Source organism: Heptranchias perlo, chromosome 8 (assembly GCF_035084215.1).
Source record: "Heptranchias perlo isolate sHepPer1 chromosome 8, sHepPer1.hap1, whole genome shotgun sequence".
Lineage (NCBI taxonomy): Eukaryota > Metazoa > Chordata > Chondrichthyes > Hexanchiformes > Hexanchidae > Heptranchias > Heptranchias perlo.
The window spans coordinates 88,466,131-88,538,219 of record NC_090332.1 but is presented as its reverse complement, the minus strand read 5'-3'; the positions used below and the strand labels follow the sequence as shown (position 1 = coordinate 88,538,219).

The 72,089-nt window shown below is 42.7% G+C and overlaps 1 protein-coding gene across 1 annotated transcript; it reads left to right on the top strand.

The window, feature by feature from the left end:
- The first annotated feature begins 39,981 nt into the window (after window positions 1–39,981).
- etaa1a (ETAA1 activator of ATR kinase a) lies at window positions 39,982–55,511 on the top strand. Its single transcript, XM_067989492.1, has 6 exons — window positions 39,982–40,225; window positions 45,363–45,500; window positions 46,294–46,370; window positions 48,382–48,482; window positions 50,554–52,898; window positions 54,065–55,511. Exons 1-6 carry the CDS (start codon window positions 40,057–40,059, stop codon window positions 54,190–54,192), a joined length of 2,958 nt encoding a protein of 985 aa, XP_067845593.1. The 5' UTR covers window positions 39,982–40,056; the 3' UTR covers window positions 54,193–55,511.
- Window positions 55,512–72,089: the final 16,578 nt, after the last annotated feature.

Below are 72,089 nucleotides of genomic sequence, written 5' to 3'. Positions count from 1 at the left end.
GAAGGCCTTAGAGAGGGTGCAGAAGAGATTTACTAGAATGGTTCCAAGGATAAAGGACTTCAGTTGCGTGGATAGACTGGAGAAGCTGGGGTTGTTCTCCTTAGAGCAGAGGAGGTTGAGAGGAGATTTGATAGAGATATTCAAAATCATGAAGGATCTAGACAGAGAGAAACTGTTCCCATTGGCGGAAGGGTCAAGAACCAGAGGACGTAGATTTAAGGTGATTGGCAAAAGAACCAAAGACAACATGAGAAAAAGCTTTTTTACACAGCGCGTGGTTATGATCTGGAATGCACTGCCCGAGGGGGTGGTGGAGGCAGATTCAATCGTGGCTTTCAAAAGGGAATTGGATAAGTATTTGAAGGGGAAAAATTTGCAGGGCAATGGGGAAAGTCACCAGCGGGGGAGTGTCACCAGCTGGATTGCTCTTCCAGAGAGCCAGCACTCAATGGGCCGAATGGCCTCTTTCCGTGCTGTAGCCATTCTATGATTCTATGATTCTATGATTTCTGCCCCGATGTATGTGCTGCCTTGTTTCGACCAATTGAGGTATCGGACTGCAGGTCAAGTCCTTTGAGATCCGTTCTATCCTCATTTCGCTCGAGTCCACAACTTCATCATTATATTCCATCAGACTTTAAAAATATCGAAGAACATTACTCCTGTGATATGACGTCAGACACAACTTTTGTGTTAAAAGTTGTACCCAGTTCATATCAGGCTGGAAATAGTGCAAAATGAGACTCAAGCACAGCCTGTCTCACGGGAGAGATGTTCAAATTATGTCTAGGAACTCCCACTCAAGGGAAAGGTGGAAGCAACAACAGGGAGGTGATGGTCAGCAACCAATCAGCATGTGGGTTTATCCACAGGTGCAGTATTTATGGTATCAATCAATTAAATCATTCAACTAATCCATCATGCTGCAGTTGTTTTTTTATGCATATAAAAATGCCAATTGTATTCGACTGTGAAGGAAACACTCTTCACTGCCTGCAGTGTGCTGGTGTCCCATCTACTTGTCCCTCATCAAAGCTCTCCTTTCTCTTATCCACATAAGAACATAAGAAATAGGAGCAGGAGTAGGCCACACAGCCCCTCGAGCCTGCTCTGCCATTCAATCAGATCATGGCTGATCTTCGACCTCAACTCCACTTTCCCGCCCGATCCCCATATCGCTTGATTCCCCATGAGTTCAAAAATCTAACGCTCTCACCCTTGAACATACTCAATGACTCATCATTCACGGCCCTCAAGGGCAATTAGGGATGGGCAATAAATACTGGCCTTGCCAGCGACGCCCACATCCCATGACTGAATAAAAAATTCCGAAGATTCACAACCCTCTGAGTGAAGAAATTCCTCCTCATCTCAGTCTTAAATGGCTCACCCCTTATCCTGAGACTATGTCCCCTAGTTCTAGACTCTCCAGCCAGGGGAAACAACCTCTCAGCATCTAACCTGTCAAGCCCCCTCTGAATCTTATAGGTTTCAATGAGATCACCTCTCATTCTTCTAAACTCCCGAGAGTATAGGCCCATTCTACTCAATCTCTCCTCATAGGACAACCCTCTCATCCCAGGAATCAATCTAGTGAACCTTCGTTACACCGCCTCTAAGGCAGGTATATCCTTCCTTAAATAAGGAGACTAAAGCAGTATACAGTACTCCAGGTGAGGTCTCACCACAGCCCTGTACAATTGTAGTAAGACTTCCTTACTCTTGCACTCCAATCCCCTTGCAATAATGACCAACATGCCATTTGCCTTCCTAATTGCTTGCTGTACCTATATGTTAACTTTTTGTGTTTCTTGTAGGAGGGCACCCAAATCTCTCTGAACACCAACATTTAATAATTTCTCACCATTTAAAAAATATTCTGTTTTTCTATTCTTCCTACCAAAGTGAATAACCTCACATTTCCCCACATTATACTCCATCTGCCACCTCTTGCCCATTCACTTAATCTGTCTATATCCCTTTGCAGACTCTTTGGGCTCGATTTTAGGGTCGGGTTTCCGGCGGGTTTCCAGCGGGGGGGCCCCGAAAATCCCGATCTCCGATCACGTGACCGGATTCGGACGAAATCCCGGCCACTTCCGGGTACCGCGCTGACGTGCGGGGCTGCGCGCGCAAGCCCCGCTGGTGGGAATCCCGCAGGCAATTAAAGCCAGCGGGGTTCCACTTGAGAGCACTTAACTTGCTCGTTGTGGTCAGTTAATGAGCTGAAGCAGCTGTCAAAAGAGGAAGTGTGGGATTTTACGGTCAAAGCAGTCAGTTTCCCACACTGGGGGAAACAGGACCCTTCAAACCAGGCGTGTTGCAGCCAGCAGCCTGTGCCAGGTGCCAAGGTGCGCTCCACGGGGGAGCGCCCTCACCCACGCAGGAGGCCACCGCGTCACATAGGGCAACCCCTGCCCTCCACCAACCCCCGCCAAGCCAGAGGACAGACCGACACGAAACCGCAGCCCCAGTCCGAGGACCCACCCACCTACCCTGCACAACCCCTCACACCAACACCTGCCAGATGGGTGGTGCGTTGACATCGTCGGAGGACGAACAGGATGACCAGCCCCAGCAGCCTCGCAGTCCACGCCGTCCGCCTCGGAGACGTGGGGCCCCCCAACACGGTGCTGCGGCACACCCACCTGCACAGCAGGAGGGAGGGCAACCGCAGAGAGAGATGCGTCGCAGGAGGCACTACCCTCCGCACAGGGTGTACAGAGCGAGGCTCAGCTTCATGGACCTCTCCGAGGAGCAGTGCATACGGAGGCTCAGAGTCAATCGCCAGGTAGTCGCCGACATCTGCAGCCTCCTTAACGACGAGCTGCTCCCTGATGGACCAAGCAGCATCTTCTTACCTGTCGCCGTCAAAGTCACCACTGCCCTCAACTTCTTCGCATCTGGTTCCTTCCAGGGTGCCACCGGGGACATCACCGGGGTCTGTCAGTCCTCTGCACACAAGTGCATAAGGCAGGTCACCGATGGGTTGTTCCGCAGGGCCTCCCACTACATCAACTTCGCCATGGACGAGCGCAGCCAGATGGAGAGGGCGGTTGGATTCCATGCCATGGCCGGCTTCCCACGGGTGCAGGGTGTAATCGACTGCACCCACATCGCAATACGGGCACCTCCGCATGAGCCAGGGCTGTTCATCAACAGGAAGGGGTATCACTCCATGAACGCCCAGCTCATCTGTGACCACCGCCAGAGATTCCTACACGTGTGCGCCAGATACCCCGGCAGCTGCCACGATGCCTTCGTCCTCAGGGAGTCCGCCGTCCCGCCCATCCTGCAGGCACCCAACGCCGGCAACGGCTGGCTCCTCGGCGACAAGGGGTATCCCCTCCACACGTGGCTCATGACACCTCTGAGGAACCCCATCACCGAGCCGGAGCGTCGGTACAATGACAGCCACACTGCTACCAGGTCTACAATTGAGCAGACCATAGGGCTTCTCAAGATGCGCTTCAGGTGCCTTGATCGTTCTGGGGGAGCGCTCCAATACACACCATTCAGAGTGGGACGAATCATAGTTGTCTGCTGTGCCCTGCACAACATGGCCCAACAGAGAGGGGTGCTGCTGGAGGAGGCCCCATCCACACCCGCCACCCACATTGAGGAAGGCGAGGGCGAGGAGGAGGAGGAGGAGGAGGAGGAGGAGGAGGAGGCGGAGGAGGAGGAGGAGGACGCGCCCGAGGATGTTGGACGACCCATGCGCCGAGCCGCGACTCACCGGGATGGTCGCCGGGCCAGGGACGCACTCATACGTCAACGGTTCTCCTAGAGTCAGACACTGCGAGGCGCTCGCATCTCCTCACCTGCACATGCGAGCGGCCATACCAGCCCCCTCCACTGAAGAGTGCTGCCAGTAATCCTGCACCCACAGCAGTGTGCCCAATGGGTGGCAGCAGGTGTTCGCCGTCATGATGGCCTCCACGGAACGCAACTACTGCACAAGCCGCGGAAGAATGGACGAGAGGTGGCAGGAGTGGTGAGAATAGACTATTTAATATGTGGAATGTGACATCATTTAAGAAACAAAGTACAAAATAATAAACACCCTGGTGTATTCCCTTTGTGATTATAAGGCCTTTGGAATTCTTCTCCGGGAACCCCTACGTGGTGCTACCCCTGTGGCTCCAGCAGAGGTAGTGGCAGGTTGCTCGTCTTCTTGCCTTGACCGGGTAGATGCTTTTGGCGGACGGCCCCTGGGTTTCGGTGCCCGTGAGGGCACCTCCACAGACTGCTCCTCCTGCACCGGGGCAGGGGCAGACTCGGCCACCTGGAGAGGAGGCACCATTGCGGGTGCTGGTTGAGAGGTGGGCGACGGGTGGGACGTGGGGACGCCTTGAGAGGCGTCCCCGCTTCCATGTCCCCGGTCACCATCATCCCTCTCTTGGCCTCGGCCCACATCACCCCTTCCACCCTGCTGGACGGCAGTTTGGATGGCATGTGTGAGGCCTTGCAAGGCCACCCCTAGTGTATCCCTCAGCCTGTTGGTGGCGTCGGAATGTTGCTCACCCTGAATCCGTACAGACGTTGTGAGGGCCTGCAAGGACTCGAAGTGGAGCTGTGCGTGACGCTCGAGGGAGGCCAGCCTGTCCTCCACCGCAGACAGTCCCGCACCTACCCGCGACACTGTGTCGCCGGTACCCTCCTGTGCCTGCGCCACCAATGCCCACATGCAGGAGGTGGACTCCTCCATCGCCTGCGCTATTGTGGACAATGCGCGCGGCACCTCTGCCAGCACCTCAGCAATTAGCTGGTGGCCCTCGACGACTCTCCTTTTCTCTGGTGGCCCCCTGGGTTCAGCATCTGGGTCCGGCTGAGCAGAGCCTGGAGATGAGTGCTCCCTCCGTCGCGGACCCTCCGCGGCTGCCCCTGCCACCAGGGTCTGCTCATGCTCACTCGTGCGCAGTGACTCACCAAGTGCTACCCCAACTAGTTGGCGAGGGGGACCCACCGAGGTGCGTGTCTCTGCGCTGGTGGATGGTTGGCTCTGATGTGACGATGCACCCTCAGAGACCGCCATGTCCTCTGAGGAATCGCCCTCCATGCTCGCTTGATCCAAAGACGCACCTGCAAGAGAACAGAGGGCACTTTGAGGCATGTGGACCAACTTGACAGTGCGCCTGATGGCAGGTGATGATACGGTCACTCGCGATCATGGGTGTTGAGTGTCAGCTTTCCCTTACCGCCCATTTCGGCAGCGACACACTCGCCATCGGCCACCGACAGGCAATGTCGCGTGCGGGCGAGGTCGAGCGCCTCCACCTCTGCGTCGGTGAGCTCCACCACTTGCGGCGGCCCACCTCCGGTGCGTGCCCTTTCGCGGTTGTTCTTGCTCCTCTTCTCCTGTGAAGGCAAAACACAGATGTGTGAGTGGGTGCGTCTTGCATCGTGAGACGCATCGAGCATCGGTGTGGTTGGGTTGAGCGTGGCGCGGAACGGATGGGAGGAAGTGTGGGCCACGTGCCCATCCCATTGCATGGGGATTGGGGTGTGTGGTAGTGTTCGGGTGGGGTCAGGGACGGTGGGTACTTGCGTGCACGGCGAGGATGGTGAATGAGTGGCTGTGAGGATTGCTGATGGAGCGCAGTGGTGGCTGTGCAGGAGGGGGTTGTGATCTGCTTGGCGTGATGGTGGGGACGGGATGTGGGAGGGTGCGTTGGTGTACTCACCTTGCCAGACCTAGTCAGGTCATTGAAGCGCTTGCGGCACTGCTCCCAAGTCCTTGGGGTGTTGCCCCTGCTGCTCACCTCCGCCGCCACCTCTGCCCATGCCTTCCTGGTTGCGGCGGCAGGGAACTTGCGCCCATCCTCAGGGAAGAGTGTTTCCCTCCTCCTCCTCACGCCCTCCAGCATCAGCTGCAGTGCCAGATCTGAAAAACGGGGCGCAGCCTTTCCCCTTGGTTGAGCCATTCTCCCAGACCTCTTGCTTGCAGCAGGAGGGGCTTTGGGAGACTGCCCCTTTAACTGGAGCTCCTACATCGCGTCGACGGTACTGCGCATGCGCAGCCGGCCGGCACGCAGCTGGGGAGCGCAGAACCCGGAAGCAGGCCTTAATGGGTCCAATTATCCCGCGATCGCGTGGGGGACGCGAACAATTACCCGTCCGCGTTTTCGACGCTCCCGGAGGACCACCCGCTGGGAACCCGCAGGCCTGCTAAATTCGAGCCCTTTGTGTCCTCCTCACAGCTTACTTTCCCACCTGGCTTTGTATCATCAGCAAACTTGGATACATTACACTCGGTCCCTTCATCTAAACCATTAATATAGATTGTAAACAGCTGAGGCCCAAGCACCGATCCTTGCGGCACCCCACTAGTTACAGCTTGCCAACCTGAAAATGACCCGTTTATCTCTACTCTCTGTTTTCTGTCCGTTAACCAATCCTCTATCCATGCTAATATATTACCCCCAACCCCATGAGCCCTTATCTTGCATAACAACCTTTTATGTGGCACCTTTTATTGAATGCCTGGGCTCTTTACTTCCCCATGTTACAGTCCTCCCTTTACTTATCAACCTCACAATCCTGTTTCCCTTTATTTACCTACAAATTATTCCTGCCCTCACTGTACTCACCTACAATTGTAACCATATGTCCCTTACCTACACCGTCGTTGCTTCCCTTTACTTATCTACACCACAGTTCTGATTTCCTCTTACTCATGTCACAGGGTTTCTTCTCCCTCTTGTTCTATTAGCGAACCTCAGAGTGGGGGGTGGGATTATGAAAAGTTAAGCATTAGAGCAGCAAAAACTCCTCCAAAGTACAAAGTAGAGAACGTAACGCAGTGCAAGTGGCGGCACCTCTGACCACGAGCCTTAATACTGGTAAAACTTAATAATTTCAACTATACTAAAGGGTAAGAAAGGCTGGTGTGAAAATGAGATCGTTCTAAAACAGAGAACAGACAGAGAGTGACATTTGGTTAAATACCACAGTCCCTTCTAGAATAGTAGGAATCACATCACCACAAGAGACCACGACCCTTCTCCGTCAAAACCAATTGGACGGATCAACACAAAATAAACACATGCTCCTCCCCAAGACTGCTAGTCTACCATAGATTGGACAGATACATCACTATCACCAGGCTGCTTCCCCTTCTCTAATAGACCTCCAGGAATTGGACTTCCCTCCGTCCCTTTAGACTGCCAGCTACTAAGAAATTCTCGAATTGCAAAAATATTTTAAATACTTTCCTTTGTTTTTATGCCTTCAGCATAGACGGCACCAGTATAAAAAACATCATAGAATCATAGAATCATAGAAGTTACAACATGGAAACAGGCCCTTCGGCCCAACATGTCCATGTCGCCCAGTTTATACCACTAAGCTAGTCCCAATTTCCTGCACTTGGCCCATATCCCTCGATACCCATCTTCCCCATGTAACTGTCCAAATGCTTTTTAAAAGACAAAATTGTACCCGCCTCTACTACTGCCTCTGGCAGCTCGTTCCAGACACTCACCACCCTTTGAGTGAAAAAATTGCCCCTCTGGATCCTTTTGTATCTCTCCCCTCTCACCTTAAATCTGTGCCCCCTCGTTATAGACTCCCCTACCTTTGGGAAAAGATTTTGACTATCGACCTTATCTATGCCCCTCATTATTTTATAGACTTCTATAAGATCACCCCGAAACCTCCTACTCTCCAGGGAAAAAAGTCCCAGTCTGTCTAACCTCTCCCTGTAAGTCAAACCATTAAGTCCCGGTAGCATCCTAGTAAATCTTTTCTGCACTCTTTCTAGTTTAATAATATCCTTTCTATAATAGGGTGACCAGAACTGTACACAGTACTCCAAGTGTGGCCTCACCAATGCCCTGTACAACTTCAACAAGACATCCCAACTCCTGCATTCAATGTTCTGACCAATGAAACCAAGCATGCTGAATGCCTTCTTCACCACCCTATCCACCTGTGACTCCACTTTCAAGGAGCTATGAATCTGTACTCCTAGATCTCTTTGTTCTATAACTCTCCCCAACGCCCTACCATTAACGGAGTAGGTCCTGGCCCGATTCGATCTACCAAAATGCATCACCTCACATTTATCTAAATTAAACTCCATCTGCCATTCATCGGCCCACTGGCCCAATTTATCAAGATCCCGTTGCAATCCTAGATAACCTTCTTCACTGTCCACAATGCCACCAATCTTGGTGTCATCTGCAAACTTACTAACCATGCCTCCTAAATTCTCATCCAAATCATTAATATAAATAACAAATAACAGCGGACCCAGCACCGATCCCTGAGGCACACCGCTGGACACAGGCATCCAGTTTGAAAAACAACCCTCGACAACCACCCTCTGTCTTCTGTCGTCAAGCCAATTTTGTATCCAATTGGCTACCTCACCTTGGATCCCATGAGATTTAACCTTATGTAACAACCTACCATGCGGTACCTTGTCAAATGCTTTGCTGAAGTCCATGTAGACCACGTCTACTGCACAGCCCTCATCTATCTTCTTGGTTACCCCTTCAAAAAACTCAATCAAATTCGTGAGACATGATTTTCCTCTCACAAAACCATGCTGACTGTTCCTAATTAGTCCCTGCCTCTCCAAATGCCTGTAGATCCTGTCCCTCAGAATACCCTCTAACAACTTACCCACTACAGATGTCAGGCTCACTGGTCTGTAGTTCCCAGGCTTTTCCCTGCCGCCCTTCTTAAACAAAGGCACAACATTTTCTACCCTCCAATCTTCAGGCACCTCACCTGTAGCGGTGGATGATTCAAATATCTCTGCTAGGGGACCCGCAATTTCCTCCCTAACCTCCCATAACGTCCTGGGATACATTTCATCAGGTCCCGGAGATTTATCTACCTTGATGCGCATTAAGACTTCCAACACCTCCCTCTCTGTAATATGTACACTCCTCAAGACATCACTATTTATTTCCCCAAGTTCCCTAACATCCATGCCTTTCTCAACCGTAAATACCGATGTGAAATATTCATTCAGGATCTCACCCATCTCTTGTGGTTCCGCACATAGATGACCTTGTTGATCCTTAAGAGGCCCTACTCTCTCCCTAGTTACCCTTTTGCCCTTTATGTATTTGTAGAAGCTCTTTGGATTCACCTTTGCCTGATCTGCCAAAGCAATCTCATATCCCCTTTTTGCCCTCCTGATTTCTCTCTTAACTCTACTCCGGCAATCTCTATACTCTTCAAGGGATCCACTTGATCCCAGCTGCCTATGCATGTCATATGCCTCCTTCTTCTTTTTGACTAGTGCCTCAATCTCCCGAGTCATCCAAGGTTCCCTACTTCTACCAGCCTTGCCCTTCACTTTATAAGGAATGTGCTTACCCTGAACCCTGGTTAACACACTTTTGAAAGCCTCCCACTTACCAGACATCCCTTTGCCTGCCAACAGACTCTCCCAATCAACTTCTGAAAGTTCCTGTCTAATACCATCAAAATTGGCCTTTCCCCAATTTAGAATTTTAACTTTTGGGCCAGACCTATCCTTCTCCATAGTTATCTTAAAACTAATGGAATTATGATCACTGGTCCCAAAGTGATCCCTCACTAACACTTCTGTCACCTGCCCTTCCTTATTTCCCAAGAGGAGGTCAAGTTTTGCCCCCTCTCTAGTCGGGCCATCCACATACTGAATGAGAAATTCCTCCTGAATACACTCAACAAATTTCTCTCCATCCAAGCCCCTAATGCTATGGCTGTCCCAGTCAATGTTGGGAAAGTTAAAGTCCCCTACTATTACCACCCTATTTTTCTTGCAGCTGTCTGTAATCTCCTTACATATTTGCTCCTCAATTTCCCGTTGACTATTTGGGGGTCTGTAGTACAATCCTATCAAAGTGATCTCTCCCTTCTTATTTTTCAGTTCTACCCATATGGACTCAGTGGGCGAACCCTCGGATATATCCCCTCTCACTACTGCCGTGATGTTCTCCCTAATCAAGAACGCAACTCCCCCTCCTCTCTTACCTCCTGCTCTATCTTTCCTATAGCATCTGTACCCTGGAACATTGAGCTGCCAGTCCTGCCCCTCCCTTAGCCATGTTTCAGTAATAGCTATAACATCCCAGTCCCATGTACCCATCCATGCCCTGAGTTCATCTGCCTTGCCCATCAGACTTCTTGCATTGAAATAAATGCAGTTTAATCTAGACTTCCCTTGGTCTTTGCCCTGCTTTCTCAGACCATCTGTCCGGTCATGTTCTGTACACTCTCCCTTACTGCGTTTTGTTTCTGTCACCACTTTATTTCCCACTGACTTCCTGCATCGGTTCCCATCCCCCTGCCACATTAGTTTAAACCCTCCCCAACAGCACTGGCAAACACTCCCCCTAGGACATTGGTTCCAGTCCTGCCCAGATGCAGACCGTCCAATTTGTACTGGTCCCACCTCCCCCAGAACCGGTTCCAATGGCCCAGGAATTTGAATCCCTCCAGCTTGCACCATCTCTCAAGCCACGTATTCATCTTAGCTATCCTGTCATTCCTACTCTGACTAACCCGTGGCACTGGTAGCAATCCTGAGATTACTACCTTTGAGGTCCTACTCTTTAGTTTAACTCCTAACTCCCTAAATTCAGCTTGTAGGACCTCATCCTGTTTTTTACCTATATCGTTGGTGCCTATATGCACCACGACAACTGGCTGTTCACCCTCCCCCTCCAGAATGTCCTGCAGCCGCTCCGAGACATCCTTGACCCTTGCACCAGGGAGGCAACATACCATCCTGGAGTCTCGGTTGCGTCCGCAGAAACGCCTGTCTATTCCCCTTACAATCGAGTCCCCTATCACTATAGCTCTGCCACTCTTTTTCCTGCCCTCCTGTGCAGCAGAGCCAGCCACGGTGCCATGAACCTGGCCACTGCCACCTTCCCCTGGTGAGCCATCTCCCCCAACAGTATCCAAAACGGTATACCTGTTTTGGAGGGAGATGACCGCAGGGGACCCCTGCACTGCCTTCCTACTCTTCCTCTGTCTGTTGGTCACCCATTCACTATCTCCCTCAGTAATTTTTATCTGCGGTGTGACCAACTCACTGAACGTGCTATCCACGACTTTCTCAGCATCGCGGATGCTCCAAAGTGAATCCATCCGCAGCTCCAGAGCCGTCAAGCGGTCAAACAATAGCTGCAGCTGGACACACTTCCCGCAGGTGAAGGAATCAGGGATACAGGAAGGAGCCCTGAATTCCCACATCCCACAAGAGGAACATGACACGGCCCTGGGATCTCCTGCCATGACTTAACCCTTAAATTAGCTTAAGAACAACTACAATGTCAAGAGAAGATATAGTGAATATGGCAGAAAATGTTCCTGTGCAATTGGATATTACAATGTAAGAAGATAAAGGAACAAACTGATGTAAAACCAGAGTGTTTGAATCGGCCCATATTCAGCTACCTGACAAATTAACTTAAACCGATGCAGTTTGGTTTGAGAGTTCAGATAAGAGCTCAGCCTTGGATATTATGAATTTAATTAAATAAAAATAAGCCCAGTACATATATATATATTATAAAACCTATCAAGGCTAGTGATTTCAATTTAATTTCAGGGGTTCTCCTGATGGGGCAGATTTTCCACTGCTGCAGTCATTCATGGCTTGAAAATCCTGCAGTGGCCGCAGGAAATGGGACATCACATTTCTGCCCATTGTCGCACCCATCGCGTTCTCCGGCATCATTTCCAGTGGTTGGTGGAATTGCCTGCCTCAATCAGACAGGCACTTCGTTTAAATAATAACAAGGTGGGTATGTCCTCAGAGCTATTTTCCATCTGGTGTGCAGGTGTCAGATGTAAATCGTGCCTGTGTGAAATGGGAGTCCAGGGTTGCTAGGCCTAGGTAAGTATTCAGAAGATCATGGAAATGCACAGTAATGTATTTCAACCATTTCTTAATCACCTTTTTTTTTGTGTTTCTCTCGAGCTCTTTGTGCCATTTGTCGTAAATTCTTCCTTTTTTTGGCCCCAGAATCATTGCTGGCACCAATGGGAATACCCCTGTTCAAGGCATTTGGAAAATGAGGAAGGGCCAATGAAGGGATGCCGAGCAAGGTTGGCTGTATGAAAGGTGCTCCACCCACCCACCGTCACCCACAAACCTGCATCGCCAGACAAGAGGCGGGCGTGGCTCGGCTTGGTGCAATTTGTGTCATCCAATGAAAGAATCGTCTAAACTTCAAATGCCTCGAAATCCTGCAGCAGCATGTTAGTCTCCTTTCCTCGGGCGATCGGCAATTCGGTTGCATCCCTGATACCAGGGTCTTGCCACAGATATTTTAACTAGACTGACCTAAGGACATAAGAACATAAGAAATAGGAGTAGGCCATCCGGCCCCTCGAGCCTGGTCTGCCATTCAACAAGATCATGGCTGATCTTCTAAGTCAACACCATTTTCTTGCACTATCTCCATATCCCTTGATGCCTTTAATATCTAGAAAACTATCGATCTCTGTTTTGAATGTACTCAATGACTGAGCTTCCACAGCCCTCTGGGGTAGAGAATTCCAAAGATTCACCACCCTCTGAGTGAAGAAATTTCTCCTCAACTCAGACTTAAATGGCCCACCCCTTATTCTGAGACTGTGACCCCTGGTTCTAGACTCACCAACCAGGAAATATCCCCCCTGCATCTACCCTGTCGAGCCCTGTAAGAATTTTGTATGTTTCAATGAGATCACCTCTCATTCTTCTAAATGCGAGACCTGCAAAACTATAGCAAGGTCCACCCACCTCACAGTGGACATGGCTCGTTCTCCACCCTGCTTCGGCTCAGGAACTTTCCTGAGCAGAAATTTCTAGGCTGATGTATCGAAACTCCTCAAGTATCCTGGCTTTTGATATCATCAGGCTTCATAATTTAAAATTAGAGCTTCATAATGTACTTTCTGCTATCCATTGCATTTTAACTTGATTTTATTTGGCTGACTTTACCCTTTTTTTGGCTGTATTTTAATTCCTTTGACTTCATCCCGATGCCTTCAGCTGGCTGTAGTGCCTACCGACAAAGGGTTGTGCCCAGGTCACAGCAAATGCCCTCTGTAGTCAATTGCCAAGAGCCAACAAAGACAGCCCAAGCCTAACTCTCCCCTGCAATTTTCCCTTCCTCTACTGGTAGTCACTAGAACCCACTTCAATCGGTGCCTTCCTGCTTCGTGCAGGTTGGATTGGGAACTAACCAGACCTTGATTAAAAACTGGATCTGTCCCCAGTCCAAGGCACTGAGTAGAACCATTATTCCAGACAGACGTACATCGATCAGAACGTTCAAAAATAAATAAGGTACTGAAACACAAAACCACGTTGAGTGCCTATTGCATCCCTGGTAGTTATCACACATCACTTCAACTCTCCTCTCTATCATCATCCTCGTACTCACTAGTTCCTTCCTTGTACAAGCCATGAAACAAGATATGAACTGATTGCTGAAACCACTAATTTAACAAATATGGGGCAGATTTTCCTCTCCTTTTCGGCCTGATTTTGGGGAGATCCAGGGTGGTCAGGAGAGGGAAATGGGCAGGGAACCATTCTGCCAATTTTTTGCCACCACTTCCACGTTTACCCACCAGAAATGGTAGTGGACATCCCATCCACCCACCCACAGGTGGGCTTATTGGATATGTTTCTCATGTTGGGCGCTAGAAGTCTTTAAGATAATGAAAGGATTTGATAGAGTAGACGTAGAGAAGATGTTTCCACTTGTGGGGGAGTCTAAAACTAGAGGTCATAAATATGAGATAGTCACTAATAAATCCAATAGGGAATTCAGGAGAAACGTCTTTACCCAGAGAATGGTTAGAATGTGGAACTCGTTACCACAAGGAGTAATTGAGACAAATAGCATAGATACATTTAAGGGGAAGCTAGATAAACACATGGGGGAGAAAGGCATAGAAGGATCTGCTGATAGGGTGAGATGAAGAAGGGTGGAATGAGGTTCGTGTGGAGCATAACCGCCGGCATAGACCAATTGGGCCGAATGGCCAGTTTCTGTGCCTTAACGTAACGCAACGTAACTCGATATCTCTGTTTGCACTGAACAGCATGACATGGCTGCCCAATGTAACTGCACTGTTACCTTTCCGAGGTTCAGAAGGTTACTAATGGCTGCTATCCTAAGTATCAGTAAGCGACCATGCTCGCATACAGTAGTTTGATGTGTGAAGCTTTTGGAAGATGTGAGTGTGGTAAAGTTTTCAAGTTACAGTTTGAACATGGGCCTGCTGATGGACCTCATCATCTCAAGGACTCTCCACTTCTCAGATCTTGATCACTGATAAGGCCACTGCTGAGCACTTCACCAACTCCCTTACCGCCTTTACGCCCCTGCCTGGTTCGTCTACTTTATGCACAACTGTGTCTCACTCTCCTGAGCCAAATCCTCCTATTACTCCATATCATTTCAGAAGGCAAGGATGACTCAAGGCTTCCTTTCTCCATGATAAACCATCTCCTCAACCCTTTTCCCTAGCCCCTCCATCCACATCTTCAATACAAATTGTGAAAAGCTCATGGATTTCTTCATTCCCAAGATTGAGACCATCTATGCAGCTGCCTGTGCTGTTACCTTCCCTTCCTCCCCCCACCCCCCTTTGCTTCTGACCTCCATGCAATCTCCCAACAACCTTATGTTCAATCGTCTGTCACTCTGCAGTTTCTGTCGCAGCTCCAAGCTCATCTAAACTAAGGATACAATTCTAAAAGGGGCACAGGAACAGAGAGATCTGGGGGTATATGTGCACAAATCGTTGAAGGTGGCAGGGCAGGTTGAGAAGGCGGTTAAGAAAGCATACGGAATCCTGGGCTTTATAAATAGATGTGAAGATGCCGGTGATGGACTGGGGTTGACAATTGTAAACAATTTTACAACACCAAGTTATAGTCCAGCAATTTTATTTTAAATTCACAAGCTTTCCGAGGCTTCCTCCTTCGTCAGGTGAACGATGTGAATTCACATCGTTCACCTGACGAAGGAGGAAGCTTGTGAATTTAAAATAAAATTGCTGGACTATAACTTGGTGTTGTAAAATTGTTTACAATTTATAAATAGAGGCATAGAGTACAAAAGCAGGGAGGTTATGATGAACCTTTATAAAACACTGGTTCGGCCACAACTGGAATATTGTGTCCAGTTCTGGGCACCGCACTTTAGGAAGGATGTGAAGGTCTTAGAGAGGGTGCAGAAGAGATTTACTAGAATGATTCCAGGGATGAGGGACTTCAGTTATGCAGATAAACTGGAGAAGCTGGGGTTGTTCTCCTTAGAGCAGAGAAGGTTGAGAGGAGATTTGATAGAGGTGTTCAAAATCATGAAGGATCCAGACAGCTTAGATAGAGAGAAACTGTTCCCATTGGCGGAAGGGTCAAGAACCACAGGACATAAATTTGAAGTGATTGTCAAAAGAACCAAAGGTGACATGAGGATAAACTTTTTTATGCAGCGAGTGGTTATGATCTGGAATGCGCTGCCTGAGAGGGTGGTGGAGGCAGATTCAATCGTGGCTTTCAAAAGAGAATTGGATAAGTACTTGAAGAGAAAAAATTTGCAGGGCTGTGGGGATAGGTCGGGGGAGTGGGATTAGCTGGATTGCCATTGCAGAGCGCCGGCACGGACTCGATAGGCCGAATGGCCTCCTTCCATGCTGTAAACATTCTATGATTCTATGATCTAGGACCCAATGACTGCTCCCTTGAGCCCAACCCCACTCAATCCTGTATCCCCCCCAGGCTCCCATACACGTCACTCCAATGGCTTCCTTTGATCAGGCACCATCCCTCTTCCAATCAAATTTGTCATCATCATCCGTGTCCTCATAAATCCCACCCTCGGCCCAATCACCCTCTCATCCCAGTCCACCCTTGGTTCCCTCTCGAAGGTCCTCAAATATCTCATCGCCTCCCAGTTCCGTGACCGTTTCTCCCAAAACCTCCTGTTCGAATACCTTCAGTCCAGCTTCTGCACTGTGTACAGCACTGAGACTGCCCTGGCCAAAGTCATAAATGACTTGCTCTGCAACTTTGGTGTGTAATTTTGCCTTGTCCTTCTAGACCACTCCGCATCACTTCACACAGTCATCCTCCTCCAATGCCTTGGCTCCATTGTCCAGTACTATGGGACTGTTCTCATGTAGCTCCAATTCTACCTGTCCCATGTAGCCAGTGCATCTCCAGCAATGCCTTCTCTCCTCGTCCCTGGATGCTGACCTCCAACTCTAACTCTTTATCACTTCTCTTAACCCCAGATAAAGATTCAGACTACCCGACTGACATCAAGTCATGGATGAGTCAAAATCTCCTCCACTGGAAGCCATCATTTTTGGCCTCCAGCATAAACTCCACTGCCTTGCTCTTGACTCCATCGCCCTCCATGGCCATACACTCAAGCTGAACCCAGGACATATGAAACATTGCCATCTTGTTTGACACAGAGCTGAGCTTCCAAAACCACATCCTATCAAACCTTCTTATTTCTACCTCAGCAACCTCACCCACCTCCACTTCAGACCAATATCTATATACGCACCTTTGTCACCTCTAGACTTGATTGCTTCAGTGTTTTCCTTGCCAGCATCTCAACCTGCACTCTAGATAAACTCCAACTTGTTTAAGCTTAGCCGCCCATATCCTGTCCCGCTCTAAGTCTTGTTCACTCATCACCCCCATCGTCCCTGATGCCCAGAGTCTTCTTCGCTCATTACCAACCAATGTAATACCTTTATCAAACACTACGACATTTTTTTCAGCTCACGTTTACTATTTTTCTAACGTTAATAACAGGAGCAAAATCTGCCACTTAAAGTACAAACTGGACTATAGTTAGTGTGTATTCCTGGATGTGCATTTTACCAGATAAGCAACATCAAACACACTAATGAGCAAACACCTTTATCCAACTTTCTACTGTGTCAGCTGTATGGGTGTTGCCCATCCTTGTGCAAAAGAATTTGTGTTTTACTCCTACAGTGATTCCTCCCGCATTTCTTTTATGGTTTACATTCCAGCACTTTCTTTTACCTCAGTGCTTCAATGACAAGGCAATTTTGAAAAAGATCAAATAAAATTTCTATTTAATAATTTTTTTTTTCACATTTTGGCCAAGTTGGTGAATATGTTTTCACATGAAACACGTAGAAGACGTAATAAATGCAAGGACGGATTGTTTTTTGTTGCTGTTGTCCCCCGCCCCACAACCCAAGAGTGGCAGGATTTCCTGCCCCTGAGCCACTCTCCTCCGAGCAAGGCCCAATGCAGGTGGAAGGGACAGGAAACTGAGGCTCTTGGGCCTGCAGCTGCATGTTGTGCCTCAGAGATTGGGACCTGTTGCCTGTCGATGGAGATCCCGATTAGACATCAATTGTTGGCAGAGGAGAACGTGGCATGAGGCCAGAAACGTCACCCCTCCTGCCTCATTTAAATGCTTCCATGGAGCCTGCAACTACTGCAGCGGCAGGGCAAGCATCTCACCCTCCCCCACTCCCGCCCAGTCCACAGAAATTCTGAGGCAACGTAAAAGAGTGGGGATCGGGCAAACATTTGTGCCCGAGGAACTGAACATTCCCAAGGGCAAAGGTCAGGAAAACAGCCTTTAAAAGCTGGGTAGAAGGTCCCTTTGCTGTCTCAATGGGTAAATGCAGTATATCCTATAGTACTCAGGCACATAGGCCAAGTGGGTCGCAGGTTTGATCCCTAGTCTCTGCTGGGTAAAGGAACAGAGTGTCTATTGACACCACCGTGTCAGCTAATGAGTTGGAGGTGGGGCAGGACTTACGGCAGGACTCGCAGCAAACAGTCTATTTTACAGCAAACAAGGTCTACTTACTCAGCAAACAGAGCCTGTTTAAATAGCGCATTACAGCAAACATTCTACAGAGTCTATTTAAAAACAGTCTCTACAAGTTGCAGCAAACAGAACTCATGACCGAAACTACAGCAACTTCTCCCGATGAAAGCAGGGTGATTTCTCCAGCTAGATGCAGTGAGTAGACGATAGTTACAGAATACAAATGATGTGGGTAAAATCAATTCTGGTCATTCACAGCAGTGCATAATTGATGGGGGAATTAACCAATCATCACCATTCTGACCAGGAATTGTGGTGTCACCACTTGCAGCCGTTAAGTAAACTCATCCAGGGTAATGGTTGTGTTAAGGTCACAATTATTGACCTCAGTTCCTGGGCTGAGTGGGAAGGTTGGAGAATCAACCAAGGTTTCTGCTCCCTATCATTATCCAGTAACCTGTGCTGCAATATCAGAATATCAGGCAGCGACAGGACTGAGGGGGAACTTTTTTTAAATTCGTTTATGGGATGTGGGCGTCGCTGGCGAGGCCGGCATTTATTGCCCATCCCTAATTGCCCTTGAGAAGGTGGTGGTGAGCCGCCTTCTTGAACCGCTGCAGTCCATGTGGTGAAGGTTCTCCCACAGTGCTGTTAGGAAGGGAGTTCCAGGATTTTGACCCAGCGACGATGAAGGAACGCCGATATATTTCCAAGTCGGGATGGCGTGTGACTTGGAGGGGAACGTGCAGGTGGTGTTGTTCCCATGTGCCTGCTGCCCTTGTTCTTCTAGGTGGTAGAGGTCGCGGGTTTGGGAGGTGCTGTCGAAGAAGCCTTGGCGAGTTGCTGCAGTGCATCCTGTGGATGGTACACACTGCAGCCACTGTGCGCCGGTGGTGAAGGGAGTGAATGTTTAGGGTGGTGGATGGGGTGCCAATCAAGTGGGCTGCTTTGTCCTGTTAAACCACCCATGATTAAATAGGCTGTTGATCAGGCTCACATATGAAGAGTGGCTACTTGAGTGAGGTACCATGATATCTTTCTACATGAGCTACTACCTACAGCAGAACAGAAAAAGTGATAAAGAAAAGAAAACTGATCACTGTTTTGATTGTGGGGCTAATAACATCTGTTAAGTTGTAGCCAAGTTGGTGAAGAAATTCAAATGTGAAACTCTAATAATATTACCGACTCCTTAATGGATTGTATATTATTTAATGATTTTGCAGCATGTTAAGGAACACCCTATCTAATTCAAGAAATCTTTGTAAAAGCAACATAATGTAACTCCACTCACCTTGTTTTTCTTGTTCAGTATTCTATGTATTTCTTACTTTATCAGTTAAATCATCAACCTGCTGTTTTTGGTATTTTTGCAGTAGTGAAATATGAATCAAGAATCAGAAGAGAATGAAGCACTGAACTTTTATTGCACTTATGTGATAACCAGAATTATATGACTGCCAGGAACTTGTGCACTTCAGGTTGTGATGCTTTTATTGCTGCAACTCTCAGCCATTTTCTGTGGGGATAGAAAGATGATAGAGTTTGATTAGTTAAAGGACAGAGTAATGAAATCCAGTGTTATGAAGATTTTCATCACAAATAATATTCTGAAAAACCAATTACATAGAAATTGGCCATTCGGCCCAACCAGTCCGTGTTGGTGTTTATCCTCCAGACGGGCAGTGGTCCTAATCCCATGTGCCTGCTCTGCTCTCATATCGTTTTATTCCCCATTCCTCAACCACCTATCTAACCAATTCTAAAATGTTGACATAGTCGCTACTTCACTCACTAACTCTGGAAGCACATCCCACAGTTTCACAGCCCTCTGTGTATAAAGGTTTCTCCTGCTCTCTGTCCTAAATCATATACATTTAATCTGATACCTATGTCCCCGTAATCACTGAAATCAGTTTTGGGGCAAAATTAAACTTTGGCAGGGGCACAAAACAAGGGGTAGTGAGTTGGCTGCCCATTATACACCCCACTCGATTTTCCTCCCCATTGTCTTCAAAGGTGCGGTGTATAGCGGGCTGCCAATCCACTACTACCTGTTTAGTGCCCCCACACAAGATAAATTTGACCCTCTCTGTCGTGGGTTCAAGTCCCACTCTAGAGACTTGAGCACAAAATCTAGGCTGACACTCCAGTGCAGTAATGAGGGAGTGCTGCACTGTCGGAGGTGCTATCTTTCAGATGAGATGTCAAACCGAGGCCCCGTCTGCCCTCTCGGGTGGATGTAAAAGATCCCACGGCGCTATTTCAAAGAAAAGAAGGGGAGTTCTCCCCGGCTTCCTGGGCCAATATTTATCCCTCAACCAACATCACTGAAACAGATTACCTGGTCGTTTTAACATTGCTGTTTGTGGGATCTGGCTGTGTGCAAATTGGCTGCTGCGTTTCCTACATTACAACAGTGACTACACTTCAAAAATACTTAATTGGCTGTAAAGAGCTTTGGGACGTCCTGAGGTCGTGAAAAGCACCATAGAAATGCAAATCTTTCTTTCTTTCTTTATCTCCTTTGTCCCTTCCCTTCATAATTTTAAAATCTCTATCAAATCTCCTCTGATGAAAGAACTAATACTTCAATGTCCGTAGTAATCCATGGAAATTACTACAATTTCTGAAATGTAGAACTTGGCTTAACGCAGGACAAAAGACAAGCACATCACTGTTGGCAACATCAGAAAACAAATGCTTAGTACGACTTGCCTCTCTATTATCGTAACCCAGTTGTTGGCCCATTTATTAAAAATAAATAAATGGGTTAACACCTCCCCCAAAATAGTGAACAAAAGAATATTACAGAAATACATTTAGTGTTTGTCCACTAATATCGGCAACAGTAATTTGAGGTTACAGTTTGTCATACATTAGTTTGAAGAGTTTAGTTAGACTCAGATCGTAAGAACATAAGCAGGCAGATAAATACATAAAGAGAAGTGCTAGCGAAAATATTTCTGTAATCGGTATAGTCATTTACCACTCAAACGCTTCAATAATTCGCCAAGGCTTCTTCGACAGCACCTCCCAAACCCACGACCTCTACCACCTAGAAGGACAAGAGCAGCAGGCACATGGGAACAACACCACCTGCACGTTCCCCTCCAAGTCACACACTATCCCAACTTGGAAATATATCGGCGTTCCTTCATCGTCGCTGGGTCAAAATCCTGGAACTCCCTTCCTAACAGCACTGTGGGAGAACCTTCACCACACGGACTGCAGCGGTTCAAGAAGGCGGCTCACCACCACCTTCTCAAGGACAATTAGGGATGGGCAATAAATGCCGGCCTTGCCAGCGACGCCCACATCCCATGAACGAATAAAAAAAATAACTACAGATTTAAAAAAGAGATGTTTTCACACAGTGGAATGCAATTATCACATGGTGTACCAACATCATGACTAGGGGGTAGTGTTAACAGGCAATATCAGATAGGTCACTCATTATACACCCCACTCAAACTGAAATGGGAAAAGCAGCTTTCTTTTACAGTAAATTTATCAATACCTTCTTATATTTTGCAGTTGTAGGGGCCATTGAACTAAATATGCACAAAGGCTCCGTGGCTCTCTCGTGAAATTGATAGCATCTAAGGCTACAATGTGTCCATTAAGTTTAAAACTTCATGCCACAAGGATATTCTCAAGAGGGCAAACATTTGTGTTTTGATAAACGTAAGAGACAATTTCATACAACAGAATAATAGGCACCAAAATGCCCTCTAAATACATAGCATTTATAGAATCATACAGCACAGAAGGAGGCCATTCGGCGCATCATACCTGTGCCGCCTCTCTGAAAGAGCTATCAGTTAGTCCCACTCCCCTGCTCTTTCCCCATAGGCCTGCAAATTTTTCTTTTTTAAGTGTTTATCCAATTGGCTTTTGAAAGTTATTATTGAATCTGCTTCCACCGCCCTTTCAGGCAGCACATTCCAGATCAGAACAACTCGCTGAGTAAAAAAATTCTCCTCATCTCCCCCTCTGGATTTTTTGCCAATTACCTTAAATCTGTGTCCTCTGATTACTGACCCTTCTTTATAAACATTAACAACTTCCAATTAGGTATCTTATGTTGCGAGTGTACCAGTAGCAGGAGATTAGAAATCAGAGAAAATGGAAAATAAACTGTGACTAAAAATGCAGAACTAAAATACCGTTTCATAAAAATACTATCTGGGTTTACTATTTCATGTGTATGTGTGTCAGAAATCATTAGCTATGCTGTAAGAGATATTTTATATCATTTTGATATTACTTTTCCTTTCCATTCTGCTTTCCTTGGTGTGGATCAGGCTGGGCCTGTCAGAGTAGTCTTAGTCCTTGGCATACGTGAAATGACTTCATACATCTCAGATGAGAGTTCTTATGTTAAAGAATACAAATAACTATTGCTGGTAAAGGTTAAAATAGGGCTTTCTATTGACTAGTGATTTACATCGAGTTACGTCGAAACTACAGCACAGAAACAGGCCATTCGGCCCAACTGGTCCATGCCGGTGTTTATGCTCCACACAAGCCTCCTCCCTCCCTACTTCATCTCACCCTATCAGCATATCCTTCTATTCCTTTCTCCCTCATGTGTTTATCTAGCTTCCTCTTAAATGCATCTATACTATTCGCCTCAACTACTCCATGTGGTAGTGAGTTCCACATTCTAACCACTCTCCGGGTAAAGAAGTTTCTCCTGAATTCCCCATTGGATTTATTAGCGACTATTTTATATTTATGACCTCTAGTTTTGGATTCCCTCACAAGTGGAAACATTAAGTGTACAGTATGGGGCATTTTAAGCCAAACAGACCAAGAATCTCAGTCATGGCAGTGCATTCTTACTGTTAGTCCCACCACTTGAGCTGTGCTCTCTTGCTGTTGCTGCTCCTCCTCTTCCAAACTATGGAGCACTGACAGACTTCATTCGACATTCATGCTACAACAGTTCACCGAAAGACTCATCTCTTTGCCTATATCTCTTGTTCTGTTCACCATTGGTCCCTCTAGTGCTTTAACACGAGCTTTCAATGGGAGAAACCTGTGCGAATTAAGTAAATCCTGATAAATTTGCTTGGTTTGTGCTAATTGCAGTTAATGTTGGGCCTGAGTATTACTGCACATTTGAAATATTTACTCACAGGCACAAATTTAGGTGCATGGGCAAAAAGTTAACACCCCACTCAATTAATGCCAACTCACAAAAATACTGTCCTTTAGCACACAACTAGCACGTACACTGACTCTATTGCAGAACAGATTAAACTGTAGAAAGATAGGACAAAAGATGGGATAGGAGTTATTGTTCAATGGCGAAATGATGGAATGCAAAGGAATTACTACAGCCTGGTTCAGCTAATATCACCTGCCTTTGTCTGTTTATATTTTAAATGTAATAATCCCCCCACCTGTTGTACAAACAGAATGCACAGTTCTGAGGGGGGCCTCATTATGAGTTATAATGGTCAAACTCGGAAGTGCCATAAAAGGAATACTTGAATATTCATCGTTGTATATTATCTCTTCATGTGCTTTGTTCTCAAGGTGTTGCTTGAGGGAATAAGCAGTGGTGCTAATAACAGTGTGCAGATACATTTTAACTGATGACAGCAGAAAGATAAATAGAATAAATGTGCATCACATGAAGTAATGCAAAGCAATCCCCTGCTTTTTTAAATTGATGGTGCATTCTTACCTTGAAGGATAGAAATATATTGTTTTTCAAACAGTGTGCATCAGCATTGATGTAAGTCAATGATATATTTCAAATTTGAGGCCGACTGACTAGATTGAGATTTATGTGCAATTATGGGAGTAAAAGCTAATAAGTAATATAAAACATGTTCAGTTGTTTGAACTATTTGTCTCACTATCCTTTAATGTTTTCTAGGATTATCTTTCCACAAGCCATGCTTTTGTTGTTGTTAATTGTTCTCTAGCTACTGAGCTACAAAACCCTACCAGTAACAGATGGGTAAATCATGTGAATATTAATAAGTCCCAAGCGTGTTCATCAATCATTTTTGATCTGTTGGTTGATTCCAGCTGTATGTTCGAATAGTTTGGGGCTAAAAGCAGTCATCTGGAATGGCGCTATGATACTAGGCAACCTAGCTGATATTGTGCATCAGGACATATTTCTTTTCATTGTCATCAGTATCACTGGTCGATGAGACAATATCAAGAGGGCACACATATAAGATTACCACAGAAAGAACTAAAGGGGAAGGTGGAAAGTATTCCTTTGCATGAAGGGTGGTTAGAATGTGCAATTCGGAATTTGTTAGTTGATTGGAAAAGGAGGCATCGTAACAGGAATGGGGAATGAATGGGGAGTGAGTAGGAGAGTGGGATTAGACTAGGTTACTCATAGGGAGAAAAATACCGCCACTCCCCCGTGTCCCAATACAGTCAGCTCATCTCTTTCAACGGTTCCTTCTCCTATTCCTGCACAGTATCCTCCAGTGTGTCCCATGGTTCCACTCTTAGCCCCATCTATTTCTCATCCCTTGGTGACATTATCTGTAAGCATGTCAGTTTTCATATGTCTGCTGAGAATGTGATTGAAGGATGAACAAAACAGATCAAAAAGAAAGGAAATTCGCAACAGAAATATCAACAAGAAAAGGAATGTCGTGGAGGACAAGTTTAATTTATTAAAGATGCTTATATATTAATGCCTCAAACGCCAACACCATGTCCGCAGGGCAACTAGGGATGGGTAACAACTGTGGTAATGCCAGCATTACCCACATCCCAAGAACAAATTCCTTAGCCCATCTGCTTGATTGGTCCAGATCATTTTTTATGCTATGTATCTTCCTTACGCATCCAAACTGGTCACATAGCTTGATATTACAAGCAATTTCTCTTAGTTACAAACAGCACAGTTATTCAGTTTTCCCATAACGATTGGTTCTAGATTGGCTGGAGGTCTAGAGGCTACCACTTCAGTGAACTATGAGGCAAGAAATAAACCTTTCATGTGCATGGAACTCAATGGGGTCTATATGTGGACTCCCAGAAGGCCATGTGCAGTTCAGTGAGGAGCTGAGTGATTTGTTTTAATTTCATGTAGCGTGTTTTGCCAATGGGGTTGGATTTTTGAACATATCCAAAATATTTGCATAATTGTACCTTCCCTATCATAGTTCCTCCAGCGTCCTACAGTGCCTCAGGGTTTCATCTGTGTGCACGGGAGGTGCTGTGATCTGTGCAATAACTTTTCTTTTTTAAATCAGTTTAGTTTCAACTGCATATTTCTCTGGTGCATATAAAAAATCGAAAGCCGCACTGAAAAATATACATCTCTGCTGAAAAACCATGACAAAGAACAAATCCTTTGCTCCTCTTCTTACAGTCTTACAATAAAAATTTGGATATATATTGACTTATAGGGAGAGGTTGGATAGGCTGAGACTTTTTTCCCTGGAGAGTAGGAGGTTTAGGGGTGATCTTATAGAAGTCTATAAAATAATGAGGGGCACAGATAAGGTCGATAGTCAAAATCTTTTCCCAAAGGTAGGGGAGTCTATAACGAGGGGGCATAGATTTAAGGTGAGAGGGGAGAGATACAAAAGGGTCCAGAGGGGCAATTTTTTCACTCAAAGGGTGGTGAGTGTCTGGAACGAGCTGCCAGAGGCAGTAGTAGAGGCGGGTACAATTTTGTCTTTTAAAAAGCATTTGGACAGTTACATGGGTAAGATGGGTATAGAGGGATATGGGCCAAGTGCAGGCAATTGGGACTAGCTTCGTGGTATAAACTGGGCGACATGGACATGTTGGGCCGAAGGGCCTGTTTCCATGTTGTAAACTTCTATGATTCTATGATTCTATATTTTGCAAGGCTGTGTTCCCAACATGCAGCCTTACTTAACAGGAGCACAGATCGAAAAATTAGACGTGGAGATCAGTGGGTGAGATTCTCCGATCTGTGCTCCCAACAAGTGAGGGACCACATGGGGAGCACAACCTCGGCATTTGTAATCTTTACGTGTACCAGGTGACATTTAACACAGGACTATTTCCTATTTTTTGCCATTTAAGTGGAGGCATATCTGTATAGAAGCGACTTTATAAGAAAAAGTTAACAAGGTTTTGGATGAGAAAGATTACGCTCGATAAATCTCCTTGACTTTTTTGAAGAAGGTGCAGATGAAATAGACAATGGGATTCCTGATCATATAGGCTTTAGATAAGATTCCACATGAAAGGCTCTAATTAATCTGAAAGCCAAGAGAATCGAAGGTAGATACAAAGTTGGTTGAAGATTAGGAAACAAAAGGCACCAGTGAGAGGTGTTTATTGGACTGATGTAAGGCTGAATGCTGTACTGCTTTGGGGTCAATGTTTGGATCACTATTGCTTCTTATTTACATAAATGATCTAGATTCTGAAACCAACTCCAAGATTGTCAAATTTGCATTCGACACTATAGTAAAAAAATTGATGATACAGCTGAGAATTTGCAGAGAGTTTTGGATCATCATGTTAATGGGTGGGCAGATAGCATATGGGACTGGAAACAGACAAATGCAGAGTGTAGCACATTGGCTGAAGTAAAGTGTGACATAATATCAAATGGATGCAGTAGATATAGTATAAGGTGACTCAGAAAGAATCTTTAAAGAAATAATGGACTTGTCTCTGGCAACATCTAGACAGTATACAGTCAGGAGGGAGGGAGTGGCCCTGGGAGTCCTCAACATTGACTCTGGACCCCATGAAATCTCATGGCATCAGGTCAAACATGGGCAAGGAAACCTCCTGCTGATTACCACCTACCGACCCCCCTCAGCTGATGAATCAGTCCTCCTCCATGTTGAACACCACTTGGAGGAAGCACTGAGGGTAGCAAGGGCACAGAATGTACTCTGGGTGGGGGACTTCAATGTCTATCACCAAGAGTGGCTCGGTAGCACTACTACTGACCGAGCTGGCCGAGTCCTGAAGGACATAGTTGCCAGATTGGGCCTGCGGCAGGTGGTGAACGAACCAACACGAGGGAAAAACTTACTTGACCTCGTCCTCACCAATCTACCTGTCGCAAATGCATCTGTCCATGACAGTATTGGTAGGAGTGACCACCGCACAGTCCTCATGGAGACGAAGTCCGGTCTTCGCATTGAGGATACCATCCAATGTGTTGTGTGGCACTACCACCGTGCTAAATGGGATAGATTCAGAACAGATCTAGCAGCTCAAAACTGGGCATCCATGAGGCGCTGTGGGCCATCAGCAGCAGTAGAATTGTATTCCAGCACAATCTGTAACCTCATGGCCCGACATATTCCTCACTCTACCATTACCAACAAGCCAGGGGATCAACCCTGGTTCAATGAGGAGTGTAGAAGAGCATGCCAGGAGCAGCACCAGGCGTACCTAAAAATGAGGTGCCAACCTGGTGAAGCTACAACTCAGGACTACATGCATGCTAAACACGAAAGCAACATGCTATAGACAGAGCGAAGCGATTCCACAACCAACGGATCAGATCAAAGCTCTGCAGTCCTGCCACATCCAGTCGTGAATGGTAGTGGACAATTAAACAACTAACTGGAGGCGGAGGCTCTGCAAAAATCCCCATCCTCAATGATGGCGGAGTCCAGCACGTGAGTGCAAAAGGCAAGGCTGAAGCGTTTGCAACCATCTTCAGCCAGAAGTGCCGAGTGGATGCCAGAAGCCAGTCTTTAGCCAATTCAATTCACTCCACGTGATACCAAGAAACGGCTGAGTGCACTGGATACAGCAAAGGCTATGGCCCCCGACAACATCCCGGCTGTAGTGCTGAAGACTTGTGCTCCAGAACTAGCTGCGCCTCTAGCCAAGCTGTTTCAGTACAGCTACAACACTGGCATCTACCCGACAATGTGGAAAATTGTCCAGGTATGTCCTGTCCACAAAAAGCAGGACAAATCCAATCCGGCCAATTACCGCCCCATCAGTCTACTCTCAATCATCAGCAAAGTGATGGAAGGTGTCGTCGACAGTGCTATCAAGTGGCACTTACTCACCAATAACCTGCTCACTGATGCTCAGTTTGGGTTCCGCCAGGACCACTCGGCTCCAGACTTCATTACAGCCTTGGTCCAAACATGGACAAAAGAGCTGAATTCCAGAGGTGAGTTGAGAGTGACTGCCCTTGACATCAAGGCAGCATTTGACCGAGTGTGGCACCAAGGAGCCCTAGTAAAATTGAGGTAATTGGGAATCAGGGGGAAAACTCTCCAGTGGTTGGAGTCATACCTAGCACAAAGGAAGATGGTAGTGGTTGTTGGAGGCCAATCATCTCAGCCCCAGGGCATTGCTGCAGGAGTTCCTCAGGGCAGTGTTCTAGGCCCAACCATCTTCAGCTGCTTCATCAATGACCTTCCCTCCATCATAAGGTCAGAAATGGGGATGTTCGCTGATGATTGCACGGTGTTCAGTTCTATTCGCAACCCCTTAAATAATGAAGCAGTCCAAGCCCGCATGCAGCAAGACCTGGACAACATCCAGGCTTGGGCTCATAAGTGGCAAGTAACATTCGCAAAAGACAAGTGCCAGGCAATGACCATCTCCAACAAGAGAGAGTCTAACCACCTCCCCTTGATATTCAACGACATTACCATCGCCGAATCCCCCACCATCAACATCCTGGGGGTCACCATTGACCAGAAACTTAACTGGACCAGCCATATAAATACTGTGGCTACAAGAGCAGGTCAGAGGCTGGGTATTCTGCGGCGAGTGACTCACCTCCTGACTCCCCAAAGCCTTTCCACCATCTACAAGGCACAAGTCAGGAGTGTGATGGAATACTCTCCACTTGCCTGGATGAGTGCAGCTCCAACAACACTCAAGAAGCTCGACACCATCCAGGACAAAGCAGCCCGCTTGATTGGCACTCCATCTACCACCCTAAACATTCACTCCCTTCACCACCGGCGCACAGTGGCTGCAGTGTGTACCATCCACAGGATGCACTGCAGCAACTCGCCAAGGCTTCTTCGACAGCACCTCCCAAACCCACGACCTCTACCACCTAGAAGGACAAGAGCAGCAGGCACATGGGAACAACACCACCTGCACGTTCCCCTCCAAGTCACACATCATCCCGACTTGGAAATATATCGGCCGTTCCTTCATTGTCGCTGGGTCAAAATCCTGGAACTCCCTTCCTAACAGCACTGTGGGAGAACCTTCACCACACGGACTGCAGCGGTTCATGAAGGCGGCTCACCACCACCTTCTCAAGGGCAATTGGGGATGGGCAATAAATGCCGGCCTCGCCAGCGATGCCCACATCCCGTGAACGAATAAAAAAAAGTATTGTGAAGCAATTTAAAAAGCCAATAATAGGTGAGGATAGGAAGAGGAGGGCAGAGCAGAGGAATACAAGTCTAATGAGGTTATGCTAAGGCTGTACATTACACTAGTTCGACCACACTAGGAGTGCTGTATATGGTTCTGGTCATCATACAACAAAAGGGATCTGCAGGAATTGCAGGGGGTGCAGAGAGAGCGACAAGAATGATTCCAGTGTAAGGGGGAATGGCATATTTACAAAAGGTGAAAATAGGTCCATCTCTGCAGTATAAAGAGAAGATGGTAAGGGGGAAATTATGTTGAAGTATATATAAAGTATTAAATGGCTTAGAAAAGGTAAATCTTGAACATTACTTTAAAATAACACCAGAAACCATAACTATAAACTCATGAAAATGAATTTAGAACAGATACAAGAAGCAACTTCTTCAGGCAAAGGATTAAAATTGTCTGTGATAATCAGCCTGGCAGAACCATGGGGAGATATACTTTAGGGTCATTCCAAATATAGCTGAATACTAATCTGGGAAAGTTGGAACACCAGAGGTTTGGTGGGACAAACTGGCCTTTTCTTGTGCTTGTTTTTTCTTATGTTAACTTCAGGAGCAACTAGAGGCAATTCTAACAAGGACACGGTGTCACAATTTTTACTCTGCTTGCTATTGGGAGTGCAGGAAGAATTGGAGGAATTATATAGAATAGAATCATAGAATCATAAAAACGATACCGCACAGAAGGAGGCCATTGGCCCATCGTGCCTGTGCCGCTCCTTATAAGAGCTGTCCAATTAGTCCCACTCCCCCTCTGCTCTTTCCCCATAGCCCTGCAATTATTTTCCCTTCAATTATTTATCCAATTCCCTTTTGAAAGTTATTATTGAATCTGCTTCCACCACTAGCAAGGTACCAATGTGAAAACCCAGATTTACCAGAGTCTAGTTAACAATCCAGCAATACTGCTTCAGCTAATAAGGGCAAAATCTACATTTGAGTTTCTGAAAACATACAACAGAGTTCCAGGCAGTAACGTTGCCTGAAAGAGTTCTGCAGGCATCATAAGCAGTGTGTGAAGCTTTGCTGCTGGTATTCTGTGCAGACATTTTAAGAGTGATCAGGAATGCTGATGTCCAGCATTGCCTACATTCCTGACATAAAGATTTGTCTTAAGTGACTCCTGTGGAAGTTGTGATGCTGCTCCAGATATGAGGTTGTAGATGGTTGACAGCCCAGCAACTTAGTACATGTTGGAGTGTGCAGACCTTATCATCGAGTAGGATACCTGATCCAGGTCATTGATCTGCATGGCTTTGAACTAAACTTCTTTTCTTTCTGATATGATCAGCAATAATTATCGGGTTGACCTTGAGTTCTTCGTGAGGACTGGGGTAATATTTTCTGTTTTTCACTCACATGGGACAACATTTCACAGGGAAAGGCGAAATAGATAAGCCAGTTTGCGGTCCAGAGCAGGCTTTAAGAACTTGAACAGCTCTGCTATTGGAGATTTGGCTTCTTGATCAAGCTTTTTGAAGAGGGTGTCATAATTTCTTCTGTCTGATCTTCATTAGGGTAACTGGTTTGATGTGGCTCAATGGAACTCGTATTAGGAACATAGGAACAGGAGAAGGCCATTCAGCCCCTCGTGCCTGCTCCGCCATTTGATAAGATCATGGCTGATCTGTGATCTAACTCCATATACCTGCCTTTGGCCCGTATCCCTTAATACCTTTGGTTGCCAAAAAGCTATCTATCTCAGATTTAAATTTAGCAATTGAGCTAGTATCAATTGCCATTTGCGGAAGAGAGTTCCAAACTTCTACCACCCTTTGTGTGTAGAAATGTTTTCTAATCTCACTCATGAAAGGTCTGGCTCTAATTTTTAAACTGTGCCCCCTACTCCTAAAATGCCCAACCAGCGGAAATAGTTTCTCTCTATCCACCCTATCTGTTCCCCTCAATATCTTATAAACTTCGATCAGATCACCCCTTAACCTTCGAAACTCCAGAGAATACAACCCCAATTTGTGTAATCTCTCCTCGTAATTTAACCCTTGAAGTCCGGGTATCATTCTAGTAAACCTACGCTGCACTCCCTCCAAGGCCAATATGTCCTTCTGAAGGTGCGGTGCCCAGAACTGCTCACAGTACTCCAGGTGCGGTCTAACCAGGGTTTTGTATAGCTGCAGTATAACTTCTGCCCCCTTGTACTCTAGTCCTCTAGATATAAAAGCCAGTATTCCATTAGCCTTATTGATTATTTTCTGCACCTTATATTTCAGTTAGTGGTGTGACTTTGCTTTCTCTGTGATAATGATCTGGTCCTCTTTCAATGTACAGTATCATTTGAAGCCAGAGATTAAAAGCATTTCAAGCTATAAAATCAGTAGACAGATGGACATTAAGGATTGGCTGTTAGAACTCCAGTGAAACTGCTGCCTCTTCAGCTTGGTATACTTTAGACCCTAGGATAAGAAAGAAAATGGAAATGTCATTTCAATTCTGCTATATCATTTTTCTATTTCACAATCATATTTTAGATCAAGCAACTCTGTAATGGGGTATTTGATAAAGGGACAGATTCACTGTACTTCCAATAATATATATGTTTGAAAAAACAACTTAGTGTAGAGGTTACACTGGAGTTGTAAATATTGGAAGCCTAAATCAGGTAGATGATTTAGAAACTTTAAAAAACTGCAGCCAAGTTTCAGTTTTTCTTTGTGGCACAAACATTTTTTTGAACTTTAATATTAGCATTCCTAAATGATGATAAATGTGTTAATTAAGTTAATATGACTACATTATATTGTATTTCCTTGGACAGGATGGGGAAAAAAAAACTATTGAAAGATGAATTATGTCCGGGGAGTCATGATCAAGAGTTAGTTGGTCTCCACATGTTATTGTTTAAGACTTACATAAAGCACCACTAATCAGAGTTCTAGAAAAGACGGTGTGCTATGATTCAGGGTGCTCTTTATAAATTAAGTAAATACTTTTCACACACAAGAACACACAGTGAAATGTTTAACACTGAAGCATAATTATTTGTATTACCTACTAATTTCAGAGTTTACTTAAACAAACTTTGGCGTTATAGTATGTGATGACCATTATAATGTAAGGAATCTTACAACACCAGGTTATAGTCCAACAGTTTTATTTGAAAATCACAAGTTTTCGGAGATTATCTCCTTCGTCAGGTGAGTGACGAAGGAGATAATCTCCGAAAGCTTGTGATTTTAAAATAAAACTGTTGGACTATAACCTGGTGTTGTAAGATTCCTTACATTTGTCCACCCCAGTCCATCACCGGCATCTCCACATCATAACCATAATTACGCAACAACAAGCAATGTTTCTCTTTTCTTCTACACGCTGTTTACAGTTTTAGCATTTCTTCACATAGTGAAAACAGTGTCTTTCATGAACTCAGTGGAGTTGTGCATTCATTGCTGTTGGCATTTAAAATGTGTTGAAGTGCAGTGTTTAATGGAAAAATAATCAATTAATCATCGTCACGAATTAGCTGCTGCATAGTAGCCTCTGTTTCTTTCCACCTTGTACTGTTTTGGGAAGTATCTTGGATTTCAGCTGAGGACAGCACAGCGTGTTGATAAAAACAGTGACAAATGAGGACCACTGTGGCCAGAGTCTTCACTCGTATTGCTTTCTGTGACTGGTACATAGGATATGTGGCAATAAGTTGATTATCTGGTTTTCTTAGTGGGTGACTAGTTCCCCTAAAATTGGCATTGGTGGATGAGGCCACACAGTGGTTATTCTATCCCACAAGAGTTCCACCAATTGAACAATGTAGAAAGCAACCTTTCCCTGGTACATGCCTACCTTCTCTGATTCCAGCCAAAACAACTATCCATGACAGGAGGGAAGGAGTTCAGAATAATGAGACTGGTCATTTCAACCATGCACTGAAACAAATTTCCAGCCTCAAATGCACCGAGCAGGATGTGAGAACAATCTCAGATCTTTCTAATGTTCTGCTTTGTGTATTTGATGTAACTGTGCAAGTTTGTACCGTGTTCCAATCATTTTATGCCAATTATAGTTAGAGTGAATTGATTCCCACTGACTTCAGAATCAAGAGGTATATCATCCTCAAAATACTATTTTTAGTTCCAGTTGGGAAGTACTCAATTTTTCATTTTTTTTCCTTCAAATTTGCCCTGTGTAGGGATGAGAGCTATGTGCTTTCTTATGCAGTATTTCAACGATGTAATCGCTGATCCAAGATAAATTCGAAATAATTTATCATATCCATTTGCCTTTGAGCATTACCTCATTCTCACATGGTATGACCTTGCTCTCCCTGGTGCTTATGCTCATTTCAGTTTCATGTGTGACTTCACGGTGCTGCAAGTATATGCATGAGACAAAGAAACCATGAGTCAGAATCAAGCCAACCATATGGTTCTTCTCTGCTTGAGGAAATGACTTGTCGGAAATAGTTACACATTCAATCCCCTCTTTAGGTTACTGTGTGACCATCTTGTCTTTCTCATGTTCTACTTGGTGTACTTTAAAGTTGAAATTTGTCTTGAAATATCCGGTCTTACTATTTCTCCCCTGTCAACTGGAGAAGTGATTATGCTGCTTCAGTGCATGGTAGCTGTTTTGGATGGAATCAAAGAGGATGGCCACATAGCAAGGAAATATTGCATTCAATTCATTGATGGAACTCTTGTTTCAAAAGAAAGCATTTATGGTTTAGCTAGAAGTAGTGAGCAGTGGAAATTTTCCCATTACGTTTACAAAGTTTCTAACATATAATAGGGGCTGATAATGCAATGTTTAGTGGTCAGGATGCTGCTGTACAATGGGTGCCAGTGCATTATAAGATGCTGAGCTCTGTCCAGCACTATAATGTGATCCTGAAGTGCTTGTGATGCTGAGAGTTGCACTCCTGTTCTGCTCTAGGCTCGCTAAGCGCCCGAGGTATACTTGAATTTGGGGATGGCTCCTCAATGCATTTGGAGTGCCTGAACAGAACTTCAGAAACTCAGCGCTCTAATGAAATGGGTGGTGCATGGGAAGGTCCTTCTCATGTGTTCCACACATGCTGCCGTTGGTTATGTGGCCCCCTCCTCCTCCGAGGAGATAGAAAAGAGGCATCTTTTGGAATAAGGAATATGAGACAATATGGGTGTCACCCAAATGCTCAGGCCAGCAGCCACCTTATGTGAGTGTGTAAACAAGCAGCAATTGAGGACCTTGTATGAACAGTGTGCTAGGGGTTTGTTAACTGCCACATTTAATGAATCACAGATTAAGCACATTGCCATGGTAGCAATGCAGAGTGTCTTTTTAAAATAGGGGCTTCCAAGCTCATCCTGAGGGAGAAGTCATTTGTGCATTTATTTTCTTCATGACTATATGTGTTGCACAAAACTCTAGGGTGGCCCTTTAGATTATTTTTATTTTCGCTGTTATTTGTTTTTACTCCCAAACTGCGCAGATGTCTAATGTGCGTGTTGTTTTCATCATCATAGTCTGTGGTTCCAAAACCACAGGCCTTAAAGAGGACCCTTTATTCCTGTGGCTAATTCTACGTCTTCTGTTGCGGTCTCAATGCATGCTGTCAGATTTGGTCTCTCCCATGGCTAGCTGCAATGGGAGATTAACAGGGGCCATGACGTAAGTGCATCTGACCCGACCCCTACATGTTGCTATCATCCTTGTTTTCAAATCACTCTACGGCCTCGCCCCTAGCTCTGTAGCCTCCTTCAGCCCTACAACCCTCTGAGATCTCTGCGCTCCTCCAATTCTGACCACTTGTGCAATTTTAATTGCTCCACCATTGGCGGCCGTGTCTTCAGCTGCTTAGGCCCTAAGCTCTGGAATTTCCTCCCTAAATCTCTCCGCCTCTCTACCTCTCTCTCCTCCTTTAAGATGCTCCTTAAAACCTACCTCTTTGACCAAGCTTTTGGTCACCTGTCCTAATATCTCCTTATTTGGCTCAGTGTCAAATTTTGTTTGATAATCGCTCCTGTGAAGCACCTTGGGACGTTAAAGGCTGTTGTTGTTGTTACCCAAAACAAAGGTTAATTTAAAGGTAATTATCCGACGACATTAAAAGTCGTTCTGAAGAACCAGCAACAGTCCTGATAAACTGATGTTTTAATCGCCTTCTTAAACCTACAGACTGACAGCACAATTCTGGTATAGAGATTCACACAAAGTCTGCAAACTGAAACATACTGTGAAAGCATTAAGCAAATTCTGCTTGTGTAAAGTTGTAACGTGACATTTAAATGAATGGGACAAACTACATCACATAAGAACAGTGACCAGGATCAGTTCAAAAATGACTTAATTGCAGTAAACGCACATGAGCAAATGGTTAAGTCCAAGTCTTGGGTGCTGTGATGTGCTGAGGGTTCAGAGGAGAATGACAAGGATGATTTTGAGACTTAGGGCTCAGAGTTATGAAGGGAGACTCACAGACTAAACGTTTCTCATTGGAGAGCAAAGATGTAAACAGGAAATATCCAGGTGTTTAAAGTGATGGAAGCATGTTGTTTAATGTGGTGTGATTGCATACAAACTTACAGACCTCAAGTGAGACCAGAGATTTGAAGATTGTTGTCCACAAGAGCATTGGATACCTGCAGCTAACTTCCAACAAAAGCAATTAATTGTATGTGGATTCATTCCTTAGAAAAATAGCTGGTAAATATCTGTTCAAGATTGATTGAAGGTTATAAAGATAAAGAGAGACGTGATCAAATACTCTATGGATGCAATGTTTTCATGCTGCTGGGATGATAAATATATCATCTGTGCAATAAATAGTATTGATTTTAGAGTTGAATTATATCCTTGAATTTTATTCCCTCAGGGTTCTGAGAGAAATTTCAAACTGTATTGGGTCGAGTCCATGACGAGAGAATATTGTGCCTGCTCTGTGCAGGAAACAAGTTTGATAAATTAAGTAGCCTTTTCTTGTTTCATCCAAATAAGTCAGGTCTATGAATTGCTTAAATACTCCATAACGCCTGGGTGGCGTCCTATTTAGACAATGGCTAACTGATGTTAAATGGTAAGATTTTAAAAACACGGCATAAAAGGAGGAAATTAAATAAATTAAAAATCCATTTAATTGTGTTTGGAGTTACTTGAGGTATTTTAAAATAAAAACAGAAAAATGCTGGAAATACTTAGCAAGTCAGGCAACATCTATGGAGAAAGAAACAGAGTTAACTTTCTGAAACATTGGGCTCAATTTTGCAATGGTGCCGGGTTGGCAGCAGTGTTGGGGGGGTGGGAGTGCATTGAAGGTGTGTGTGGCAAACCCAAATAAAAAAACTTACCGTTTCCGATGCGATCGCAATGTAATTGATGGTGATTAAAGTTCTTTCCGGGATTCGCGCCCGGCAACCCCTGATTGACAGGCTAGCTGTCGACAGGAGCTGCAACGCCGAGGGCGGGGTGGGGAGAGAGAGAGATGTCAAATGGCGCTGGAACGCAAGATCGGGGGGGAGGAGGGAGAGGGGAAGATCGGGGGGAGAGTGGAATATTGGGGGGGAAGGGGAAGTTTGGGGGGGAGAGGGGAAGATCGGGGGAGAGGGGAAGATCGGGAGGACGAGGGGGAGCAGGGAAGATCAGGGGGACATGGTGGGGGAAGAGGGGGAGATCAGGGGAACATCGGGGGGGGGAAGAGGGGGAGATCGGAGAGGAGACATCGAGGGCTGAGAGGGACGTCGGAGAGGGAGACATTGGACATCGGAGCAGGGTGGAAAGGTAGGTTGATTTTGTGTTTTAACTTTGTGCAGTGGTTTTTTATTTAATTTATTTTGTTTCTTTTTGTCTGATCCGGGCCTTGCCGTGGGAAAGCCGCCCAGGTAAGTTAGAAATTGTTCTAACTACCTAATATATCACAAGTAAAGCGCCTTAATGAGGTACATTTGGTTCTTTAACTATCATCCCGCCGGCTTTAATTGTCGGTGGGACTTCCGGATTCAGGATGTCCGTGTGCACACAGGTGCGTCTGTGGGAAACTCTAAAGTCAGCGGGTCGGAGCTTTTATATATTGGAAATATTATATATCTTTCTGTAACTCTGTGTAAATTCTATATAATTCTATGTAACTCTATATAAATTCTAGGCAAGTCTATATAATTCTATGTAAATTCTACTTAATTCTATGTAACTCTATGTAAATTCTATGTAACTCTATGTAACTATGTAACTCTATGTAAATTCTATGTAACTCTATGTAACTCAATGTAAATTTGATATAACTCTATGTAAATTCTATGTAACTCTATGTAACTATGTAACTCTATGTAAATTCTATGTAACTCTATGTAACTCAATGTAAATTTGATATAACTCTATGTAAATTCTATGTAACTATGTAAATTCTATGTAAATTCTATGTAACTGTAACTCTATGTAAATTCTATATAATTCTACATAACTATGTAAATTCTATGTAAATTCTATATAACTATGTAACTATGTAAATTCGATATAACACGATGTAGCTCTATGTAAATCCTATGTAAATTCTATATAATTCTATGTAACTCTATGTGAATTCTATATAAATCTATGTAAATTCTATGTAACTTGATGTAAATACTATATAATTCTATAGAACTCTATGTAAATTCTATATAATTATATGTAACCCTATGTAAATTCTATGTAACTCTATGCAAATTCTATATAAATTCTATATAATTCTATGTAAATTCTATGTAACTCTGTGTACATTCTATATAATTCTATGTAACTCTATGAAAATTCTATGTAATTCCAAATAACTCAATTCAATGCTATGTAAATTCCATGTAACTCTGTAAATTCTATATAATTCTATGTACATTCTATATAACTCTGTGCAACTCTATGTAAATTCTATAGAAATCCTATATAACTCTATTTAATCCCATATAATTCTATATAACTCTATATAATCCTATATAAATCTATATAACTCTATATAATCCTATGTAACTCTATATAATTCCATATAATCATATGTAACTCTATATAACTCTATATGATCATATATAATTCTATGTAACTGTATAATCCTATATAATTCTATAACTCTATATAATCCTATATAATTCTATATAATCCTATATAATTCTATAACTCTATATAATCCTATATAACTCTAAATAATCCTATAACTCTATATAATCCTATATAATTCTATATAACTCTATATAATCCTATATAACTCTATATAATCCTATATAATCCTATAACTCTATATAATCCTATATAACTCTATATATTCCAAGATAATCCTATAACTCTATATAACCCTATATAATCCTATATAACTCTATATAATCCTATAACTCTATATAACCCTATATAACTCTATATAATCCTATAACCCTATATAACCATATATAACCCTATATAATTCTGTAACTCTATATAATCCTATAACCCTATATAACTCTATATAACCCTATATAATCCTATATAACTCTATATAACCCTATATAATCCTATAACTCTATATAATCCTATACAACTCTATATAATCCTATATAATTCTATAACTATATAATCCTATAACCCTATATAATCCTATAACTCTATATAACCCTATATAATCCTATAACTCTATATAATCCTATATAATGCTATATAATTCTATAACTCTATATAATCCTATAACCCTATATAACCCTATATAACTCTATATAACTCTATATAACCCTATATAACTCTATATAACTCTATATAATCCTATATAACCCTATATAACTCTATATAATTCTATATAACCCTATATAACCCTATATAACCCTATATAACTCTATATAATCCTATATAACCCTATATAACTCTATATAACTCTATATAACCCTATATAACTCTATATAACTCTATATAATCCTATATAACTCTATATAACCCTATATAACTCTATATAACCCTATATAACCCTATATAACTCTATATAACTCTATATAACTCTATATAACCCTATATAACCCTATATAACTCTATATAACCCTATATAATCCTATATAACTCTATATAACCCTATATAACCCTATATAACTCTATATAATCCTATATAACCCTATATAACTCTATATAACCCTATATAATCCTATATAATCCTATATAACCCTATATAACTCTATATAACCCTATATAACTCTATATAATTCTATATAACCCTATATAACCCTATATAATTCTATATAACTCTATATAACCCTATATAACCCTATATAATTCTATATAACTCTATATAATCCTATATAATCCTATATAACTCTATATAACCCTATATAACCCTATATAACTCTATATAACTCTATATAATCCTATATAATCCTATATAACTCTATATAACCCTATATAACCCTATATAACTCTATATAACCCTATATAACCCTATATAACTCTATATAACCCTATATAATCCTATATAATCCTATATAATTCTATATAACTCTATATAACCCTATATAACCCTATATAACTCTATATAACCCTATATAATCCTATATAATCCTATATAACCCTATATAACTCTATATAACCCTATATAACTCTATATAATTCTATATAACCCTATATAACCCTATATAATTCTATATAATTCTATATAACCCTATATAACCCTATATAACTCTATATAATTGTATATAACTCTATATAACTCTATATAACTCTATATAATTCTTTCTATCTGTAATTCACTGTCTTCTTGTTATTTTAGTGAATTTTTCCCAAAGTTCTTTCCAATTTGATTGACACCGTAACTAGGGGCGTGGTTAAGAGCCAGCAACCGCGCAGCCAATCACAGTTCGCTGCGGCGTCGGTCTCAGCCAATCGGTAACGGAGAGCCGTTAAAGGGGCGGGTGGAGGCTGTCGGAGGGTTTTTATTTTGTCTGGAGTTTTTTTGGAGGAAGATGGCGGAGTCGGGCCCGAGTGAAGCGGCCGAGTGAAGGATGAAGGAGGAGGCCGGCAGCGGGAGGAGGAGGAGGCGGCGGCCGGACCCGCCTGTCACACCCGAGCATTCGAGCGACGGGAGCCCCGGCCGGAGACAGACTCCTCGGCCCAGGCCCAACAGGCTGAGCCGAGGCCCGAGGCCTGCAGCAAGGCCCGGGGTAACTGAAGGTGAAAACACGTTGTCCCGAGAGCTGAGACCCAGAGACCCAGAGACCAGAGACTAGTCTCCAGATACAGACCCCAGACCTGGAGACCCAGGACCCAAACCCTAGGACCTGAGGCTTCAGGACCCAGACCCTGGACTCCAGGACCCTAGACCCAGACCCCAGACCTTAGACTAGTCTCTAGACACAGACCCAGAGACCCCAGGACCCGAGACTAGTCTCCAGATACAGACCCAGAGACCCCAGGACCCGAGACTAGTCTCCAGATACAGACCCAGAGACCCCAGGACCCGAGACTAGTCTCCAGATACAGACCCAGAGACCCCAGGACCCGAGACTAGTCTCCAGATACAGACCCGGAGACCCCAGGACCCGAGACTAGTCTCCAGATACAGACCCGGAGACCCCAGGACCCGAGACTAGTCTCCAGATACAGACCCGGAGACCCCAGGACCCGAGACTAGTCTCCAGATACAGACCCAGAGACCCCAGGACCTGAGACTAGTCTCCAGATACAGACCCGGAGACCCCAGGACCCGAGACTAGTCTCCAGATACAGACCCAGAGACCCCAGGACCCGAGACTAGTCTCCAGATACAGACCCGGAGACCCCAGGACCTGAGACTAGTCTCCAGAGACCCCAGACCAGTCTCCAGATACAGACCCAGAGACCCCAGGACCCGAGACTCCAGGACCCCAGACCAGTCTCCAGATACAGAGCCGGAGACTCCAGGACCCAAACCCCAGAGACCCAGACCCTAGACTAGTCTCCAGATCCAGACTCGAGACCCCAGACCCAGAGACCTCCAGACTCGAGACCTCAGACCTCCAGACTCGAGACCCAGGACACACATTGCACTTGCCACTCAGGTTGCTGGTGTATTTTTGTGCAAAGACAAACAAATGAAGGGGGGGTTGTGACAACCCTGCACTGCTGGGCTCTAAAGGAGCGAGGTCAGCAAAAACCTCCAGCACTTCATAGAATGATACAGCACACAACGAGGCCATTCAGCCCGTCGCACCTGTGCTGGCTCTTTGCAAGTGCTATACAATTGGTCCCACTCCTGCTCTTTCCTTATAGCCCTGCAAATTTTTCCTCTTCAAATATTGATCCAATTCTCTTTTGAAAGTTATTATTGAATCTGCTTCCACCGCCCTTTCAGGCAGAGCATTCCAGATCATAGCAACTCTTATGTCGCCTCTGGTTCTTTTGCCAATTACCTTAAATCTGTGTCCTCTGGTTACTGACCCTTTTGCCACTGGAAACATTTTCTCCTTATTTACTTGATCAAAACCCTTCATAACTTTGAACACCTTTATCAAATCTCTTAACCTTCCCTGCTCTAGGTACAACAGTCTAGTCTCTCTACATAACTGAAATCCTTCATCCCTGGCACTATTCTGGTAAATCTCTTCTCCACCCTGTCTAAGGCCTTAACATCCTTCCTAAAATGTGATGCCCAGAATCGGACACAATACTCCAGCTGGACCTGACCAGTGGTTTAGTATAAACTCCTTGGCTGGGTCCACTGTTCCTGCAGAGTTTACATTGGGTTGGGAGGTCTGCTTGTAGTATTATTCAAAGGCAGACTAAGATGGGTGGTGAATGTGCAGCAAGCTCCAGCAAGTATTTGTATATGTTGTACATATTATTATAATAAATCGAGTTTGAATGCACAGTTTTGGATTGGGTGCGACTAGTTCCCTTTTTGGTTTTGCCATTTTGCATTTTGGTTATAGTTAGGGATTCCTTAAGAAGTTCAGGAGCATCTGTCAATCTTCCTGAACTAGTTTCCCTCCACTACCAAGGGAATCATTACAACAAATTGCATTTCTATAGCATCCATCATGTACAGAAAGTTTTTGAAAGTGCTCAGGCCAAAATAGTGCATGACAAAAAGGAGGGGGAAGTGCAGAGATTTAGGGAGGTGCCAAAGGCACTGTCAAAGGGAAGGGTTTTGAGCTTTCAAAAAAAAAAACAGGGGGGGGAAGGTGGAGGAGGGAACTGGGCATGGAGCATCAGTGGGCAGAAGCATAGCGATTGATCGAGCCAGTGGTGGAGCAGGTGGATAAGGAGAAATTCTGTGTTCTAGGGGCAAAAAGTGCGTGCTAGGACACCAGACTGGAGGAGATCACTTAAGGCAGGATGGGATGAACCCGTGGGAGAATTTGAAGTCGACCTGCTAGGGATGGCGATTGCGGGGGGGGATCGTCATGCAGATGAGGATGCGGGCAGTGGCATTTTGAATGAGTTGGAGTTTGTGGAGGATTGAGGTGGGGAGGCTGGTGAGCAGAGTGCCGAAAGTTAAGCCTCGAGTTGGTGAAGACATGGACTCTGGTTTTAGTGGAGGGGGAGGTTGTAGTGATGGACTGGGGGTAAGCAGTGTTGTGGAGGTGGAAGGACCAGATGTGGGGGAGATTTTACACTTCCTGACTCAGACCGTATGTTAAAAGTTATATACTTCAGCCTGGCCATTGTATTCAGTTTGAAAATGTTCACTGTACTTGGTAAAGAAAGGGAGAGAGCTTTACACCTCACAAACTCCTTCCTAATGCCTGCCAGTAGTTTAACCATGTTAACATCTGCTAAGTAACATAGGCCCAGAATGATGACTATGCCTAAGCAGATAATCACATTGGAAGACAAAGTAGGTCATATCTACAGCTGCACTATGCAAGTGGCTGCGACGTGAAGCCTTAGAGGTATCCTCCGTTAATCTTGTACCTGAACTACCCTCATTAGGTGAGGGAGGGAGGACTATAGGTTCCGTAACAGAAGTAATTGGCATATAAGCATACCTTGTATTCTTTAATCCGTGCCCATATGCCTTGGGTGTGAGAATCGGCCCTGATTGTCAGGGCTTCGGTTCATCCCAGTTAGTAGCACTTTTGCCTCTGAGTCATCGACCTGAAACATTAACTCTGTTTCTCTCTCCACAGATGCTGCCTGACCTGCTGAATATTTCCAGCATTTTCTGTTTTTATTTCAGATTTCCAGCATCCGCAGTAATTTGCTTTTGATTTAGAAGCTTGTATGTTAATTGAAATGACTCACTGCCCATGGCAAATAAATCTTTCAATAGAACATTTTCTCTCCATCATTTGTTTTCTTGAATTAAAAGGAAACATTGTATTTGTACCACCCATGATTCTTTAAGTTTTAAGAACGCATTCTTTTCCCTTCATGTCTCATCTTGTCGATATGCTGCCTTGGCTAAGTTGGCAGCACTCTTGCCTCAGTCAGAAGGTGGATTTGAGTACACGACCTAGGGTGTCACTGCAGTGAGATTTATTATAACGACTTAAAAATGGAAATTATGGGTTGCCATAACTTTTTTTCAATCTGAAGTCCTCTCTCTTGGTTCACCCTCAATGCTTTCTCTATTCCTTCCTGAACAGAGCAGAAGTGTCTACCAAAAATAAAATGCAACCAAATGGCTGCTATTTACTTGTTACTTGTTCTCCCCCCGTTTGTCACCCACACTTTTAAGCTAGACCTTCTTGTCTGAAGCATTATACCTCACAATGAACGAGCCCCTTTTCAAAATATAATGCTTTGCCTTTGTGTACAGAGCAAACATTTTCTCAAGCTTCAGCTGTCCTAACTGTAGGATTCTAATATACCATGCCACTTCCAATTCAGTGCTGTTGTAATTTTTAAAAAAACTCTTGATCCAAGCAATAAACAATCAAAAGAAAACCTGTGTGTGAAATGTCCTTGCATTTTAAACCTCCAGCACCCTGAAAATATTCCATCTATTGCAAAATTTGTTCCTCAAGATGTTTTTCTACTTTTGTTTGAACTGGACAGATTTGCAAATCTGCAGTTTATAGACATAACAAACTAGTTATGTCTTATTCAGAATTTGTGTTCCTTAAACGCACAACGGGGGTAACTTTCAACTTTTGTGGGGGGGGTGGAAATCCGGCACTATTGAATCAGCCGCTCGTTGTACACTCGGCTTGATTTTCATCAGAAAGAAAATCAGGCGGGGTGTATACTGGGGTGACCAATCTGATGCCCTCGCCGAAGTTGAAAGTTACTTTCAACAATGATTCTTCCAAGTGGTGTAGCTCAGCCTGGAATTGCCGATTTTCCGATGTTGAATCAAAGACTATAGTCTACTCCTGATAATTGGAAGTCATTTTCACACTCAAAATTGTTTTGAATTATCAATTTAAACAACATATTGGAAAGTAGTAATTTAATGTTGAAAATTAATTGAATTCAGATAATTTGATTTGAATGACTTTGAAATGGGATTGCATGTGTAAAGTATAATTCAGCAATTCTGTGTGAACATAAGACGTTTTAAGAATATTTTCTCCAGCAAATTTTCAGTGCAAACCTTGACTGTGGTTGTTGGCAGGCTATTTGAGCAAGGGTCAGGGTTGGGCTTTACAGCTGAGCCTGGTCCTGTCCTCCGCTAACATCCACACGTGCACTTCAAGCAGGAGTCTATTGGATGGTAATTAGGAATGGGATCGCTAGCCACTTTTTCTCCTAATTCGGAGTTTTAGCACCTCTACTGCTATGGCTGAGATCAATGAATGCAACACGTAGAAGGGAGATTGAATCTGGGACCTTTTGGATTTTGCTACTCTTGCTGAGCCATCATGGGAGCCCATGAAGGTGGTTTTTAAGAGTTAATGACTGAAAAACTAAGGAAAATTATTCAGCGAGGTTTATTTGAATGTTCCTCATTAGTGAAACATTGGAAACCAATAGGTTATATTGTGAGTGGATAACAGTTTCCTTACAATGGGAGTATCGCATTCAGGATTGTGGTAAGTAAATTGGAACACTGGATTATTCTGACTAAGTTGGGTTTCACGGCTGAAGTGCTAGAATTTCTAATTGTGTTTCCCCTGTTAGGAATTAACAATGCACACCAAATCCACTGCATTAAGAAGGAGTTACAAAGAGTGATGTGATAGTAACGGACACTTATTTATTTCAGATGCCACTTTGTTATACTGTGGTTGTAGTTCATTGCCCTGTTTCCCTTGTAGTTGTTCATATTTGTATCTTGTACAGATGCTGCATTATCTGAATTGGGAAGATAACATGTTCTAAAATGCTCATTTATAGTTGTACTCAAATCTCTGCACCATATTTAAACTGTATTTTTATCTTCCAGAAATATTGTCACATAAGACTCCAAAGAGGATATTAAGAAAGCAGCAGCTAATTGCTAATCATGATTCCCCTGTCAATGATTCAGAGTTACAGCAGGATATTTATTGGGATCAGCACTCTCCAACCACATTTAGATTAGGTAAAGTAGCATATGTTATCAAGTATATGATCTAGGACTTGTTGAGAAATCCTATGTACATGTTTCAGCTTTTTGGTTCTTTTTTATCAGTGTCTTGCATTTTTTTTCTCGGCTTTGATATGTTTCTCGTTGCCTTGCCTCTCTCCTTTTATCTGGCTCCAGTTTCAGCAGATATAGTCTTGAATCAGTCGATGCACACACATATGTTCATAGTGCCTGTCATGTCTTTAAAGCTGTTTTGCTAAACAATGACTGTTTTACATAAATTTTAAGCATTGCTCTTTTACTTTAATCATTAATATTGAATTGGTCAGTTCTATAATCTTGTGTACATTTTAAAGGCAGTGCATAAGTTATATGAAGCTATTTCATGTTATACAGATTGATAGGCTTTATTGGCAAAAATAAATTATGCCTATGTGGGATTCTGTTTCCAGTTAAAAAGCCAAGTAAAGTTGTTACAATGTTCACTGAAAAACCAGGGCCCTGATTTATTTTAAATGGACTAACACCTCTGCTAAAATATTTGAGAGCAATTTCAGGTGTTCGCCTGCTAGTATCTCACAGCATAATCTCAAGGCCATCAAGTTTAAAATTAAGTGTAGAATTGCTTTATTATTTCTAGTATATTGCAAAGCAGAAAAACCATCATCAGTTTGTTTGAGAAAAGTCACTGAGGTTTTCCTTAAAAAAAATTTGAGCCATTTTTTTTATATTGGAAGTAAATAATGGAATTTGAAGGAAATGAAAGTCTAATAAAAGTTAATTTAGCCTCTCACCTATTCTTATGCAGACAATGGAAAGAAGAAGCCTGTAGCCTGTCAACACGCAGTAAAAATATCCGACATTGTAAAGCGCATTGCTCCTCAGGTAACAAACTATTTTGTAAACCAGCTATTTCCTCTATTAGCTCCGAGTGTACCACTGATTGTGCTTTAGAATGAGCTCAAAATTAATACTTCAAAGTTTACAAATGTAAAAAAAGAAAATGCCAATTCCTTCAATTGAAATGGAAAGATGTTGATTGATTTATGTCCAAGGGTTGCTGATGGTGTTTAATGACACTGTTTACTCTGTGTGTGGCTAAAGTGATGAAATGAGTATGCACTGAAGGGAATGTTGTTGATTTGCTGTTATTAACAAGCTTGTTCATTACTTTGCTACATCATTGACAACGTTTGCAATATTCAAAAACATAAATTTAATTGCATTTTTTGAATGCTATAATTTCACTCTTGAATACGAAGTCTATCCTTAATTAAATTTGATAATTTGGGAAGAAGTTGTGCTGCAGAGAAAAGGGACGCAGATTGCTTTTAAAAAATCTTTTCTGTTATTGTGTGTTCCGCAGTGTGGGTAAAATAACAGCTAGCGGAATGATTTCATTTACTTTGGATTTCTTCTTGTACTGTGCACCATCTCTGACCGAGAAGACTATTCCCCAGGCCACTGCCAATATTGTTCTATAGCTGGCTGTGAGATGTTATGTGAGAGCAACCCAGGCAATCAACCACTTCATCTTCCAACCTCGCCCCGTGCGAGGAGATGTCTATCCTTAACTAAGACTCCCTGCTGATAGCCCATCTCGGAACACAAAGTCTCCCTTCAACAAGTCACTGGCATGCAGCCAAATCTAACTGCTCTGTTGTGAAATATGTTGTAACAACTCAGCTATTTTTTAATGCTTAAAGCTTCAGTAATTAATTTGCCAGTACCTTTTGTTAATGGAATTATTTTGCCATCAGTATGTCTGAGCACTGGCAGTGCCTGCCTGGCACTCAATGATCTGACTGTGGTAACGGGGAAACCTGTTCTTATATCCTGATCTGTACAGGAATGTCACAATGATAATTCCAGATTCTAGTGCAAGTTATGTGTATTTAAACCACAAATAGCAATCTGGAATACAGCCTTGTCTAATGTTTATTGACCCACTCGCCCAGCCTAGGGATACTGGCCAATTATAATGCGAACAAGCTTACAACACCAATTATAATGCCCCACAGCTGTTCTACCTGATATGCAGTAATTCAACACAGGTTGTGAATCTTTGGAATTCTCTACCTCAGGGGGCTGTGGATGCTCAGTCATTGAGTATATCCGAGACAGATCGATAGGTTTTTGGACTCAGGGCTTCAAGGGATATGGGGATCGGGCCGGAAAGTGGAGTTGAGGCTGACGATCAGCCATGATCTTATTGAATGGCGGAGCAGGCTCGAGGGGCCGTACAGCCTGCTCCTGCTATTTCTTATGCTCTTATGTTAGAGTTATTTATGTTGAGAGCATTCTAATCTGTACGGCCAGGACCTCACCATATGGTGCAATTACTCACTTAGTCGTGGGGAGACTGCCATCGTTAGAGTCCCGGGGTTGACGATATTGTTAAAGGGTCATGGAATGCATTTTGTTGTGTTGCGAACTGACGGGCTGAGAACCATTAAGTAAGGTCAAAGCCAATTCTACCTGAGCCATGGCTACCCCATGGGCTAATAGTAACAGTTGCCTTAGATTTGATCTGAAAGGCTGTCTTTTGGAGTCATCCTAAGTTTTCACTAAAGCATTCTTGAAGCAAGCCTTAAAATCATAAATCAACCTGTTTATGCCAATGCTGTGCCATGACCCTCGAATGTGCGTGTGTGGAAGATGAACAAATGAGAAGGAAAGTTTGATTACCTATTTCAGTAATGGTTTTTCACTTTGAATGTAGGTAATTACAATTTTCCATCGGCAATAGAGATTCCTCTTAAATGGAATTCTTCTGATCTAGTTTCAGTACTTTATTTTCTTAAACATATTTAAACATAGAAACATAGAACGTAGATATATCTATAGAGGTTCACTGTTGAAAGTTAATAGTCCAATTTTTTTTTGGAATAAGTAGCGATCGTCCGAAGTCCCTCTGAACATTTGGCTAGGTGAGGATGCAATCCAGTGTAGCCCTACGGTTTCTTTTCGAGAGAGGGTCAAAGCAAATAATGCAAGGTATGTGCCACTAACAGCCTGTGTTCTAACATTCAAAGAAAGACTGCCTTTAGAATTTACTTGAAAATGCAAGTTTTGCTAGGCTGTCATTGTATACCATTGCCATAAGTATCAATTAAAGAAATATATAAACTCTCCATCAATAGGTTTATATATACATAAGTTGCACTATTAAGGACACAGTAAATTTTGTGACATTAAGATGCTTGACTAAGGTTGAATTTTTCTGCATTTTATATCGTGTTTCACCAGTGATACTCCTATAAAAAGATAGTTTACAATGAAATTACTCATTTCTGATGCCATGGCGGCTCAAACTGACAAACCAGTTTAATATATTCACAGCAAAGAGTTTACTTTTTTCATTTGTTTAGTATCCTTGTGATATAAACAGAATTTGTTGCTAAGAAATGTGAAATACACTGTTAAAATAGCTTACATAGCTCACTTGTACTTGAGAACTGTTGATTGAAAATCTGTACTAAAATCTTTTTAGATTATTTGGAGCAATTTGTGGGTTTGGTTTTCCCACACCTGAATCTGTGTGGTGCTCAAAATTGATAACTGTTATAAATTAATGTCAACCATTTCAGAGTCCTTGAGTAATTTCCTGAAATAGCCCATTCACAAAGCTGAACTAAAAATTCTTCGTGTCAGATAAATCACTGTGTGAACTTTAGGATTTTTGTTTGCTGGGGCAGGCTGACCTTTATTTACTTAAATTTCCAGGGGACACTCAGTTAGTATATAACGACATATTTGGGTCACTGATCAAGTTTAAAGGAACCTTGTAGTGTCCTGAGAGATACTTCAAGTTTGAAAACAAGGCTCTAATCTTGTTTACTTACTTTATGAGCCGCAATATTTGGATGCTTTTGGTTCACTGAGTGTTATCAAATTTAACTCTGCTTCGAACAATTTAATATTGTCTAAAAGTCATGGGCCATTTTGGGAGGTCAGTTATTTTGTAGCATTATGCTATTGGTCAGTTTTTTTTATGGTATGGCATTGAAAAAAATGATTTAGTAAAACCAGATATAATTTGGAAATAGTCCAATTTTGTTGCTTTTTCTAAAAAAAAATAATATTTTTATTCTGAAGCTTCAGACCTGCAGATTTCAGTGTCTTGCACATCTATATATTATCATTGACCTGAGATGAGGTCATAAGGTAACTTTCCCCAATGAATTGGGTACTTTACACTTCCCTGCTACTTCTGCTCTGTGTGTGCATCTTGCTGCTCTCTGTACATGTGTTTTATGTACGTTTCCCCATTTCCTGGTTGCATTAATTTTTCCCATTTGTATGCAACTCTGATGCTGGTAAATTTCATTTGTATACAAAATGAATGAAGACTATTAATGTAGCTTTTATTCAACAAAATTAAAATTTGTCTTTTTTTATTATCAATTCAGCACAGTATGTTTTTCTGAGGGTGAAGCAGTGGCCCATTAATTGCTCTGTCCCCATCTATTGATTCTTTGAAAGTACCACTTTGTGCCATTAATGTTTGGCAGAAAGCTACAGACATTTTATCTCCACACTAAAGACACTGTATTAAATGGAGGGAGTGGAGTTTGTTTACATACATGGAAGCTTTCGTTGACGAGTCCAGGTTTCACACAAACTATTTGATCTCTCTAAAATTAGTCACAGTCAGGATTGCTGTACACTACCTCATGTGTGCTGGCCTATGAAAAAGATCGCTGAACATTATAAATCTGCATATACAAGAGTTTCATTGAAATCTAACTTTAGGACAATTTGGCCTATTAACTTAATAGGGAATGTACATTAAAAATGTCAGTATTAAAGCAAGACTTAACAAAACAATTTCAAGATATTATAATATCGTCAATCTAGACTTTGTTGCATGCTTTCTCACGTAACTGCATTGTGATATTTTAATTTTTATTAATTACTGATGAAGTTTTGAGATTGTGGGTTAAAATGTCCTTAAAATAGGAAACAAAATGAATGTCTGTACAAAGAAATTCTTCAAAAAAAAAAGCTGTGCTTTTAAAAAGTAGTGTGTGAGAATGTGTCAAGTTTTTTTTAAAATTAATTTTAGATTTCAAAGGAATACAGAGGAAGAACTGATGAAGCTAGCAAAAGAATTTGACCGAAACATGGTGGAACAAGATGTTAGTTATGGTCAGGAAGCATGCGACGTTAACCGTACTCTTGATTATGAAGGTTCGGAACGAACACTATATACAGAGCTGAACCATGACACTTCATCATTGGAACAGGTATCTGTGAGCGGAATTACTGAGTCAGTTAAACATAGTACAGGCAGTACCCTTCCTATAATAGAACTACACAGTCAGAATAGCAGTCAGAAGTCACTGGATCTGGAAGCTGAAGCAGCTGTTAATGCTTTGTTCGATGGACCCACCCAACATGCCAGTCGGCCACTGAGTCAGGGCTTCTCGGGAGATGACACTTCAAGTCCAAAATTAGAAAGGTGTCATACTGCCAGAGCAGTCACAACCTCTGCACAAGACGACATTGATCGTGGCAAAGGCACTAATATAACAAGGGTAAAAGAACTAATGGTTTCTTCTTCGACTTCTAAACAAAATAGCAACCCTCAAGCCTCAACACCATTTGAATTAGATCCGGGTAAAGGTCCTCTCTTTAGCCTTGCAGCAAGCTCTGAGCAAGGCAAAGGGTTTGTTTGTGAAAACTTTACTACAGATTGTGAATTAGACCAGCAAAAGGAAACTAATGTTCAAAACAAAGGCAGACTAACAAAAGTTTGTGAATTTGAAACGGCCCCAGAGGACGATGGGTTTGATGACTGGGCAAATGATGACTGGATGGAAGAGGACTCTTTTGTGATGCAAATTACACAAAACCCAGAACTTATTGCCACTCCCAAGGAATCTACACACTTCCCAAAACAGTCAAGTCATACCTTGGATGATGCTAACCAAAAAGCTGCAAAGGAGTTTAATGATGCATGCAAGTCAAATGCTAATTCTGGCATAGCACCATCTGTATCATTTATGCAGCATATTCAAAGTCCTGTTGGCAAACCCAAAGGCACAGAAATGGTAGCCAAAACCTTACAATTCGGAAAAGGATCTGAACGAGCAAAGCCAAGGGCTACTTTTATGCTACAAAGCAAAGCTAGCAGTAAGGTGACTGAGCAGGAATCGCTCAGAAAAAGTCAACAAAGTAAAGTCTTTAAAAGTGTGGTCAACACATTAATAAAAGAACACAGGAATTCTGAAGAACTTCCAAAACCTCAACACAGTTCCCATCTGTTTAATGTACCTCTAAGGGAATCAACTTCCTTGTCTTGTACAAAACCTTTTAACCAACAGAGGTTGTATAGTGGCAGCGTACAGAAGAATACAAAGGATTCGCAAAAGCTTGTTTCCACTGACTGTTCAGTACTTACAAAATTGAACTCTATTGATCAACTGGGATCTGAAAACCCCTCTGGTGCTGGTTCACCAAGACGGGTAGATGTATTGATGCAAAGTGCTTTACCTCAGTTTGTGGTCGATGATTGGAACGATGCAAAGTTCTATGATGAAATTCAGAATATGTTTTCTGAATCAGACAGTTTGTGGGAAACAGGCGATGACGACGATGATTTGAACAGGATATGTGATGATGTAGAAAAGCTGATTCAAAGCCAGAGCTCTGAGGTGACTATAACCAAGGAAACTATAGGACTAAACATAGCAAATCGTAATCAGAGTTTAACAAACAATGCAGTTTTGACTTCAAATATGCAAAAAAATCAGATTACCGAAAGACTGCTTGGACAGCAAAAGCATTTAAATCAAACTCAATCTTCTGTTGTGCCAGAAGGCAAGATATGCTCTAAAGGACAGTTAGCAGCAAAACAAAATGCTGTACCTTCCACGAGGCCTCCTTTAAGGCCTACAGGTTTGGCATGCACAGTGTGTACTACAGCTACACTCCCTACACAAAGCCGTCATTTGAATTCTGCAAGCAATTTCCAGAGTAAAACTTTGTTAAATACCACCAGCATGTGTGCATTGAGTTTTAACAGATCTAATTCTATGCCTGGCTCTGGAAATGGTGTTGGCATTTCAAATTTGCATCGGGCTTCATTTACTGCAAACTTTGGCCGTGGCCAGAAACTGTGTACGTCCACTGTAACCATGAGTCATACAGCCTCAAAATCACAAGGTACTACTGCCAATACCAGGACTCCAAGGTTCTCTTTCACTAAACTTATAGATTCTTCTGTGATTGGTGTTCAAGGGAACATCAGTAGTCATGTGACACAAAGTGGGAAGACCTTTAGTAACAGTGATCATGTAAAAAGCCCTATGGAAAAAAATGATCAGTCAAACAAATTTCCTACAGCTACACTATATCCAACACCACCTCTAAAGAGACATTTTTCTGACTCTACTTTACAGGCCAGAGGTGAGGCATATTTTAATTTTTAACATTTAATGTTGAATTTAGTAAATTGTGATCCATTACCCTTTTAGACATTTTTGTGTAAACTAATCATACCCTGTTTTCAGGCAGCACTGTACTCCCAAATAAACGTTTCAACAGGGATAATTTTCTGACTTTGCGTTAACAGTTGGGAGCCTTACGAACGGGTTATGATCAGAGATTTGGGTGTACATCTGAATTTCTGATATGAGCTCCCAGCCAATGAGGCTCTCTGTCATCAGCACAAAGTCAGGAAAATTATCCCCTGTCATTTAATGAGTTGCTTTGATCATGTAGTCAGCATTTAAAAAAATTTCCCCCATTAATTAGTTCCCAATATAAGTTGCAGTTCCGGAAAAGCATCACTTTTTTGGGGGTTGAAGGAAAAAGAACTCCTATTATTGCTCACTAAGTTGCACATATGCGGTGTTGATATTGTGACTGCAATAATAGGAGTTCTTTTTCCTTCAACCCCCAAAAAAGTGATGCTTTTCCGGAACTGCCATTTTTAATGTAAACTGGAAAGGCGATGGATAAAACCTGCTTGATGAATAAGGGAGCATAATAACTCAGAGTTACTTTTGAGGGAAAGAAGTGTAAAAGGCCAGTGTCAGAGGACTGGAGGGGCGTGCAAGGCTAGAGTAGATTTCAGAGAGGTTGGGGAGAGGCCATGGAGGGATTTGAAGGCAAGGTTTCAATTAAATTTGATAGACTGGAGGACAGGGAGCCAGTGCAAGTCAGCAGGGATGGGGCTCTGGGCGAGTTGGATTCAGTGTGGTGCGGGAAACAGGTGGCTGCTGGGAGTTTGCGGAGGATGAGGACATCGGAGTAATCAAGTATAGAGGTGGCCAAAGCAAAGATCAGCACTTCAGGGTGGGGGAAGGCAATGTTATGCAGGCGGAAATAGTTTTTAGTTAATTATATGGAATGAACATTCATTTTGACAATTGAGTAATTTAATTGATTGTTTTCAGATGAGTTTTATGGTAAAATAATCATACCTGGGGATCTGTGACAGCTGAACATTTTTCAAAGTTCTGATTAGCTAAAACGGAAACTTTATGAAGTGTATGAAATCGGTTTAAATTATACATCTAACCTATTAATTGTCTTGAAGATGTTGCTTTATGTGCTTTTCGTTTGTGCAGTTGTTGAGTCAGTGGAGAAACCAGTGGCAAAATGCTCACTGCACGAGATTGAACAGAAGAAGCGAGCGGCACTAGCTCGAAGGAGGATGAAAATGCAAGCTGGCTACACTAATCCGTCGTCTACATGATTTCACCGATCCAAAGGATGACTGTTTTATTATAAGAATTTGATGAAGAAAGTAGCACTTGGCTGAAGGAGTGCACATTTTCTTTCCAGCGATATAGCCAGATAATCTGGCTCTGCGTTTTGTTCTCTCTAAGAAATGTAGCTGGACAAGTAAATGGAGACTTGCGTTAACCAGTAGAATGTAAACGTATTTACATTATAATTAAGTTATTAAAAAGTATTTTGCAGTATTTATCCCACCATTGTGTTTCTAATATCATGACTTAAAAGTCTTTGCTTTTTTTTTCCCTCCTTTTCTGACTTTTCCACCCACCTTGCCTCCTCTTGAAGGCACTGAATCTTTGCTACATGCCCTCTGACTATTTGACCGTGGGAAGTATCGCATCTGAGCCCAATCTTGTCGAAGCCCACGTGTGCAATTCCAGCGGCAGGGGTGATGGGTCACTAGTGACCAGGCGAAGGTACCCTGGATTATTTTTCCCTTCTAACTTGAGGACATGGAGGTTAATTGCGGTGTGCCTACTGCCACCTATTTGAGATAAGCTCGCTTAACATTGACTGGGGATTGAGCCTGGGACCTTTCTGGCCTGTATTGCTGAGCCTTAACCCGATGAGTCATCACAGGATCCTATCTGAAAACTTTCAGTCATTTTGCTCATAGTGTTGATGAAAACCTGAGCTGAATTCCTTTAGAGTCACTTTCATCATCTGTCAATCTTCTCTGATTTAACTGCACAATCATGAGCTGCCCCAGACATTATTTAAATAGTTTAAGATTTTTTTTTGCAAATAAGAGGACTTCATGTGGGTTCATTATCACTCAGCAAGGGATTCCATTGTAAAGAAAGTTTGCTAATGCTTGTATGTTGGTTTTAATTTCTTATTACTGTTAAGTTTGTCTTGCAAACTGTTTTTGTTAGTGTTTTAAAGTGTCCTGGGTTAAAGTTCCTCTGGCAGTGCTCTGCTGAAGATACTCACCTAAAATTTCTTTGTACACGATTTGAACTTTGTCATTAACCCATTAACTACTGACCCCAAAAAAGTACATGGAGGAATTTTATGTTGTGTTTATGAATTTTAGGTTAACCACTGTGTCACTGAAGGAAATTTAAACTCCCTTTCTGTTTTTCTTCTTTAATTTACACCTGAACATAGTGAAAGTTTGGCTCTAAAATGCAGTCTAGGACAAATGTTTAAATTGTGTTTATGCTGCCACCTGAATGAAGCTCGTGACATTTTTATTCTGAGTTCATTGTTACGCAACTGATTGTACAACAGTGTACCGTAACATTCGCGAGTAAAAGATTTTTACTGCATAAACATTTTCTATTATCTTTTTATAACCTACCTCAAAACACGGACAGCAAATATTCTTGATCCTGGCCCAGTTAATGCTTGACAGTACAGTTGCTAATTTAATAACTGTCCTCTGGTGACATACTAGTAATACTTTTTCAGTTATTAATCATCTACACCTTTTTAGTAAAATTGCTACTCTAGTTTTAATATTTTTTAGTTTGTTTGCACTACATTGCTAATGTTAGAAGCCTAGATCTTAAAGTGCTGTCAGGGAACAATTGCACTGGTCCTAATCTGTACCCTTCTTATTTGTAGTATGTTTCTGCTGGCCTATGTACATAATACTTTGGCAACTGTACATATGTAAGTGTTTATATATACCTGGTGCTTTTTAACCAGTGTCTAGACATCTAATAAAAAAAAAATTTAAGGAGTCATTTGGTATTATAAAATGGCAAACTAATGTACCTTGAATTTTGCTCATATGCAGTTCCATTTACTATTCCTAAGGGAATAATCTAGTTAAGTTTCCATATTTGGTTGAGTGCATGATAAAATTGCAGCAATATACCATATTGCAAAACGGTGGTGAAGATTTTACTGTGCTACACTTTCACCCACTGTTGCTGTCCAGAAGCAGGCTTTGATTTTAAGCAAATGAAGGTTCTGTAGAACTGGTTCTAAATTGACTCCATTGCAAAGTATTTCCCAGATTTTACAATGTGTGAATTCAGCAATCAAAAAAACCTGCTTCTTATGTGTAGGGACGAGCGAGTCGTGGATTTGTCTAATCTTAACCATGGGTCTCACCTCCTGCTCTCTTGACCCTATTCCCACTAAACTGCTGCCAGCCAACTTCTCTCCCTGGCCCCCATGCTAGCTGACATTGTAAACGGTTCATGTTCCTCAGGTACTGTCACCCTCCCTTTCAAATCAGCTGTTATCACTCCCTCTTCAAAAAAAAACACCTTTTGACCCCTCTGTCCTTGCAAAGCATCGTCCCATCTCCAACCTTCCTTTCCTTTTAAGCCCTTGAACGAATTATTACTTCCCACATCTGTGCCTATCTTTCCCGTAACTCCATGTTTGAACCTCTCCAATCAGGTTTCTGCCCCTGCCACAGCATTGAAAGGGCCCTTATCAAAGTCACAAATTATATCTCTGTGACTGTGATCTAATCCTGCTCATCCTCCTCAACCTCTGCAGCCTTTGATGTGGTTGACCACACCATCCTCCTCCAACGCCTCTCCTCCGTTGTCCGGTTGAGTGGGACTGCCTTCGTCTCATTCAACTCTTACTTATCCAGTCGTAGCCAGAGAAACTTCTCTTGTCACCCCTGTGCCGTTACCTCTGGAGTCCCTCAAGGATCTAACTTTGGTCCCCTCCTATTTCTCACCTGCATGTTTCCCCTTGGCCCAGGTTCTATATGTACACTGACAACACCCAGCTCGACCTCCCCACCACCTCTCTCGACCCCACTACTGCCTTTGTGTTGATATCCAGTCCTGGATGCATCATAGTTTCCTCCAATTAAACATTGGGAAGACCGAAGCCATCGGCTTTGGCTCCAGCCACACTCATACCCTCGCCATCGATTCCATCCCTCTCCCTGGCCATTGTCTCAGGCTGAACCAGACTGTTCGCAACCTCGGTGTCCAATTTGACCCTGAGCTGAGCTTCTGACCCCATATCTGCTCCATCACAATGACGGCCTCCTTCCACCCGCGTAACGTCACCCGCCTCTGCCCCTGCCTCAGCTCATCTGTTGCTGAAACCCTCATCCATGTTCTTGCTACTTCCAGACTTGACTATTCCAATGCTCTCCTGGCCGGCCTCCCATCTTCCACCCTCCATAAACGTGAGCTCGTCCAAAACTCTGTTGCCCGTATTCTAACCCATACCAAGTCCCAATAACCCATCATCCCTGTTGTCACAAACCTACATTGGCTCCCGATCCAACAATGCCTCAATTTAAAATGATCATTCTAGTGTTCAAATCCCTCCATGGCCTCGCCCCACCCTATCTCTGTAACCTCCTACAACCCTCCGAGATCTCTTAAGTTTCTGCACCTCTGGCCTCTTGTGCATTCGCCACTCAATTCGTTCCAACATTGGTGGCCTTGCCTTTCAGACGTCTAGGGCATAAGCTCTTGAATTTCCTCCCTAAACCTAACCACCTCTCCTCCTTTAAGACGCTCCTTAAAACCTACCTTTTTGGCTAAGTTTTTGGTCGCCACCCTGTCTCGTTCTTTGGCTCGGTTTCAATTTTTGTCTGATTACACTCCTGTGAAGGGCCTTGGGATGTTTTATTACGTTAGAGGTCTTGTATAAATGCAAGTTGTGTGAGATTAGAGAGGATTGTTCCAGCATTCATGAGGTGGGCAATGACTTGTCTTGGTGCATTTCCAGTTAGCTGTTTGCATGCAGACTATTGAACTGGGCAGAAGTTGTCAATTTGGAGACAGTTTATTTAAAGCTCAGCCCTATTTAGCTTTGACATCCTATGGATATTTGTCACCCTGGTGCAATCATAAGAGATACATATTTATTTCTTTTGTTCTTAATGGAGCTTCAAATTCGTTGTAAAGTTTATCTTGGGCAGATGTGCCCCAATTCAACATGAAACCATCAGAAAGGGAGGCAGCAGGCTTCAAGAGGGCAGCCAGGAGAATATACAGCAAAATCTACATTAAGTCATTGCTAAAGGACGTTATCAGGCCAGGTTCTACTGTGAACTTTAGCATAGCAGAAGTGACTTATTCATCTTCTGAGGAGGAATGGTTATGTTTTGTAAACTATGGTAAATCTGATGGCCTGTGTTGCAGCTTTCTTATTTACTGTGGAAAAAGTTTGTAGCCTAAGCCATGGTCTGACAGAATGTCTATTCTCCTGCTTTCCAATATCTAGGAGATCATAAAGGGGTTTGTGATGTATGCAGTAAGTTGGAGACAGTGACCAGGGTTTCTGTTTGATCCCTAGCACGTTACTTTACTAGATATTGTGTGGTGAAAGTCACCCTTCAGCTCACAGGCTTGTTTATAGGCATGGCCTTTGGCATTGAGTATAAGGAAAACGTGCGTTAAGATCCAAAGCATAAGCTTTATGGACTGAACGGTCTACATGCCATAATTTCCAGCTACTTCTTTCCCTCCCAATCTGGGTCTTCTCCAAGTTTTATCTCAAATCCATCAGGAGTCAATTTTCCCACCACTACCTGTATTTATAACATTTAAAATTAAATAAGGTGTTTCAAAAAGTCACCTATGCCATATTATGATTCAGATTTTGAGATTTGAACAGAACAGATTCACACTTGCTTGGTTCCTGAACCAAATTGATGAATGCTGTTCCTATATCCATGGATAGTGTAGAGGGAGTATGGATAAGCCACTGCTTCATTAACCAAGGCCTGTGACGAGCCTCAGACACCACGTTTTGATCCAGATGGACTATCGTGACATTACTTACCAAAAATCCTCCCTCTTGTATTGAAACAAGATAATAGCTGTTTGAAAATTAACAAATGTTTTTTCTGTGATTCTACGTTTAATTCCTGTTGCCGTGCGTAAGAAAAATATAAATGTATTACTTTCCTCTTCGAAGCCAAAGCAGCATTAAAAGGATCCAAATATTAGTCCAGCACTGAAATAAAAGAGCCACAGGCTCGGGTTTGTTACGTTATGATTAATTACCGTGTATCGTTAAATGAAGACATTTCATTGGCTTCACTTTCCTCTCTTGAAACTAGGATTTCCCTGTTGGCTGGCTATCAAGTGAAAAGTATTTAAATCCTTTTAGCTTGGTTTCAATGTACAAGACTAACTGTACAAGTTAATGACCGGTCATGTTACTGAGATGTGGGTCTTCTGCAATCTGAAGGTCCTGTTTTCCATGCTTGTAAAGTCCTGCAGCGCTCTTTACAATCACTTTAGTGCATATTAATGCTTTTGCAATGCACCATGTTCTTCATTACTCAGATTTGTGAGTTTGTGAACCTCAAGCTTCCCTCTTGAGTTCTGTGAAACTGTTCTTGCTCAATTTCTGTTCTGTCGATGTTTTAAAAATATTTAACTTCAACTCATCAATTTATAATATTTCTTTACGCCTATATGATTAAAGGAATCAAAAAACACTGAAGAGAGTATTTTCAATTAGAACATCTTGAGTTGCCTTCCATTTTGTTCATTTTTGTGACTATTTCCTGGACCAGCACAGTTACAGATCCACTTGGCCACTAATTGCTGCAAATGCATAATATTTTTTTGCACATCTCAGTGCTCTTTTTCTAGTTTGTGTGCTTTTATTTTGCATGTCAGCTGCTTTGTGGTGCAAGTAGAATGAACAATAATATGGGGCAAAGTCTCATAAAGTTGCTGAGATGCCTTTTATACCCCCTCAAGCCATGTAAATTCATGTGGAAAGCCCCTGAAGTTTTGAAAATGGAGCCCTGACTCGTGGGATGGGTAATCAGTCAGTTATGTGCTACAACATGCAACAATTCAACCATTCGCATCGGGACTAAAGTCACGACTTGGAAGACAAAAATAGTCAGCTGGAATCCAGATTATCAGATTTGTGGGAAAGAGAAACATTCTGTACTTTTTATAAACTTTGTAAAAGACTTGCCTTGGATGAAATCATTTTCAGGTGGTTGTAGCTTAAAACTATTCAAACAAGTTTTTGAGCAAAGAACTGTGCTGTTGCATTTGCTCCATGCCAGAGATTTCTGTAAATGAAGCACCTGCAGGCGATTTTGTTTCCAGATGGTCAAAATTCTTGAAGAATCAATCTGTAAAATTTGTTTAAGAAACGTTTATGTGCTGACCCACTGACTTCGAGGCTCAGCTCAGCTGGAGTTTGAAAAATGAACTAAAATTTGCAAGTGTGTTTTGAGTGACAACCAAGAGTGGAATGAAAGTGATCCAATACAGAAATATGATCAACTCATTGCAACCGCATTGAAAGGGAATTTTATTAACTCCCTTCTGCTAGAGATGTGCAGGGGTAGATCAGCTTCTGTTCAACATGCTGTGGTAATGTTAAGAAGGCTGTTTCTGTTTAGAATTAGGTTTTTAGATACCCAAGCATTAATGCAAACTACTTTGTCATACTTTTAGGTTGGATTTGGGCCAGTTCCTGTATTATGTGGCATGGACTTTGAAATTCCGCTGATCCTAATGGACATCCTTACGCTTTCCTATCCAGCTGGATAAAAAACATATTTTCTCCTTGGTCCCGAAACATGGAAAGTTGCCATTTAAATTTGAATTTGGTTTTAGCAATGATGACTTGCTTTTAATAATCAGTCTGTCCTTGCCAGATCTCTAATAATCATAGAAAGAATCATAGAAGGGTTACAGCACGGAAGGAGGCTATTCAGCCAGTCAAGTCCATGCCAGCTCTATGTAAGAGCAATCCAGCTAGTCCCACTCCCCTGCCTTATCCCTGTAGCTCTGCAAATTTTTTCCTTTCAAGTACATACGAGCAATGTTCTGTGTGGTTGTGTTAGTTTATAATGATTAATGGGGTTCTCTTGTATTGGTTAGATTACTGGTGTTTGTAATCAGTTGTTTCAGAATAAGAAAAAAAAGTTACAGCTCATTCACCTGTAATTTGATACCCGTCAAATGGTAATTGGTTACTAATTGACTCTTAACTTCCTATAAAAACCTTGCCCTTCGTCTAATTTGTTTACTTCTCTTCCACCAGCTCCCCACTGTGTTCAACATGTCATGAGATTTCACTATTTCTTTTTAGGTGTAGTTTTGTATTTTTTTTAATTGTTGATTTCTTTAATTGTAATTGTATGATTGTTATAAATGTATTTTTTTATGATTTGATAACAAAAAATATTTTAAAATGCAAAAAAAAAATCCACTTGGGACTTGATCTGATCTATCACTACCAAGGAAGGTGGAGATTCTACAAGAGACTATGAAAATGCCAAAAATGATTCAGGATCCATGTTATTTATTCTGCTAAGCAATAGGATAAAATCAGGACTGGTTGCAAATGAAAGTATGTTGGGAAAGGAGCCCATTGGCAATGTGATTCATTACTTGCTGGGTTTTGCCTTCATTCTGTCGAAGCCACCAAACAACAGAAACCAGGTGTGGACTTCTTCGCAAACTCAAATCAGAAATATGTGGGATTCTGGGAACTAACGAACTAGGAAATATTGTTTAAAAAAAAGTTAAGCCATTAGTTTCGTAATGTTTTATTATAATTTACAGTGTAATTATTATTTAACACTAGTTCTGCTCTGCTGAGTTCAAGAGAGCCTAGCGGGGCATAGCAAAACATAGTGTATATGTACTGATATAGTAATCATTTGGTTGTACTGATTAAATTTGGACATGCTGAAATTGATTAGAACAGAATTCCACTGTACACCATGCACCATCCATGGAAACCTTAAACTGTTTCATACCACATAGAGTTCCATCCTCAAATTTATAATTTTTAATGACATTGTAGCATATTGCAGGGATTTGATCATTTATTCTATTAATTTAACTGTGATCGTTTTCTTTTCTTCAAGTGATTTCCTACCAAATCACGTTTATTGGTACCAGACATGTGATCTGGTAATTGTGTAAATAGTTTCCATATTGTCGTTCTTTTGAGATTGTAATTACCTAGCTCAGCTGACTTTGCCTACTTTCCTATTACTTGTTTAGATTGTGTGACTAAAATCTCCGCTCCCACTGTTACAATAGATTGTTGGCCATCTCAACTTCACAAACAACTCATTTTAATAATGATTTTACATCGAGTTACATCAAAACTACAGCACAGGAACAGGTCCATGCCAGCGTTTATGCTCCACACAAGCCTCCTTTCTCCCTACTTCATCTAACCCTATCAGGATATCCTTCTATTCCTTTCTTCTTCATGTGCTTATCTAACTTCCCTTTAAATGCATCTATGCTAGTCGCCTCAAAATTTGCACACTTTTGTTTCTGTCTAAAGACATGAAGTCTCATAACCAATTTCTTGGGACTATTGACAATGGTTAGTGGTAACACAGAAATCCTGTCCACAGTAACAGAACACACAGCTCCAGTGATGCGGAGAAGATTTACTAGAATGGTACCAGGGATGTGGGACTTCAGTAATCTGGAGAAGCTGGGGTTATTCTCCCTAGAGTAGAGAAGGTTAAGGGGAGATTTAATAGAGATGTTCAAAATCACAAAGGGTTTTGATGGAGTAAATGAGGAGAAACTGTTTCCAGTGGCAGAAGGGCCGGTAACCAGAGGACACAGATTTAAGGTAATTGGCAAAAGAACCATGGAGGGAGATGAGAATTTTTTTTAAGCAGCGAGTTATCATGCTTAGGAATGTATTGCTTGAAAGGGCTGTGGAAGCAGATGCAATAATAACTTTCAAAAGGGAATTGGATAAATATTTGAAGGGGGGAAAAATTGCAGTGCTATGGGGAAAGGGCAGGGGGAGTGGACTAATTGGATAGCCCTTTCAATGAGCCGGCAGAGGCCCGATGGGCTGAATGTTCTCTTTCCGTGTTGTATCTATAGGAAAATCAGTAAGATATATATGTTAGTTTTTTTAAAAAGATGGTTGCGAGCATGTCTGAGCATGTAACACGTTCTCCGGATATGGGTGACTGCCTTTACTTGCAGGGGTTACACGAGGCAGTAGATGGCAAGCAGTAAAACACAAAGCAGTGAGCCAATCAATTTTTTTCCTTATTGTCATAAATCCTAATTGAATAATTTATGACTATCAACAGAACCCTGAGATTAATCTGCTGCCTCACACATGTCAAGTTATTTATTGCAACATTCTTTTAAAATTGTATCAGTTTTTATTTTATGACCATTACGTTGTGCTTAGTGTAAAGCTGGAATGGTATAGCTGAAAGAGTAATAAAAGTTATAATGACAGATCACACTGCCTTCTATTTTGGCAGTGCTTTACTGGCTACTTCTCGGTGTACACTGTAACCTCATAACAGATTCCAAACCATCTGTTGCTCTCTGTGTAACTCACTGCTACATATCTATTATTCTCTATGAAAAAGAGTTCATTACTGTTATGAATTCAGGTGTGTGTTTGAGTTCAGCGGTGTCGGTCTCTGCGTTAAACAGTCTGGTTGCTTGTTTCTTTTTTTTGTTACTCTCCTGTATCTCCGAGTGCAGTAGCAAGACATGGGAGTGTAACAATGAAACTATCTTTTGATCTCAACCGGATTACTTGTGTCTTAAGCATGTGTAGTCCTTCACTCTCTCTAAAGGCAGACCGAGTTAACACTAGGCAAGGTATCATTTGGTTTGGTTTGTAAGCGGCTTTGTTCCATGATAGACAAAACACACAGAATAGGTGAGGTTGAGGCGACTAGGATAGATGCATTTAAAGGGGGAAGCTAGATAAATGCATGAGGTAGAAAGGAATAGAAGGATATGTTGATAGGCTGAGATGAAGTAAATAAAGTGGGAGGAGACTCTTGTGGAGCATAAACACTGGTGTAGTTGGGCCGAATGGCTTGTTTCTTGTGCTGTTATTTCTACGTAGAACACCAAGTATGGTGAAATTCACTTGGTACAATCAGTACAATTTCTGGTTGTCTACCGTCACAAATAAATTAAAGTAAACGTATACACGAGGCTACTCGGGCTGCAGAGATCATTTCTCCATTGCAGCCCTTCTACTCCTTTACAGACAGATTCTGATGTTTGCGCAGCCCCGATTTCCTTCACTCCACCATTGGCGGCCGTGCCTTCAGCTGCCTAGGCCCTAAGCTCTGGAATTCCCTCCCTAAACCTCTCCGCCTCTCTACCTCTCCTCTTTTAAGACACTCCTTAAAACCTACCTCTTTGACCGAGCTTTCGGTCACCTGTCCTAATGTCTCCTTCTTTGGCTCGCTGTCAATTATTTTTTGTCTGATAATCGCTCCAGTGAAGCACCCTGGGATTTTTTTTTACTACGTTAAAGCTGCTATATAAACGTAAGTTGGTTTGTTGATTCTTAATAGGCCTCTTTTTAAAGATCAGCAGATTTCCACCCCGTCCCTTGTAAGGCCCTTCAAAATCAGCCGCCCTGTCAGATTTCCTATTGATAAATTGGTGAGCTGCCCATAAGGAATATGTTGTGCGTTGGCAGCTTGCCGAATTAATATAAATGAGTCTGACCATGAAAAAGGTTCATGCCCTGTGCTGACTCTTTCAGGCTGGCACAATGGCTATCCTGAGCCAGCCTGATTTACACTGGAATCGAAAATCGTTCCATTGTATCGATTTAGGTCGGGACATGATTTGTGAGAGTGCAGCTGAGTTTTTTTTAAATGCTTTAAGTACTGTAATTGAAATAAAGAAGCTAACCATAGAATCGTGGAATGATACAGCACAGAAGGAGGCCATTCGGCCCATCATCCCTCTTTGAAACAATAATCCAATTGGTCCCTCTCCCCTGCCCTTTCCCCATAGCCCAGCAAACTTCTCCCCTTCCAGTTTTTATCCAGTTCCCCTTCGAAAGTTAAAGTTGAATCTGTTTCCACCACCCTTTCATGCAATGCATTCCAGATCGTGACAGCTCGCTGCGCAAAAAGATTTCTCCTCATCATGCCCTCTAGTTCTTTTTCCAATTACCTAGAAAAAAAAAGTGATTGGCGATGCCAAAGATCAAACCCAGGGCCTCACACATGCTAAGAATGCTCTTTATCACTGAGCTACATCTCTACTAATACCAAACTAAAATTGGACAAAATGCTTTGTTTTCGTCACAGTAGGTTTCTGTGCCACCAAGGGGAGGCACCAAAGGGAAGAAGAAAGAGATGTTGGGCGACTCATCTCGGACCATCTCCCTCACACTTCTGAGCATCTCCCAGCACTCAACTCCAGAACGGCAATGGCAGGGGAACAAGTCACCCACCCACTTCAAAGAAGGGTTTCGATAGAGTGAATAAGGAGAAATAGTTTCCAGTGGCAGGAGGGTCAGTAACCAAAAAAGACATAGATTTAAGGTAATTGGCAAAAGAACCAGAGGCGACATGAGGAAAAAAAAATTTTACGCAGTGAGTTGTTATGATCTGGAATGCGCTGACTGGTGGAAGCCAATTCAATAGTAACTCCCAAAAGGGAATTGGATAAATACTTGAAGGGGATACATTTGCAGGACTATGGGGAAAGAGTTGGGGGAGTGGGACTAATTGGATAGCTTTTTCAAAGAGCCAGCACAGGCATGATGGGCCGAATGGCCTCCTTCTGTGCTGTATCATTCTATGATTCTATGAATGTTGTAGGGTATAGCAAGGGAATCTACTAAAGTTTTTTTTTAAACTATAAGAAGACAGGAATTTCCTCAGGAGTTCTCCTGATGAGCGTAAGATTGGCAGAAGCCCCGGATACACCACATAAACAGGGATTCCGTCCATCTTCCGACTAAGTTACGGCAGCCAATCCGGGCAACCCGAGGAATAAACCTGTAAGGCTGCAGCAACACTAACATATCTGCAGCATATATTCTTAGTAAATCATAAGAAACTGTTCCCATCGGCCGAAGGGTCAAGAGCCAGAGGGTACAGATTTAAGGTGATCGGCAAAAGAGCCAAAGGTGACTTGAGGACAAACTTTTTTACGCAGCAATTTGTTCTGATCTGGAATGCACTGCTTGAAAGGGCGGTGGAGGCAGATTCAAGCGTGGCTTTCAAAAAGGAATTGGATAAATATTTGAAGGGAAAAAATTTGCAGGGCTACGGGGTAGTGTGGGGGAACGGGACTAACTGGGTTGCTCTTACAAAGAGCCGGCATTGGCTCGATGGGCTGAATGGCCTCCTTCTGTGCAGTAACGATTCTGTGATTCTACTATCATTAACAGCAGGTCTCCTTTAAGTCTGGCTTTGCACAGGATATCAGTACTAATAAAACCGATGCGTCAAGTCCTTCCAACTGTGTCCTCTTATTTTTGAAAGTGAGCTGGATGCAGTGAATATAAATAAATGGCCTAATGTCCTGCTCTTTTTCTATTAAGACCCTTCTCAAAGTCAAGTCAAGATGGGTGATAAAAGATTTCGTGAAATTTACTGTTTATGGGGCTTCTCTCCAACAAACTGCAAATTATTTTTAGGTGAATGTGCAGAAGCAAAGTCACAAGGAGCACAATCTCCTCCAGTCAATGCCATTCACACAATGCGCTCTGATTCTTAAAAAAAAAACCTCCTAAAACATTTTTAAAAAGCCTTGAAACTTTCATTATCAATGCCGTTAGCCACGAGCCACATGTGGGACTAATTAGGAATCCAGGTGTGGCTAATTGCATTTTTGATTTAGTAAATTAACAATGAGTAATGTGATCTCAATGCTCATACTCACACGGCCTGTGCGTATGTACTTTAACCTTCTGGTGCATTTGTTTGGAAAATGGTGAGATGAAAAGCAGAGTGAGTGTTTATTGATCATTGTGAGTGTTTTACTTCCTTGGTTACTAAATGACGATAGATGTTTGTTATGTACATATACATGTGTGAAGTACATTTATCTGTATTGTGTGAGTGTGTTAAGGCGATTTCTACCAAAATTAGTGCATGTGTTTGAAACGCTGTCGCCATAGCCAGCAATTTCTATCAGACAACGCTGTACCAATGTCAGTCAAAATGCCCTGCATGTTATATCATTTGCCTACGTAACAACAGTCACTGCACTGAGGTGCGTTGAGATGTTTTGAAGTAATAAGGTACTATGGGGTGAATGTTACGATTTAGCATTCTCAGTACAGAATGTGACCAGAGTGTTATCGGAATTTGGATGTGGAAATCAGTGCCTCTGATTTAGAGCCATTGGGTGATTTTCTATCCATTCATCTCAACAACAACAACTACTTGCATTTATATAGCACCTTTAACGTAGTAAAACATCCCAAGGCGCTTCACAGGAGCGATTATCAAACAAAATTTGACACCAAGCCACGTAAAGAGATATTAGAACAGGTGGTCAAAGAGGTAGGTTTTAAGGAGTATCTTAAAGGAGGAGAGAGAGGCGGAGAGGTTTAGGGAGGGAATTCAAGAGCTTGGGGCCCAGGCAGCTGAAGGCACGGCCGCCAATGGTGGAGCGATGAAAACCGGGGAAGCACAAAAGGCCAGAATTGGAGGAGTGCAGAGATCTCGGAGGGTTGTAGGGCTGGAGGAGGTTACAGAGATAGGGAGGGGGCGAGGTCATGGAGGGATTTGAATAACAAGGATGAGAATTTTTTAATTGAGGTGTTGCCAGACCGGGAGCCAATGTAGGTCAGCGAGCACAGGGGGTGATGGGTGAACGGGACTGAGAGAAAAGTACATGGAACACAAATTGAGCATGCTGAAAATCGTGCAGATCCTAAATTTGGGTTGCTGACTTTTGGGTCCAAAGTCTGATATGCGCTCCCATCACATGAAGCTTTGGGACAGAATCAAAAAATTTGCCCTTGCTTTAACGAATGTATTATGATTTTCTACATATTATATAAACTAAAACATCACGGGAAGCGGGTTGGAAGCTGTAATCTATCTTGGGCATCAGGTGATGTACATAAACCATTTTCAACATCATGTGAACCTCCTCAGATTGCCATACTCTTAACTCAATCACAGATTTCTTTTTGTTCCGTATTTCTGAAACAGCGATTAAGATCACGATTCTATTTCCCTTGCAATTGCTCCAATTGAACATCGTACCGCGATTGGCTAGAAATGCCCCCATGCATCAGGTTTATCCCAAGAGCAAGGTGACACACCTACTATGACTTTGAGCACAGGATGAATGTAACACGTGGAGGCTTTTTCCAGTCTTAATGTTACTGATTGTAATCCCATTTTATCCTATCGATACTATTTTATCGTGCCGTCGGATTACTTGTAAATTATTTGTGTGATTGTAAGTTGTGTGACTTGGGTGGTTTTATTAGCAGGTGGGTCTACCAGCCGCCCAAAAATATAACTGCTGCCAGCCTGACTGGGCAAAGTCCTCCCATTTCTATCCCTCACCAGTCAGTGCAAGCATATTGCAGGCATACACACACAGCAGGTATGTTCAGTGGTTTGTCCCTAGAGTTTTTTTTACATTTTAACTTTCTTTTTTGCTGTAAGAACAGGTGTCATACTGGATAAGCACTGATTTTAATAGTGCTTAATACAATGGTAGAAGTATTAGAATGTGGCAGTACAGGGGTCGCAGCGAGTAACATACAGTTGCCTAATGCTGGGCTAACAACCCAGAGGTCGCAGGTTCCAATCCCACTATGTTGTGAAAGTGAATTTAATACATTCTGGTAATTTGTTGGCTGCACCAGGAATGATGAGCACGAAAGCTACTGGATTGTTACAAGGACCAAATGGTTCACTCGTGCCCTTCAGGGAAGGGGACCTGCCACTTGGTCTGGCACTACGTGACCCAAGTCTCACATCACATGGTTGACTCTTAATAGCCTCAGGACAACAAGGGATAGGCAATAAATACTCCCTTGCCCGCATCCTAAGGACAATTTTTTTTAAAGTTAGGCTAGTAGCAGCCATGTGTTGTAACCTCTGCTCCCTTCGCTTCAGTAAGTGACCTTCCAAAAACCAGGGGATTCTGCAGAGTAAGATTATGTGAAATCTTCTTCACTCCTTCATATTATCAATGGCATGTCTATCCTGTGCCCGTTTGATGCTACAAAGTGAGGTACCCGTTTTATCTGCTGGTTTGATATTTGTCGTTGCTACAAAAGAACCAGAGGCGAGACATTTTTTTTACACAGTGAGTTATGATCTGGAATTCACTGCCTGAAAGGGCGGTGGAAACAGATTCAATAATAACTTTCAAAAGGGAATTGGGTAGATACTTGAAAAGGATAAATTTGCAGGGCCATGGGGAAAGGGCAGGGGAGTGGGACTAATTGGATAGGTCTTTCAAAGAGCCAGCACCAGCACGATGGGCCAAATGGCCTCCTTCTGCGCTGTATCATTCTATGACTCAATGAAACTTAGACCCAAGAAGCAGATGGTGCTGTGTGTTCGAGGAGATTCGGCACGTCTTGCACCTATTGCATCGGCTGGTCAGGGAAAATGACCAAAGTACCAACTCCTACCTCCCAGACCTCAGACAGTTCGCTATTGTGGACATTAGTCAGGCATCACTGTCGAGGTCCATCTCCCAGGTAATGGCTGTCTTGCATGGTACATTTGACAGCCACATCTGCTTCTCTTTGACCCACAGCAGCAAATGAGAATGAAACAAGTGTTCTTTGACATTGTAGCATCCCAGGAGCTATCACTAAAGAAAATTATTTTCAGAAACAGGGAAGGATTTCACTCTGCAAATGGCCAAATGCTATGCAATGTCCTTGATATTATCTTGGACACATGTGCTTATTATCCTAGCTCCTTTTTTTATGTTCTCTAATTCTCTGTATAGATGGAAAGTTTGAAACTAGAGATCTTTCTCGTCAGTAGTTGTTTGGTAAATCATTTCTTTCACTGCCACGTATTGTATTGAATCTTTTGTACTCATCTCATTTGGTCATTTCTTAGGTCCTGGATAAAGAGCCACATAACTCAGGTGCCACCCTTCTAAATTCCAGAACAAGATTGATATAACTAAGCTTTTAAAGCCAATTGTAGTACATATTCAGTGCCTCGCAGATTTTTGTTACCTGGGGAAAATTAAAATCTGATGCTGTGAAGGCTGACTGTTCCTAAACTACCTGTTTGGACTTTGGTACACACTTTCCAAAAGGTTAATGATGGAAATAATGTGGAAGAGGAAAACATAGGGGCTAATTTTGACTCTGGGTGATAATGTAAAGTAGGTGATATCAAATCAGCTGCCTGTTATACAGTTATACATTGAAGTCAACGGAAATGAAACTCGGGAGACTTGTATAATGGGCAGCTGAATTAATATCACCCGCCTTGCACTATCACCCAAAGTCAAAATTACCCCCATAATGACAAAACTGGGGTCATGTCGTCACGTAGGACGTACATAATAATTTTAATTTAAACCATTTTTCCCCAATTTCCTGTCCTTCGGTCCTGAAGATGATGATTCACGCTGCAAGGTGGCTCCACAGTCACTGCCATCCATTTGGTATTTTACCTAAGTGGCCGTTTTTCATGAGGGCCAAGGCAGTGAGGGTTGACAAGCTATTCGACTGCAGGCGGCATCACCTGTTCTCATCCGACACCCACACAGGTGCAAATTCTCTGACCTTATGTGCTGTTTTTAGCTTTCTTGAACATTTTCCCACAAAAAGCATTTGGAAAACAGTTACATTTAACCTTTTTAAAGCAAAGTCTATTCTCACAAGTTTGGAAAAATGGCGACTTAGACAATCGGTGCTTAATATGCGAATGCAGGTTCTTTCCTCCAAAAAATTGTGAACAATAAGCAATTTATTAGCTTGTCATGGTAATTAAAAACACTTTGCACCCACTGTATTGGAAAATCTTTGATCCCTGTCTGTAAATGGAAGGAAACTCTGCAGAGACACAAACACTGGCAATCAGTCAGGTTTTTAAAACAGAAAGCTGAGAGGCAGTTGGGTTTTAACAGTGAAAGCTGCAAGAGGCTGAGAGCTCAGAAAAGCTGTTAGAAATCATTTTGTTTAAATCAAATAAGATGATTGACTGCCGCAGGGATATTCTGCTTTGCCAGTGGCTGTCCGTCACTACAGCCCTTAACTTCATTGCCATTGGCCCTCCGGTCTGCTACCGGGGATGTGTGGGTATGGTGCATCTGCTAAGGATTGGAGAAGAAGCAAGATGGAATCAGAAAGGTAAAGAACGATCAAAGAAAAATCGACGCTGGTACCTTCCTTTGTCGATATTAGTCTTGTCTCCTGCTGACCATTTTACCATTGTATTTCAGTGTCACTGTCACGTGTTTCAGTCATTTGTATCCTGTGTGACTTTGACATTCATTTGAATAAGATTAGCGTATTTTACAGGATTTTGGGCTGGTTTTGTACATTATTGAACAGAGTCCAGTGCCACAGTAGAGAATACAGTTTTTGCAGGCCTCTGCTACAGTGCTCCAAAAACAGAGCTGCGACCACTTAGGAGCACTGCAAACAGTGATAGTAGAATTCCACCTTAAAGCTTAAATAAGAGAGATGATTTCGGATGATCTCTGATTAATCCCCACCAAAGGTAAGTTCGCAGTCCAAAGCTGCCTCTGGTTTGGCCGCCAGGGCTCTGAGAAACTGCATGGCACCACAGCACTGCTCTCTAGATTAGCGATGTGATTGAGCTGTCAGGATAATGTGAGAAAGTCTAATGTTGTTTTTGACCTAAATCTATGCAGCCAAATGGTGCTTACGCCAAATAAAGTGGAAAAATAGATTCCCTTGTTCGGAGCTGGCAACCTTCAATATCAACACAAAGGGAGAAGTTGATAGCAACAACATTGTACATAATAATTTGGAGCAAACAAGTGAAGCAGCACAATTCTTTTTTTGTTTAAAAACTCTTCGATTTGCTTGAAGTCTTCTAAGAACTAGCAATTAAATATTTTAGGAATGAGGAAAATGTCTGCAAATGTCAGCACTATAAATGGCCTAGTGAACAAGTTTCCTTGAAATATGTCTTTCGTTGTTGCACTAGCTTGTTTTTAAGTACTAGCCTGCAGGCAA

Excerpts from the sequence above, each read along its gene's own strand:
- etaa1a (XM_067989492.1), top strand. The coding sequence starts at position 40,057 with ATGAAGGAGGAGGCCGGCAGCGGGAGGAGGAGGAGGCGGCGGCCGGAC. Across the intron at positions 45,501-46,293 it reads TCCAACCACATTTAGATTAG|ACAATGGAAAGAAGAAGCCT; the intron begins GTAAAGTAGCAT and ends ATTCTTATGCAG. Across the intron at positions 48,483-50,553 it reads GTCAAAGCAAATAATGCAAG|ATTTCAAAGGAATACAGAGG; the intron begins GTATGTGCCACT and ends AATTAATTTTAG.